We start from the raw sequence: 72,089 nt of genomic DNA, 5'->3' as shown, positions 1-72,089 counted from the left end.
AAAATTTACAATGTTTGACATCTAGTAAAAAATTACCAAGCATGAAAAGAAATGACCCTCCCACCAAAAAAAAAAAAAAAAAAAAAAATCAATCAATTAAAACTGATTCAGAAATAATACAAACACAAGGATTAAAAAAATTTATAACTGTATTCCATATGTTCAAAATATAGAGGAAAGATTGAATGTGTTAAACAGAGATATGGAAGACTGCAAAAAGACCCAGTCCAAATCCCTAAAGATTAAAATTATACTGTCTGAGATGAAAAATACACTTGATGGAATTAATGGCAGGTTAGCTACTGCAGAAGAAAATATTAGTAAACTTGAATACTTAGGAACAATCCAAAATGAAAAACCCAGAGTTAGAGATTGGGGGGGCAGGGGGACAGAGAATCAGTGGTCTGTGAAACAACTTCAAATGGACAAATATAGGGGCGCCTGGGTGGCTCAGTTGTTAAGTGTCTGCTTTTGGCTCAGGTCATGATCCCAGGGTCCTGGGATCGAGCCCTACATCGGGCTCTCTGCTCGGAGGAGAGCCTGCTTCTCCCTCTCCCACTCCCCCTGCTTGTGTTCCCTCTCTCGCTGTCTCTCTCTCTCTGTCAAATAAATAAAAAAATCTTAAAAAAAAAAAAGGACAAATATATATATGTAATTGTCATCTCCAAAAGAGAAGGGGAATGGACAAGACAAAACATCTGAAGAAATAATGGACAAAAATTTTCAAATTTGATGGACTTTAAGCTGACAGATTCAAGAAGCTAAACAAACCCCCAAGTGCAAAAATGAATAAAACCACACAAGACACATTATAATCAAAATTTTAAAAATCAGTGATAAAAAGAAAATATTAAAAGCAGCCGGAGTAAAAAATACATTTTAAGTACAGGAGAACAAAGATAACAATGATAACAGTTTTCTCATCATAAACAATGCAAGCTGGAGGACACTGAAATGCTATTTCTGAAGTTCTGAAAGAAAAAACTGTCAACCTAGAATTCTATACCCAGCAAAGTATCTTTAAAAAAATGGAGGCAAAAATAAAGATTTTTTTCAGGCATACAAAAGATGAAAGAAATCATTACAAGTAGGCCTTGTATATAAGAAATAGTAAATAAGAAAAATAATAATAGATGAAAATCTTGATCTACACACATAAAAAAGAGTACTGGAAAAGGTAACCATATGGGTAAATTAAAAGTAATTTTGTCATTATGTAAGTCTGTTTAAAAGATAATCAGCCATTTAAAGCAAAAATAATAAAAATGTATTTGGGGTTCATATAATATGTAGAAGTAAAATATAAGAAAACAATAGCATGAAAGTCAGGAGGGGACAAATGGTACATTGTAGTAAGGTCTTTAACTATATAGGAAGTAGTATAATATCACTTGAAAGCAGACTGGGGTAACATTTTGTGTTACCCCTATGGGTAACTTTTTGTTATTATAAATTATTACAAAGTTTGTGTTATTATAAATAACACAAAAAGTTAAAAGACAAAAAGCCCCAAAAGAGACAAAATGGAATCATAAAAATTACTCAATTAATCCAAAAGATGAGAGAAGAAGAGAAAAAAGGAGCAGATAAAAGATGGTAAAAATAGAAAATAAATAAGAAGACGGTAGATATAGGGGTGCCTGGGTGGCTTAGTTGTTAAGCGTCTGCCTTCGGCTCAGGTCATGATCCCAGGGTCCTGGGATCGAGCCCCGTATCGGGCTCCCTGCTCTGCGGGAAGCCTGCTTCTCCCTCTCCCACTCCCCCTGCTTGTGTTCCCTCTCTCGCTGTGTCTCTCTCTGTCAAGTAAATAAATTATTAAAAAAAAAAAAGTATAAAAAAAAAGATGGTAGATATGAGTGCAACCATATCTATAATCACATATGTGGTGGTAAGACTCTAAGATGGCCCCCAATTATCCCCGTTTCCTTGTATTTATGCCCTGTGCAATAGCCTCCTCTTGTGTGTAGATGGAACTTGTGATTCGCTTCTAACCAAGGGAATATGGGATGTTACCCTCATGATTGTTATATAAGACTAGAACTTCCATCTTGTAAGCAGATTCTCTCTATTGACTATTCCCTTTGCTAGCTTTGATGAAGTAAACCATCATATGAAGAAGTCCATGTGGCAAGGAACTGAAATTGACAGCATGCAAGGAACTGAATTCTGCCAGCAACAATCACATTTGTTTGGAAATAGACTCTTCTTCAGTTGAGTCTCAGATGAGACCCCAGCCCTGCCCAACACTTCGACTGCAACCTTGTGAGATATCCTGAAGTAGAGGACTCTGCTAGGCTATGGCTGAATTTCTGACTCACAGAAACAGTGAGATAATAAATGTGTTTTGTTTCAAGCTGCTAAGTTTGTGACAATATTATTCTGCAGCAATAAATAATAAAACATTAAATGTAAATGGTTTAAACACCCAATTAAAATGGAGATCGTCAAATTGGATTAAGAAAAAAAAGACCCACTATACGCTACTTTTAAGAAATGTACTTTAAATATAGACACAAGTAGATTAAAAATTAAAAGATGGAGAAAGATATACCATGCTATTTTGATCTAAAAAAAAAAAGCAGGAGTTGCTACATTAATATAAGGCAAAGTAGATTTCAGAGTAAATATTAACAGGAATAGAGGGTCATTTCATAAAGAGGATTCAATTCAGCAAGAGGACATGACAATCTTAAATTTGTATGCACCTAATAACAGAATTATTACATGAATTAAAAACTGACAGAAGTATAAGGAGAAATAGACAAATCCATAATTATACTCAGAGATTTACCTTTTCTCAATAATTGAAAGAACAAATAGACAGAAAACAAATAAGGATATAGAAGAGTTGAACACCACTATCAACCAAATGCCTAATTAACATTTGTACAACACCTCAAAATATTGCAAAATACACATTTTTTTTTCAAGTGCACAGAGAACATTTACCAAAACAGAGCATATTCTGGCCCACCAAACAAATCTTTTGTCTCTTTCTTGGTGGTATTCTTAAATTATAGGTGCTAAAATTTCTATCTCTATCCTTAAACTTAATCACTGAAATTGTCAATGGGATTTCATGGGCAGGATGATGAGCCGGGCAAATCTCTAATATAAAGTGTGCCAGATGCTTGCTTTGGGAAAGGAAGACTTTCAAGAGGCAGATAAGATGGAGGTTGAGGGGATACTAGTTCACCTTCCTCAGAGTTCTAAGAGTCAGCTGAGTTAGAGGCTTTAAACATGGTGTGTTCTGAATAGAACTCCAAGTGGTCTGGACTAATCTATGCTCATAACAGATTAAGTCTTCTGTTACCAAAAAGGTTGAAGCCTAGTTACTTTTGGCTCAAAGACATTATGTATATTCCAAAAGTTTGTTCATATAAGATGGCATTTAGATCATCAGTAATACTGTAAGAGTAATAAACAAAAACCTCCAAGAAACCCAATATCTCACTGGGAGAGATATTTCTATCAGTATCTTTCACAGTGACATTACTGTGTCCAGGGGTGGGAAAATAATTTGGCCTGCAAGAGAATTTAAGATGATGCTATATAATTTTACTTGCTCACCCTATGTGAAATCAATCGATAGTCCAATTCAATACTGCTACAATGTTGAATTGATGACTAGCTATAAAACCAAAGCTATTAATGGGAAGATAATTCACACAAAGTCACACCGATAGTGAACAAATGAGAAACTCCATAAAAAGGGAAAACGATGTGTAGAGGCTGCTTTTGGGCAACCGGCTTGAGCGACGGAGACCTGAGTAAGGTTAAAGGGCCCACAGCGGCCACTGGGCTGAATGCAAACAGGCTCATTAGGCGACCCACCTTGAAATAACCATAGACCCTCGCTGACCAATGGGCTATTTACAACCAGGCACAGGTACCAAAAAAGGAAAATTCCATATGTTCCCATATCTCCCTACCTGCCCCCCCCCCTTAAATACAGCCCCTTACCACTGCCTCCTGGCAGACAGTCTCTCCTCTGCAGTCCTGCCCCCCACTCCCTTGCCATGTATCCAATAAACTTCTATCCCCTTTGTTCTGCCTCTGGCAAATTATTTTACCACCCATGCCGCCGGCCTCCACCCGATCAGGTTGCTCCAAACGATATTTCTCTTTTGGGTGGCTACAGAAAATCCTCAGGTATGTGCAAAGTATAATCGATTTCTGGAAGTTTCTGGAACAGGTTACAACAATCCTAAAAAGCTTCAGGTTATTCAAATTCACTTTAGTGCTCAGTAACTTTGGGCAATTTTGCAAAGAAAAGAGTAAGATCTGGGTAACTATAGCACAGATTATTTTTTTAAGAGAGAAATCTTTTGCAAATTGGCCATTCTGGAGGACAGTATTTATCCAAATGTAAAATGTGTGTACCTTTTAGCCCCCATATACTCACTGCTCAGATATGTCTCCAAAAATGATTTCTCAGATAGGCTCACGAAAAGATATGTATTGTTAGAACCCTTTTCTAGCAAGTAACACAAAATCAATGCACTCCAGCTTAAACAATAAAGGGGGGTTGTTGGCTCACAGGCTTGGAAAATTTGAGCGCAACATGGTTCATAGCTTGGGCTGTTTTTTGGGAGGTGAAGGAAACACCAATAGAAGAGTAGAGAAGTAAGACCAGTGAGTAGAGAGCCAATACAGGGTACAGTATCAAGCTAATTTCCAATGTGGACAACTAGAGTTTAATTCCACTGAGGAGAGGCGCCTGGGTGGCTCAGTCGGTTAAGAGGCTGCCTTCGGCCCAGGTCATGATCCCAGGGTCCTGGGATCAAGCCCCGCATTGGGCTCCCTGCTCAGCAGAGAGCCTGTTTCTCCCTTTCCCTCTGCCTGCTGCTCTGCCTACCTGTGCTCTCTCTCTGTCAAATAAATAAATTAAAAAAAAAATCTTTAATTCCACTGAGGAAACCCTGAGAGCCAGCATAAAACATATGTCTCAGAGGTAATCCACCCTACAGGGGAAAGGTACTTAGTGAGTCACTGGTTGAGAGTCGTCCTTGAGGGACATCCATTCCATTCTGCTGAGTGGATGGCAAAGGGGACTCCAGTAGTAAGAGAAACCCCTCAGGCAGAGAATTCAGTACTGACAGTTAGAAGTCAGGCCAGTGTGCACTGAAGTGGTAAAGACAAGTGGATATGGCTAGGGCACCGATAACATCTGCCTCTGATGGACTTCAGGGTTGGGTGATCCAGCAGCTCAACAACATCATAAAGATTCTCTCCGCTCTGATTTCCAGGGTTAATTTTATCCAACCAATGTTTTCCATAGTGTTCATTAAATGATTATCAGTCCCAATTGGGGCTAAAGATATTGTAGGATATAGAAAGCACTTCAGTGTCCATGTTCGAAGAAACAATGCTTATGTTTAGCCCAAAAGGGCTGAATTAAGGCACAGGCATACCTCTGATTTTGCTACATGATTTAAATCGATCAGAATCAACCCCCAAAGATAAGGATGGGCTGTCTTCCCTAGATAGAAAAGAAAAGCTGGGTACTATTGAGAAGGGAGAAGCTGGAAGTGGATGCTGGGTAGTTCAACCACAAATGTATAGTGATATGTGCGTCAAGATATGTGTGTTAATTGCAACCTTTTTTACAATAGCAAAAATCTAGGAATATCTGAAGTATATGTCAATACGTGATGAATTTAAGCAAATTTTAAATTTGTAAGATATGGGTAACTATAGCACAGATTATTTTTTTAAGAGAGAAATCTTTTGCAAATTGGTACAGCCATTCTGGAGGACAGTATTTATTATGGACAGTATTCTTATTATGGATCCTTTGCAGTGGTGAATCTTTATGCTTCTGATGTAGATGGGCCTCCAAAATATATCATTAAACAAAAAAAGGCATGTGTAATACAGTGTGGAAGGTAAATCACTTATGTAAATTAAAAAGCAGGTAGACAAATACAAAATTTGTTATGTTAAAGCCTAATCAGCCAAAGACTACTAAGGAAGGATAAGCTTAAAATATGACAAGGTTCGATTTATTCTGCCTATGCAGTGAGGGAGGGCCCTCCAGGAGAACTATGGAGTGCTGCTCAGCAACAAGAGGGAAGAGAGAAACATCTTTTATAAGGTTTGGGTTCTCACTGAAGGATTATGAGGAGGGCTTAAGAGAGTGGAGATCAGTTCTGGGTTGGTTGCTTCACCGAGGCAGTGTTGGGAGTTCAGCTAGGGATTGAGTGCTGTCTTGAAGTTAGGGGACTTTAGCAGGATTGGGTCTCTTGATAACAGATGAATGTAGTGAAGTGGGGCTGGGGGCTATCATCAGTAAGAAAGCAGGAGTCACTCACAGGGGGCACCATTATGGCATTTTATAGCTGCTGCACAATCATTGGAGAAAGAATGTTTTCTATTAACTTTGCATCTCATTTCATGTGTCTATCCCCCTAGCTTTAATGATAGAAGGGCTTGCTTTTTTTCCTCCCAAGTCTGAGCTGATTTTTCACTCTTTCAATCCCAGATAGGTTTTTACTCTTTCTTAAGGAACAGTAAGAAACTGTTAACAGTAGTCACCTCTGGAAAAATAAATTGGGTTGGGAAAGTGAGCAGTAAAAGATGCCTGTGCTATTTGTTTGTATCATTCCTTTTTACTTAAATTTTCTAAATGTGTACGGATGTGAATTTTGGTACATTTTAAGTGTTAACATGGATTCTCTGAGCAGTGAGAATATGACCTTTTTTAAAAACAAAAGATTTTATTTATTATTTTGAGAGAGAAAGAGAGGGAGAGAGTGAGCACGAACAGGGAGGAGCAGCAGAGGGAGCAGGAGAAGCAGACTCCCTGCTGAACAGGGAGCCCGATGCAGGGCTCCATCCCAGGACCCTGAGATCATGACCTGAGCTGAAGGCAGACGCTTAACTGACTGAGCCACCCAGGTGCCCCGAGAATATGATCTTTTTTGTTTGTGTTTTTTTCCCCTTCTTTTTATTTGTCTGTGTTTTCTCAAGAATTAGTGTTATTTTAAAATAACAACAAATAGACACTCCCTGGCTCCCAAAAAGTCAACTGTTGCCACAGTCTAAACCTGGAGCTCAGAAATGAACCTGGCCAACCAATCCCCCTACCCCCTTGCCTTCTAATGCTGCTACTTCCTGCTTCTCTTGGGTCATTCGCTCTATGTCTAATCCTTGTTCCACCAGCTCTACCCCTAACAAAGGGTAGCAAATTTGGAGTGAGACCAGTGAGAGAGTGAGCCTATCACGTCACAAAGTGCCTAGATACTGCAATGAGACTAGAGAGCACGGTTCCAACAATAAACCTCAACATTAAGATCTTGCATCTCTTTTTCCCCTAACTCAGCCTTCTCCAAAGACCATACACCAATCAGTACCAGCAAATGATGTGTTATTGTTGCATCCTCCCCCTGCTAAAGACAAACACTTGTAAAATTCCAATAGAAATGTAGACGAGAAAAAAAAAGAAAAGAAATATAGCTGAGGAGCAGGTATGCTCATTTTGTAATACACCATGAGGTGACTAATAGTATAGATAACTTAGGGGAGAAACCAAAAGACATAAAGATACTTGCACTTTGTTGCCCAAAAGTTCAATAAAGTGTCTCACCCAAGTGCCTTCCCTAAGTGCTTCCCCCATTCACAAAGGGATTCTTTCATTTTAGAAGATTGGCTGAGAATGTTATAATTTGGGGGACTTGCCACAAAAGTATAATGCTTGTAGTCATATGTCTAGGATGAAGAACCAATGGCATGACAAAAGAGAATAACTTTCTTGTTGAGCCATTATAACAAAGCCAATGACAAATATGGGGAGCCCTCTGCGGCAGCATACATTGTGTGGTTTTATGACATTCCCACCAGACCGTTATTTTTAAAGGGACTGATTCAGAAAATTTGCTAGTGATATACAAGGAGCATTATCTACTCAAAAACTGCATGAGCTTTTCCAGAGCCAAGTACAACTATTGTTTATAAACAAACAGAAAAATCTACTATAATATTGAGTCCCTGATATCAAATTTCAACTATTTTGCAAACAGTTGAGAAATAATGACTTCAGTTGTTTTCCTGTCTTTGCTGTTAATAAGGACCCAAATTATCAGCACCTCCCACAATCTGTGACCTTTTAGGCTAGTGTAATGATGTTCTAAAGACAGTAAAGAGTATACACACTGTCATTCTGCCAACTCATAGCTACAAACTTGTTAATTGAAAAATCTCTGTATACTAATGCAAAAAAAGTTCAAGCCATTAAAAGTAAACAAAACAAACTTTTATTTTCCAATGTGCCATTTTCAGTAAACACACCAAATATTTTGAAAGATACTCTGAAGAAGTGAAAATCGTTTCCAAGGAAATGGTTCTTTCACAGATTATCTGTTTCTTCTTTAGTTAATGGGGATATTATCCCAAGGAATTTTTTTTTTTAAGACTTTATTTATTTGACAGAGACAGAGATAGTGAGAGCAGGGACACAAGCAGGAGGAGTGGGAGAGGGAGAAGCAGGCCTCCCGCAGAGCAGGGAGCCCGATGTGGGGCTCGATCCCAGGACCCTGGGGTCACAACCTGAGCCAAAGGCAGATGCCCAATGACTGAGCCACCCAGGCACCCCCCAAGGAAATATTTTAATGGGACTCAAAGAAGTACAAGAAATATACAATATATTATTGCATGGTCAATTTTCAATCATACACTATTGAGTTATTAATAGAAAGGCTTGGGGCACCTGGGTGACTCAGTCGTTAAGCATCTGCCTTCGGCTCAGGTTATGATCCCAGGGTCCTGGGATGGAGCCCCGCATCAGGCTTCCTGCTCCGCGGGAAGCCTGCTTCTCCCTCTCCCACTCCCCTTACTTGTGTTCCCTCTCTCACTGTCAAAAAAATAAAAAAATTAAAAACAAACAAACAAACAGAAAGGCTTATTCTCAAGTGTTTTTTTGACATAATTGGTTGAAAACCACTATCAAACAGTAGGAGTTATTGTAGTCAGAAGACCTCAGCTAATCTCAGACCATCATTTTATAACTGTGTAAGTGGGTCTGTCATTCATTGTATTTGAGCCTCCTCTGAAAAACAGAGACAGTATTTATTTATTTATTTATTTATTTATTTATTTATTTATTTATTTATTTTCAGAGAGAGAGAGCATGAGCAGGAGGGGCAGAGGGAGAGGGAGAGAGAATTCCGAGCAGACTCTGCACTGGGTGTGGAGACTGATGCAGGGCTCAATCTCATGACCCTGAGATCATGACCTGAGTCAAAATCAAGAGTTGGATACCCAACTGACTGAGCCACCCAGGCGCCCCCTAGTGACTTGCTTCTAATGAGTAGAATGGTACAAGTGACAGTCTATGACATCTGAACTTAAGATATAAAAGGCACTGTGACTTCCTCCTTGCTCTCTTCCTTTGATCAACCCCTCTGAGAAGCCATGTCATGTAGATACTCAAGCAGCCCCATGAAGAATCCCACATGGCAAGAAACTGGGACCTTCAACCAACAACCAGCAAGGAACTGAGAGGCCTTCTTCCTACAGTCATTGCATGACCTTGGCAATGGATTCTCCCACCCTAGTCAAGCCTTCACATGACTGTAGCGCATGTCTTAACTGTAACTTCATGAGCCAGTCTGAGCCAAACACATCCAGCTAAACCATTTTAAAATTTCTGACCCACAGAAACTGTGGAGTGATAAACTTTTGTTGTTTTAGGCCAGTAAGTTTTGGGGTAATTGTTATACAGAAATAGATAGATAATACTCTGGCCTAACAGGAAAAATACAGCTGCAAAGACAAGTACAATATGATTCTCTTTTAAGTATACATGGGAAATTTTCAAAGAAATTTAAAAAGAAATGAGAGATTTGACTTAGAAGCTTACAATAACATTCTTTTAAAGCTTCCACATTTTCTGGGTTATAATGCAGTGAGAAGAAGCTGTAATTTTCTGCCAGTCACAATAAAAAAAGCTCTGTAGCCATTAGAAGACCCTGTGAGGAGTGAGAAAACATCTCTCTCAGTGGAGAGTAATCTTCCATGTGGGAGAATGTCACAAGCATCCTTAAACTCAGGCTCTATATTCATCATTTCAGACCAAAAAAAAATCTTAGGCAAGCCTACAGTTATTAAAAATCTATATTATAAATATCCTGTCCCCTCCACACACACACAAAAAATCCATGTTTACCAAAATGATTTAAGAGAACCAAAACTGCAGAAGAATGGAGTTAAGACTATAGCATGAGCAGTCTTCAAACTGGGATTATACAAAGACTTTTCAAGACGTACATGGGCGTAAATAGTTTTGAGGAAATCAATTTCAACTCAACTTCTATATTTATGCAATACTTCCTAAAGTGATCTGCCTGAGATACACATGATATGTGGTCTTCTTTCTTACCTCTCCTTTCACAAGCATCCTTTTCCATGTTTCAGACAAAGGCATAGTTCTATGAATTCCCAAATCTTACCATTATGCCTTATCCCAGAGTGTGAAAACTTCAGGGGCACACAAACAAAGGAATAGTTTAAATATTGGTGTTTGCAAACTTCATTTATTTAAATCACCATAAACTCACAGTAGGATTTGTCTCTTTCTTATACATATTTTTATTGAATGAGAAGGACAGTAAGACTCATGTTGGGATGTTCTATATTAAAAAAATATTGTAATGTGGGTAAGGGATTGTGGCATTGATAGCAATTTTCATTTAGCAACCTCGCGTCTCAATTCTGTCAACTGTTGTAAAATAATGCATTGCTCCTGAGGATAAGTTCTGTTGAGACTTGAAATCACTGTTTTATGATTACCATTTATAGACAAAAGATCCAGACTGAAAAAAACATCCAACTTTCTTAAATGATGAAAATTCAGAGTATCAGGGAAAAGGTACTGTCATTAGAGCTGGTTTTGGAACGCTTCTACATATTAGTTTTTCTCTCTTGAAAATACTACATGATTTAGACAAGGTTGTGAATCTAGGAGCACAGTTCATTCTTTATACAAATTATTTATTGAGTAGCTTCTATTTATCAGGTACTGTTTTAGATTCCCAGATGCAATGGGACAAAAAATAAGCAAAAATCTATGCTCTCTTAGAGCTTATAGAAAGGAGAGACAAACAATAAACAAAATAAGTAAATGGCATAGCACATTAGAAAGTCATAAGTGTATAGAGAACAAGAGAAAAGGAAAGAAGGTCAGAGAGTGCCAGGGGACATTGGGGATTTTTTTTTTTTTAAAGTAGGCTCCATGCTCAGCATGGAGCCCAGTTCGGGGCTTGAACTCACAACCTTGAGATCAAGATCTGAGTGAGATCAAGCGTCGGATGCTTAACCGACTGAGCCACCCAGGTGCCCTTGGGAATTTTAAATTAGGTGGTCAGGGATGGCTCCATTTAGAAGATGACATTTGCAAAAGACTTAAAGATGAGGGGAAAAGACTCGTGGATATTTAGGTGGGATGTGTCCTGAGGGGGTGGGGGGCATGTGTAAAGGCTCTGGGGCAAAGTATGCTCAGCCTGCTGAAGGAACAGAAAAGAGGCCAGTGTGGAGAGGAGTAACCGAGAGGGAGAGTAGAAGAATGAGAGGTGATGGGGTAATGTAGTGTCAGGCCTCGTGAAATCTTATAGGCTACTGTGAGGATTTTAACTTTTACTCTGGGTGGGGGTTTTGCGGAGTGACACAATCCGACACACTAGCTGCTGTATAGAAAATAGACTATAGGGAGCAAGGGCAGAAGCAACAAATCCAGCAAAGCAGTCATCACAGTAATCCAGAAAGAGGCCATAGATGCTCGGTCGAAGAGCGTAGCCAAGGACGTGGTAAAAAGTGAGATCCTGCATATATTCTGAAGGTCAATAGGAGTTGTTGATGGACTGGATGTAGGGTGTAAAAGAGAATAGCTCCATATTTATTAGAAAAATTAAATTCCTAGTTAAACAGATTTCTGAAAAGGGAACTTCAAACTCATTTGGTTTCATTTGTAAATTATATCATATTTATGGAAGAAATCACACCACTCTTACCAAAACTTTCAGAAAACAAAGGATGAAAGAATCCTGCCCAATTCATTTTGTGTGGTCAGCATCACCCTCATTCTAAAACCTGATAAAGGCAGTCCAAAAAAGAAGTTTATAGACCAATAACCCTTCATGAACATAGATGCAAAAATGTCCTTAACAAAATATTAGCAAATGGAATCTAACAGTATATCAAAAGGATAATACACGATGACGACCAAGTAGGGTTTATCGCAGGAATACAAGGTTGTTTAACATTTAATGTCAAGGCAATCCACCATATTAACAGAATAAGGGAGAAAAACTATACCAATTTGAATAGATGCAGAAAAAAAAATCCATTCATACAAACTCGTAGCAAACTAGGAATAAAAAGGAATTTATTCAACCTGATAAAAAATAACTTAAAAACCTGCAACTAACTTCATATTTAATGGTGAAAGTCTGAATTTTTTTCCTCAAGACTAAGAAAAGGAAGGCTGTTCACTGTCATCACTTCTACCCCATATTGTACAGGAAGTTTCAGTCAATTCAATATGGCAAAATTTAAAAATTAAAAGAAACAAGAGGTAGAAAGATTGGAAAGGAATATATTGGCTGATGACAAAACTACGTACAAAAGCCCAAGGAATCACAAAATAAATGCTAGAACAAATACATGAATTTAGTGAAGTCACAGGATATAATGTTAATTTAGAAAGCCTGTTAGTGTCACAAACAGTTGGGAAATGATACTTAAAAATTGATTCCAGGGCGCCTGGGTGGCTCAGTTGGTTAAGTGTCTGCCTTCAGCTCAGGTCATGAGCCCAGGGTTCTGGGATCGAGCCCCTCATGGGGCTTCCTGCTCAGTGGGGAGCCTGCTTCTCCCTCTGCCTCTGCCACACACACCCCCAACCCCCCGCCGCTGCTTGTGATCTCGGGCTCTCTTTCTGTCAAATGAATAAATAAAATCTTTAAAAAAAATGGTTGAAATTAGAAAGAGCCCAGGTGTCCATCAATAAGAGAATGGATAAGCAAACTATGATATATTCATATAATGGAATACAACTCAGCAATAGAAGGATTGAGCTACCAATACACATTACAATATGCACGAATCCCAAAGACATTATGCTGAGTGAAAGAAGCCTTACACAAAGGAATACATATTGTATGATTCCATTTATATAAAGTTCTAGAACAGACAAATCTTATCTATAGGGAAAATAATCAGGACAGTGGTTTCCTGGCAGAGAAGTAGGTATAAGGTGGGATTGGTGTTTTCCTAGGAAAAGGCATGAAGGAACTTTTTGGAGTGATGACAGTGTTCTATACCTTGATGGGGGTCTGTATGCATCAAAAACTCAGTGGATGTATGCTTACAATTTGTGCATTTCATTGCATGTAAAATTTACATCAAAAGGAAAACTTTAGACAAATACCGAACTCTAATTGTTAGTATGAACACTGCAGGAGATGGAGGGAGCGCACAGATGTTTTCAATTTACTTTGAAAAGCATCAACAAATAAGATGACTTCATACAGGTGATAAAACAATTTAAGTGGTATGATCTAGGTGACAGTATACAAATCATCACCATAAAATTCTTTCAACTTTGCAGTATGTTTGAAAATTTTCAAAATAAAATCATTTTAAAAATTAAGAGCCTATACATAGCAATGCTAATATTCCTTCAAGATAATTAAGGTTTTTTTCCCAAAAAGTACAGTAGTTGTATATTGATCTGGAGTTTGATATAAAATAATTCAGCAGGTCTGATTTATCAGGAACTCATTAATTCAGTCAAACATTAAACAGTTATTTATTGAGCACCTACTAGGTGCCAGGCACCTGAAAGAAAGTGAAAATGCAGAACAGTCCACTCAACTAAATAATTACCTACTTTTATCCACAGTAACCTACTTATAAAGGAATGCTTTGGGGAAATGAGCTGTGACAAGAAAACCCTTCATTCACAGCTATTCTCTTATGTTACATTTTGCCCATCAGAGAAGCTATTTTCAACATGGAAAATCAATACTGTTAAATAGAAAATAATAGCACAAATGCGGGTGTCAATTTTAAACTGTTCCTTGAACATATTTTCAAACTTGGAAGCAGAAAAATTGAAACTTAAAGAAAGAGAGGGCCTCACAAACATATGATTTTTATTTTTATTTTTTTTTAAAGATTTTATTTATTTGTTTGAGAGAGAGAGACACAGCGAGAGAGGGAACACAAGCAGGGGGAGTGGGAGAGGGAGAAGCAGGCCCCCCGCGGAGCAGGGAGCCCGATGTTGGACTCGATCCCAGGACTCTGGGATCATGACCTGAGCTGAAGGCAGACGCTTAACGACTGAGCCACCCAGGCGCCCAACATATGATTTTTAAAGTGTGGGTATTATGCTGACAGATCAAGAGCTCTAAATGTCATTTCCTCACCAGAAGCTATCACACACAGTGCTTGCACAGGGCTGGAGGACCTAGCAACAGGGGGGAGAAAGGTTTCCAAGGCAAGAGCGCTGTTTGTTTCAGAGCTAAACTTTCAATTGCCGTGCCTGGAGATCTAGACCAGGAAAATGAATAGCCAGCCAGTGCCTCAGCCTAATAACAGGTCTTGTTTCCCTGAATGACACTGGATTTATTAGATACATATTTTAAAATACATGATTTTCCACTGTGGGTCAAGTTACATCTTGAGGCGGAGCTCAAACACTGATGGACGTTTTTGTAGCAAAATAATTCTGGTCTCTGAATCCACTGCTTCTCTCAGATGCAAAAGCAAAGTTTTAAGTCGGGAATCAGAAATAATGCCAGGTACGCACTGCTCTAATTCACATCACAACACCAAACGTGACTCCGAGCAATTTAGATGCTAAGGATCATGGCTGAAGAGACAGAAGTGACAATTTGCCAACCAGAGAATTTGAAGCCCTTGCTTGACACTCACTCTCAAGCAGCACCGGGTGCTCTGAAATGTATTTAGGCTTCATGACTCATTTTCCTCTTCTTTTTCCTTGGGGATGGTCTTACTCCCTGTTTTGCCCAAATTAGCCCTCAAAGCTTCTATTATTCCAAAACCTGACTAAAACATTTCTTTTTCCTTCAAGGGCCTGGAGGAGAAGTGCCTTGAATTTTATCTTTATCATCTTTCCTTTAATTTCTTCTCTCTCCCCTAAGAATCAGGGTAGCTTTGAAGGGGGGAAAATGTGACAAAAAGGGTTATTTTATAGGTAGAAATGGAACTGGGGAGAGATACTTGTCAATGTTTGCTTCAGAGGTGAACATAGGTGGGGCAAGCAATATTTGTGGCTTCTCTAAATTCAAATTTTGAATATTTTCATCTCCTAGGCAATGAAGCCAACCTTCTCTGCTGCTTCTCTGAAACACTACCTGGTGTCTATGGTATGAGCCCAGCAACCAGCTTCTCCCTCTCTCCCTCAATTCACTAAAGTGCCCTCCAACAGACAAAGAGAATGATAACTAAAGTACAATATAGACAGTTCTTAACCCCTGATAAAATACAACACACACAAACACACACACACACACCCCCCACACAGATGCTTTTCCTATGTTTGTCCGGAGGGTTTCTCCACATCACTGGCTCTAACATATGAGCAGAGACCATAAATAAGGAGATGTTGCTCCATGAGACAAAGGAAAAATCAGGCTCAGAACTCAAACTTTCCTTTTATATTAGTCTGATTCTTTTATCTCTATCTGGCCTGCCAGGTCACAGAATCTTGAGACTTGGTGTCTCAAGTCATAGGACAATAAGACATAGGACAAAGTCATAGGACAAATGCCCTTTATCCCTACCAATCCCCACACTACAATTCACATCCTAAAACTGACCAGGCAACAGGTCCTTATCTTATCCACTGCTCTCATTTCTCCAAATGGCTGTCTTAAAATTCTGTTAACAGAAGAAAATATCTCTCCTATTTAGTCTTGCCTCAAAGCATCTGTGGGCTAAAATCACTAGCTTTCCCCTTGCTCTTAATTCAGCCATTGAGCCAATCCAAACCTCTTTATATTACCAATAGTCTTTGTTTACTCCACCGTGTTTTCCCAATTTTTAGGTATAATATTATTTGTATTATTTTTGTAGCAACTCAAAAAGCCATACTAAGGACTTAGTTTGTTTTTTCTTGGCCACTCTTCAATGAAAAACACAATCAAATTCTTTCCTCAAGAGGTAACATTTGTTTTTATAAACAATACTTTCATCTCATAATTGCTGCTATAATAAGGATCTTTTTGCTCTCAAGTGATCAAAACTCAGTTCAAATTTACTTAAGCACAGGAAGAGGGAATTTGGGGGCTTATTTCATCAACAAATCCAAGAGTCATCTGGCAAGAGCCCAGGAGAGTCTCTTTCCATTTCTTGCCCCTTTCTTCTTCTGTGTTGGTTTTATTTTCTAACAGTTCTCCCCAAGTGGTGACAAACATGACCACCCACAGCTCTGAGACCAAATCCTACCTCCTTAACCCTACCATCAGAGAGAGAGAGAGAGATGCATTCCCAATAGCCCATGGAATCCCAAGGAAAGTAATGGAGATCAGCAGGCAAGGGTTTTCCTCACTGGGTCCCAGCAGAACAGCTGCGCTTCAGGTCAGAGAGAGGAGAACACTGCCGCTAGAAAGACAAGAGGTTCAAGGACATCAGCTCTGATTTCCTGTGGGACACACTTTATCCTACCAGCCTGCTTTTAGGAAAGTACAAGAAGATCCTGTCCGTCTGGCAATTGGGTTCCAAATCAGGAGTCCAGGGATGAACTTACACACCAGTGAGACACAAAATGTGCAAACAATACCTTCTGAAAACAATGCCCTCTCCTTTGTTCTCTGACCCAGAAGAGTGCATAGCCACGAAGATCCCAGACAAAATAAAAATGGTCATGTGGCAGACCTCTGGGGACTTGGAGTTCAAGGTTAAGAGACAAGGGACCCGCACAAGATTATCTGGAATGAGATTTGGTGGTGGTGGCAGCTATTCATTTATTTCAAATCCCTTTTAAAATTATTATGAAATAGATTCTAGAAACTTTCATACTTTAAATTCTAAAGTTTTAAATCAAGTTTCTGTGATTTTTATTTAAGCATAGGATGATGGTGGTTTTAAAATAACTATCCCTGAAGTTTTATTAAAATAACACAGCTGTAAGTAAAGAGTATTACTTTCCAGATCTCAATTTGAAATGAAATGCAGACCTTCTAGATTTTAATGCATCATAAGCCACCAATTTCATAAAATGGCATCCACTTTGCAAAGCTCATATCACCCCATGGAAGTAGCCCTCTGGAAAGGGATGAAGTATTTGATTCTCTAATATTCCCATTTAGCCAATTATAGGTAGGTTTTCATATATCGTTTCCTTAAAAATATTACAAAAGCACTTTCTACTATGGTTCTAGTATAGATGGAAAATGTTTTGTTTTTTTTTTTTAAAGATTTATTTATTTATTTATTTGACAGGGGCGGGGGGGAGCTAAGGGAGAGAGTCTTAAGCAGACCCTGCACTGAGCACAGAGCCAGGGCTTGATCTCTTGACCCTAAGAGCAGGACCCTGAGATCAGGACCTGAGCCAAAACCAAGAGTGGGATGCTTAACTGTGCCATCCAGGCACCCCTGGATGGAAAATATTAGGCATTAATTGCATGGAAATTAGAGGAAATTTTTCAGAAAATTTCAGATTAGAAGATGATAAAAAGGTTAAAAAAAGAAAACATTTTCCTTATACTTAATGTGGCCTCAATTGCATGAAAACAGCTAAAATGTTGACAGAATGGATAACCTCTAACTTTAGGAAAAGCTACATATAAAAAGAAGATAATTGTTGTAGGGGTGGAAGGCAGTTTTCACTTCAAATGAGACATACATGTATTGAGATATTCATGCCAGAGTAACCAGATAACCTCAGAGTAACCTTATTATTTCTACACAATAAGAATGGACAAACCTCTAAATTTTACCAGTTTCCATAACTTTTAAGAGCTCCAGGCTTAATAAATCTACAAAAGGTAGGAATTAAGGAAAAGTCAAATGTTGATTTAAATAAAAAATGCCATTATGTAAGATAGAAAAAAATGAAAGTAGGGATAAAATTCTGAATTATTGCCTAAAACCCCTTTCCAAACACTAGTTTGATATCTATATCTGAGAATGTGATTGCCAACCTCCAAAATGATCCCCTAGGAATCCCTGTCTCCTTGTTCATGTTCTTATATAGTCCCCACCCACTCTGAATAGGGCTGACCTACATAATCAACAAGATATGAAAATAATAGAGAATGACATCGAAAGTCGGGTCATAAAGACATTGTAGCTTCTGTCTTGCTCTCTCTTAGATCACTCACTCTGATGGAAGCCAGCTGCCATGCATCATGACACTCAAGCAGCAATTGGAGAGGCCCATGTGGCAAGGAACTGAGGCCTTCTGCCAACAGCCATATGCGTGTGCCATCTTGGAAGTGAATCCTCCAGTCACAGTTACGCTCTTGGATGAAATCTTGAGAGGTCCTGAGCCAGAACTGCACAGCTAAGATGCTCTCAAATTCTCAACCCACAGAAACTATGAGATAATAAATGTTGTTTTAAGCCATTAAGTTTTGGAGTAACTTATGATGCAAAACAGAAAACTAATACAGAGGATTTTAGTATACTTTAAGTCTATAAATATCTTAGAACTCACTTATTAAAATCAATTGATGAATCATTAACTTAATGGATAATGTTCTTTCTGTCCAAGGATTTTTGATGATTGTCATGTAAAGCTCTGGCTTGTGAAACTCCTTTTAATAATGACCACAAACTCACAAAATTTAAGATTATTTGATAATCCTTCACAGAACATTCAAATTATTTTATTACCACAACTAACACGTCAGTGGGTGGTTTTCCATACAGCTGGGCTAAGCATTCCTAGTTCTAGAAGATAAAATTGAAGAGGTTTATTTTCTGTTTATGGAAGAAACACCATTTTCTGAATTGTCTGGAAAAGACTTGAGGTACTTGGTAATGATGGCATTGTCCTTAAAGATCTAGTATTTGGAACTGCCAAAGAGGTTTTCATTTTCTCTAATTATCATGAGTTTGATCAGAAGAGACTTGGTAAAACAGTTAAATCCAAGCATAGACTTTCAAACCCCTAATATAAGCATGGCTCTATAGCAAATAAAAAAAGATAAATATAAAACACAGTCTCAATGAATAGGTAGATGGAGCACAGGGGATTTTTAGGGAAGTGAAACTATTCTTCTGTATGATACTATGATGATGGATACTTTTGTTAAAACCTATAGAATATACAACACCAAGTGACCCCTAAGGTAAACTACGGACTTTGAATGATAATTATGTGTCAATGTTGGTTCACTGATTGTAACAGATGTGCTACTCTGGTGGGCCGTGTTGGTGGTGGGGTAGACTATAGGAAGGGAGGGAGGGGGTATGTGGGAACTCTCCATACTTTAGACTCACTTTTGCTATGAATCTACAACTGCTCTAAAAAATGAAGTCTTAATAAGAGGAAAAAAACCAGTTTCTGCCATCCAGAAGCTTTAATTATTTGCTCAACAAATAGTCACTTAGTTTTTCTTTTTCTATCCTTTTGCATTCCACCTTTCTGTGTCTTTATGCTTTACATGTGTCTCTTATAAACAGAACATGGTTAGATTTGGGGTTTATTTACTCTAAGAAGCTCTGTCTTTTTTTTTTTAAGATTTTATTTATTTATTTTGAGAGAGAGAGAATGAGAGAGAACACATGAGAGGGGATCGGGTCAGAGGGAGAAGCAGGCTCCCCGCCGAGCAGGGAGCCCGATGCGGGACTCGATCCCGGGACTCCAGGATCATGACCTGAGCCGAAGGCAGTCGCTTAACCAACTGAGCCACCCAGGCGCCCAGAAGCTCTGTCTTTAATGAGGGATGTTGAACCATTTATGTGTGTTGTTACTACAAATATATGTAATTTCTTTTTATTGAGTGTTCTATCTATCTAGAGTCTTCTTTGCTTCTTTTTTTCCTCTGTTTTCCATTTACTTGGGAGATGTGCATATTATTTCTATTATTTTAGTAAAAAGATTTAATATACTTACTTGACCTTAAAATTTTGACTATAATCTCATGTTTAGACTCCTCCTGACGACAATTCAAGGTACTTAGACCCCTTTTACTCCATATGGACACATCCCCATTGTTCCATGCTAGGTCATAAAATATTTAATTCCACTTTATTTTGAACCTTCCCTTCCCCCCATAGTCATTATTGCTCTTATGATTGTGGGTGTTTTTTTTTTTAAACAGTCCTCAGTTATTTAAAATCACCAACATGTTTGGGGTGCCTGGGTGGCTTAGTCGGTTAAGCATCTGGCTCCTGATTTCAGCTCAAGTCATGATCTTGGGGTCCTGGGATGGAGCCCGGGGTTGGGCTCTGTGCTCAGGGAGAGGGTGGGAGGGGCTGCTTGGGGATTCTCTCCCTCTTCCGCTGTTCCTCCTCCCGCTCTCTCTCTCTCTCTAAAATAAATAAATCTTTAAAAAAATTTTAAAAATAAAATAAAATCACCAACATGTTTGCCAATTTATTTGCTCAACATGACTTCTTAGATATTGATCCTTCTTTCTAGGTTCTATTTCCTTCTTCCAGAAGTACATCCTTTAATATTAAGGGTTTGTGAATGGTCAACTCTCTCAGACTTCATTAGGAAAAATCTTTATTTCACCTTTAGTTTCAGTAAATAGTAGTATTTTTTTTAAAGATTTATTTATTTATTTATTTATTTATTTATTAATTATTTGAGAGAGAGTGAGAGAGACAGAGCATGCAAGTGCAGGGAGGGGCAGAGGGAGAAGGAGAGAGAATCCCTAGTGGACTCCTTGCTGATCATGGAGCCCAACGCAGGGCTCGATCCCATGACCCTAAGATCATGACCTGAGCTGAAATCAAGATCAGGCACTTAACCAGCTGAACCACCCAGGCACCCCAACAGTAGTATGATTTTTTAAAAATGTTCCTGCTAGCCATTTGATTGTTCTTCCTTAGTCTACATTATCTGACACTTAATTCTCCCTCATTCTTTTATTTATCTCTTTTCTAAACTCACATTAGCATATGTTGAGCATTCTTTTTCTATCCTTCATGTCCCTTTAACCTCTATTTCACAATTTCTCTTCTTTTTATCTATGTAAGCTGAATTCTGGGTAAATATTTAAATCTATATTCCAATTCCCTAAGTATTTCTTTAGTTGTCTTTTCAGTGGTTCAATCTGGCTCAGCTACAAATAGCATTTATATAGTCAAATTATTGAGCTAACTAAAATTATAATGAAACTATGCTGGGGAAAGAGGTTATAAGAAATATTCATGTGTGGGGCGCCTGGATGGCTCAGTTGTTAAGTGTCTGCCTTCGGCTCAGGTCATGATCCCAGGGTCCTGGGATCGAGCCCCGCATCGGGCTCCCTGCTCCGCGGGGAACCTGCTTCTCCCTCTCCCACTCCCCCTGCTTGTATTCCCTCTCTCGCTCTGTCTCTGTCAAATAAATAAATAAAAATCTTAAAAAAAAAAAAAAAAGAAATGTTTGTGTGTAGTGGGGGTGAAGAGATCTGAAAGAGCTAAGTCCTGATCTAGGGGTAGTGGAAAATAATCAGATAATTCCTACAAATTAAAAAAAAAAGTTGAAATATAAGCATGTTATGTAAAGCTATAGAGATAAACACCAAAAAAGCAAAAATTAAGAAGTTGAAAATGTTGCCTCTAAAGCAGGAAAAGGGGTAAAGTGAGGGGTGGGGAGAAGGAACTGATATTTAGTCATAATAAATCTTGGAAAGTATTTGACTCTTTACACACAAAAAATAACCAATAAAAAAGAAAAATTAAGCTTAAAAGAAGGTGGCTGAGAAACGAAATTATTGAGAAGAGTCATGCAGATTTAAAAATCAAATAAGAGAAATGAGTAGACAGGGCACAGAGGATTTTTAGGGCAAACTATTCTGTACAATACTATAATGATGGATACATGTCATTACACCTTTGTCCAAACCCACAGAATGTATAACTCTAAGAGTGAACCATAATGTGAACTATGGACTCTGGGTGAGAATGATGTGTCAGTGTAGGTTGTCAACTATAATATACCACTCTGGTAAGGGATGTTGACAATGGGGGAGGCTGTGCATATTAGAGGTAGGAGAGACTGGGGAGTATATAAGAAATCTCTGTACCTTCTACTCAATTTCAGTATGAACTTAAAACTGCTCTAAAAACAAAAATCTATTTTGGGGCGTCTGGGTGGCTCAGTTTGTTAAGTGTCTGATTCTTGGTTTCGGCTCAGGTCATGATCTCAGGGTCATGGGATCAAGCCCCGTGGTGGGCTCCATGCTCAGTGCAGTCTGTTTGAAATTCTTTCCCCTCCTTCTCCCTCTTCTCCTCCCCCTGCTCATGCACGCTCTCTCTCTCTTTCTCAAATCAATCAATAAGTAAAATAAAATAAAAAATAAAGTCTAGGGGTGCCAGGGTGGCTCAGTCGTTAAGGGTCTGCCTTCGGCTTGGGTCATGGTCCTGGGGTCCTGGGATCGAGCCCCGCATTGGGCCCCCTGCTCAGCGGGAGGCCTGTTTCTCCCTCTCCCACTCCCCCTGCTTGTGTTCTCTCTCTCGCTGTGTCTCTCTCTGTCAAATAAATAAATAAAATCTTTAAAAAAAATAGTCTATTTTTTTTATATTAGCATGTTACACCAATTGTGATTTGAAAGTACAATAGCAAGGTAAAATGACATTCTCTAGGTACTTGCAGTAAATTCTAAATTTTTGCTAACTACAAATCTTTTACCATTAATTTGCCATGTTGAAGTTTGTAAAAAGAACCCCCTAACCTACATTTGTTTCTATATCCCATGCTATAATTTATAAAGTTCACAAAATACACAAATGCCAGGGGGAAAACTCACGTTGATAAAATGGTTTGATATTTTTAACTGATGCAATTTTGAAAATGGTTTTGTTAAACACTTTTCATTCTTTAGAAAAATAACATTTTTCAAACTACAGCAGTACATAACAAATTTTACCAGTAACTCAACAAATTTGGAAATACTTGTCCACCATTAAATAGTTCTTTCTACCCGCCTGGTTAAGAAGACAACTTTCTGCCCAAAGTGTCAGAAATGGCTTATGGAAAAACAAGAAGGTGGTAAACTCTGAGAAAGCACCTGTTACGGTTTTTCTATTGACTTGATAGAGGTTTGTTTGCTAATGGAAAACTGGTTCAGTTATAAGATGAATACATTCTGGAGATCTAAGGCACAGCAATGATGACTATAATTAACAGTACCGTACTGTATACTTGAAATTTGCTAAGAGAGTAGATCTTAAATGTTTTCACACACAAAAATGGTAACTATATGAAGTGATAGATGTGTTAACTAACCTCATTTCACAACACATACATATCAAATCATCACATTGCATACTTTAAACTTCCACAATGTTATTTGTCAATTATATCTCAGTAAAGCTGGAAAAAATAAAATGCAAATTTTACCAAAAGAAAGAAAATTCTATTTCCAGGGGCGGTGAGGAGGGAGGGAAGAAGCAAAAGGATTCAAACCAGCCCTGTCCAAAAGGAATAAAACGTGAGCTATATGTGTAATTTTAATTTTTCTAATAGCCACATTAAAAAGTCAGAAAAAGCAGGTGAAATTCATTTTAATAATATATTTAATTTAATCTAATATGTCCTAAATATTGTCATTTCAACGGATAATCAATATAAAAATATTAATGAGAGATTTTACATTTCTTTTGTACTGATTCTTCAAAAATCTGGTATATATTTTACACTAAGAACACATCTCAATTTGCACTGGCCACATTTCAAGTGCGCATAGCCACGTGTGGCTAGTATCTATCATATCTGATAGCTCAGGTCCAAACCATCACCTTTTACGTCCAAGCAAGACTGAAGATTGCAGGAAGAGAATTTACTATGAAAAATGGCAGAAAAGCAGGAAAGACTGATCAGACATGCCCAAGTTAGCCTTTCAGACAAGAGGGCTTCCCTTTCTCTCTCTCTGTCCAAAAGGCCTCTTGATCAGGATTGAGCTAGAGCATCAGCAAACTTTTCTGTAAAGGACCAGATAGTAAATATTTTAGGCACTGCTGGCCATACAGTCTCTGTTGCAACCACCCAACTCTGCTGATGCAGCATGAAAGCAGCCATAGGCACATTCAAGAAGTGGGTATGGTTATATTCTAATAACACTTTATTTAGGGGCACTAAAATTTGAATTTCATGTAATTTTCACATGTCATAAAATTTTTTTTTCAAACAGTTCAAAATGGAAAAACCATTCTTAGCTCATGAGCCCTATCAAACCAGGTGGTAGGCCAGATCTGGCCCACTGGCTATAGTTTTCCAACCCCTGACCTACAGGATGGGGATGAAGGAAGGGAGTGCTAAGAGGTTGTTTTACTTACAGATATTTGTTGAAAACTAAAAACTAGAACTTTGGAAGCTAGATAAAAAGAATGTAAAAAGAACATAGAACTTAGTGGCCAGCCATCCCTGTTTTGACCCTAATTCTGACATGGATAAGTTCTTGTACCTTGGTCATATCATTGATCTTCTCTGGTCCTCAGCTTCTTCCTGCCAGCTAAATAATTACCATGGCAACCTTAAGCAGTCCAACAATAGCTCATGTACTCACACTGTGTTAAATCAAAATTGGTAATATTTTGAACCGAGTCTGCACAAATTTACCATTTAAAATACAAAAGGAATGGCTCTGTTGAGAAATGTATAGGATTGCAGAGACTAATAAATAGGTTTAACACTGCTATACTAATTTGGAAACAATTCGTACTATAACTAAGTCAATAATCATTATTGTTTATGCATTGTAATAAAAAGAAATTCTGTGTGACAACCCTGGAGCCTAATTCTAATTGTTATTCATATTTTAAAGAACTAATAGATGAGTGTTTTGAAATATTCAAATTTTCAGACTCTCAACTATAATTAGTCCAAATATGTGTAGTTGTGCAGTAGTTCACACTATTTCTTATTTTGCCTTTTTTTTACAGATCCTCCATTAAATCTCAAGAAGGCAAGCTCAGCCAAACCCTTAACCTAATGTAAAATAACTGCTCAGCCATAAAAACTGAGTTTTCCTTACTGCATTAGATTTCAGAATTAAAGTGCAAATAGAAAGGTAATTTGTTGATCCTATTTCCCTATTAAACATTAAGATGATGATTTTTTTTCATAATGATCTATGCCAAGAATTTCAATAACAACAAAAAAGCAACAGAATTAGCTACAAGTTGCAAGTTAAAGGAGACAGTATGGATTGGCCTCCCACAAACTGTTCTCACCTCTATCCCATCTCCCTTGACTTTCTCTATCATAAAGACTAAAAAGCTAAAGTTGATTTAACTTCGAATGTTGTTCAAGTTGGCCATATGATGTGGTTCTGGCCGTGAGATGTGGCAGAAATCCCTGAGCAGAGTTACTTTACCTGAATAAAAATAGGAGAAGCCCTTTGTCCTTCCTTCTTCTCCCTGCCTGGAACATAGAAGTAATGCCTGGACGCATTGCAGCCATCTTGCAACCCTGGTGACAAAAGCCACTTGCTAAGTGTGGCAGAATAGGAAGCTAGAAAGAGCCTGGATCCTTAGACAGTATCCTTGAGCCCTGGATAACAACCTGGACTGTCTCCCTTGGTATTTCTTGTTTTGTGAGAATATAAATTCTTACTTACACAGCCACTATTTGCTAGGTTTTCTAGGTTTGGGGGGCAGTTTTTGGCAGCTAATTGTATTTGTAACTGATAAACAAGTAAAACAAGGCAGCATTTACACACTGTTAGACGTTAGTGACTCTCGAACTAGAGCATAGATCAGAATCATCTGGAAGACTTATTAAAATTCAGATTTGGGGTGCCTGGGTGGCTCAGTCAGTTAAGTGTCCAACTCTTGGTTTCAGCTCAGGTCTTGATCTCAGGGTTCTGAGTTTGAGCCCCGCATTGGAGCGTACTTAAAAAAATAACCAAATAAATTAAATTAAAGTAAAATTCAGATTTCTGGGCTCCAGCCCCAGGGTTTCTAATTCAGTAGGTCTTGAATGGCACAAGAAATTGCATTTCTAACAAGTGTCCACGTGATGCAGCTGCTGCATCGGGAGCGACACTTTAAGAACCACTGGATTACACAACAGCATTTTGTAACATAACACAACGTAACTTAATGTCGGATCCTACTTTCTGAGTTCTTGTTTCCCCATTGCTTTGCTTTTTAAAAAATAAATTTCTGCCTGATCTCCAGACCAAATACTCCTTAGTAATCTGCACTCCAAGTGTAAAATAAGTCACAAAAAGATCAGCAGATATTACAGTTCTGCTCCTGCCTGAAGCTAGAAGATAGGGAAAGAGCCGTCTAGCACTTGCCAGGCTACACTATTTGCCATGTCATTTCCTGGCTTGCTGACAACTATTCTACTTTCTGTCCTTCCGTAAATTGTAAATGACAGTTTGGAAGCTGTTGGCTGAAAATTCTGAAAAAGAAATCTTTACAAGGAGAGGCAAGGATCAAAATCACGGTCAATTTAGAGTGGTTGCTTATAAGCTGGCCCTGAGAAGCAGCCTCAAGTTAGATCGCTTTGAAAGAAATGGAATTTCCTGTCCTTTCCTCTTCCTCACCTCCACTCCTACCACTTAGAGTCTCAAAGCATGTGATCCACTCAACAATCCAAATTTCACCAGAAAGAGTTCAAAAGTCTCATGCTTGGAAGCCTCCTGCTGCCTGCTAGAATAACACCCAGTTGAATTTTATACTTAGGGTAGAAAGAAAAACTCCTTCCATGTCAATGCATTGCCCTATGCCCACAGCCTGCCCCCCTCCCCATATGACATGTTTCAAAAGTCCACTGCAAAGAGTCATCCTTTGAGAAAAGCAGTTCAGCCATTTTCCAGGTCTAATATTTGGTCAGCTTTAGCTCTCCTCCCTGGAACTGGTCAAAGTAATTTGACCTCACAGCTACATTTTTTTTTTTTTTAAGCCATGCTTTGTTAACCAACTAGGGGAGAGGGAGCCATCTAATTCATGCATTGCTCATCCACTCCCCATTGTGTTCAGGGTATCAGTGAGTGGGACAAAATAACTAGCCTATGTTAAGTAACTAAGCCTGGCCAGGCTTCATAGAAACACAGAATTCAGGGACCAGAGCAAAGCTCATTAATCTTCCTAGGAATGACATCTAAGACCCTGACCTTCTTTACTACTCAGTAGACTGCCCAGTCTACTGAGCTAACAATTCATAGATTCCCGGAACAGACTTTCATGACTGCCTATATTCCTTCAAACATTTGCAGGCCCTAGCACCAGGTATTGCTGGTTTTAAACCCTTCCCAGTACCTACTTTAGCCTTTCAACAAGGTTTGATTCCTTGCCATTTCCCATGAGAAGCCTGAGAATAAGGAACAGCGTATAGAGCCATCTCTTACTGCGCACCTTCTTGTTCTAACATAGCTTTTCAACTGCAGCCAAAGCTCCTAAGTTTCCCTCTGCACCAACCCCCGCCACCACATCTAGCGCCATCCCTCAGTGTGGTTCAGTGAAGACAGAACATCTCACCTTTCCAATGAGCTACTTAGGGTACAAAACAGCAGTTCCAGAAAACTTGGGGATATATGGAGAATATATTTCAGATGCGTCTGCTCTTCAGAGCTTGCAAAGTATGCCTAACAGCTGAGTAAACTGGAAAGCTAAAGATGGAGTTTTAAAACAAATTCATGGTAAGGTTCCAATGCCTTTAATGAGGTGATAGAATACACATATTCAGTGTGTCAAGAACATAAAGAAATGATAAATGCACAATGGAACAACACACCAAAGGTAGGTGACTAAACATGAATCATTCCAACTAATCCATAAATAAAAAACATATGCCAATATATTAGTCCCTGCAGGACAACTGGGTATGTCATGTGTTAAAAAAAATTCTAGGTAAAAGTCTGAGGCTTAATGAAAGTTGGATCTTTAGTACCACTAATAAGAAAGACTCTCTTTGGGGCACCTGGGTGGCTCAGTTGTTAAGCGTCTTCCTTCAGCTCAGGTCATGATCTCAGGGTCCTGGGATCGAGTCCCGCATCGGGCTCCCTGCTCAGCGGGGCGTCTGCTTCTCCCTCTGACCCTCCCCCCTCTCATGTACACTCTTTCTCTCTCATTCTCGCTCTCTCAAATAAATAAATAAATCTTTTAAAAAAATAAAAGAAAAAATAAAAGAAATTGACTCTCTTTGTAGGAGTGTTTACTAAGTGCTACAAATCTCCCACTTGCTTTGCATGGATTAATTCGTTCAATCTTCACAACAACCTGTGTGTCAATATTATCACCATTTTACAAATGAGGTAAGTGAAACACAACAATTTAATAAATCATCCAAGGCCTTCTAACTAGTAAGGGCAAGATCTGAGATTCAAACCCAAGCAGTCTTTCTGGAGAAACTGAACTTCATTATTGTTTTTGGCCTCCTATATAAATGTACTATATCTGAGATTCTGCAGAGCTACTAAAACTTTCTGAGGGGCCCCTCAAAACTTGAAGGTGCACCCTAGGCCCAGTATGTTGTGAAGCTCACTCTAGTGCCATCGTGCTCCCCAGCATCTGGCCTGGAAACACTTCCCAGCCTTTAGGTATCACCTTTCACAAAACTCCTAATATAGCTATTTGGCCTCTACCTGAATCAGACTCTGGGAGAGACCGGAAGAGGTCTAAGAAGAATCAGACTGCCCTGCTAACCTTGGGCAACTATCAATAGAAATAAAAATATCACAGACACTGTGAATTAACAGACTTGGGTTCTAGTCCTGACTATGTACTTGTCTGGCTATGTAAAACAAACAAAGCCACCAATATTTATTGAGCATTGTTCTGGCTATCTACTTCTTAGTAACAAAGTACCCCAAAATTAGTGTCTTAAGAGAGCAACAATCATTTTGTTATATCTCATGATTTTGTGAGGCAGGAGTTTGGTCAGGACTCCACTGAGTGATTCTTCTGATCCCCATGTTATCAATTGGGATTCCTCAGTGGTATTCAGCTGGTGGATGGGCAGATCTGGAGAGTCCAAGATGGCTTTTTTCACATGTCTGCAGTGATGGCTGCGAGGCTAGCCTCAGTTAAGACTTTTGAGTAGAGTGCCTGTAGCTGGCTCCTCTAGCATGGTGGAGTCAAAATTCTTAGCAGGTGGCTGGTTTCCCTCAAGGTGAGCATTCTCAGAGGCTTGGTAAGCTGCAAGGTGTATTATGTCCTAGCCTCGGAGCTCCCGAATATCACTTTTGCCATAAGCTATTGATTAAGCAAGTCACTAAGTCTAGTCCCAAACCAAGGGGAGGAGAAATAGATTTCACCTCTCAATGGGAGGAGTCACAAAGAAAGAAGCCATGTTTGATCAACTGCAAGCACCTACCTTGTGCCATGCACTGTTCTAGTTGGTGGGAATTCTATAGAGACAAAGACGTACAAGGCCCCTGTTCTCCTGGGTTAGATGTGCACTTTTCAATATAAAATGGAACATTTTTCTTATGAGACTGTCTTTTCTTTGACTGTTCATTTAAGATAGGGCCCTTCTTGATCCCCCCAGGAGGATAAACTGGTGCTATAAAGAGCCAGATAGTAAGTATTTCTGGCTTTGCAAACCATACCATCTGTTGCAACTACTCAACTCTACTGTTTATAGCCCTAAAGTAGCTATAGACCATTCATAAATAAATGGGCATGACTGTGTTCCAATAAAATTTTATTTACAAAAACAGGCATTGGTCCTGATTTGGCTTGTAGACCATAGGTTGCCAACCCCTGGCCTAGCAGATAATAGATGCTCAAATAAATACTGGTTGAACGGGTATATTTTTTAAAGATTTATTTATTTATTTTAGAGGGAGAGGGCTAGAGCATGAGCAGGGGGGAGGGGCAGAGGGAGAGGAGGAGAGGGAATCTCAAACAGACTCCCTGATGACTGCAGAGCCCAACAAGGGGCTCAATCCCACGACCCTAAGATCATGACCTGAGCCAAAATCAAGAGTCAGACACCCAGCAGACTGAGGCACCCAGGCACCCCAAATGGATGAATTTTTAAAGCCTGGAATTTGAAGAAGAAACTATAAATGAATACTTGTATGAGCTTTCATTCCCTCAAATGTTCATCTGTTCCTTTCCACACAGATTTAGAGAAGCTCAAACTGACATTCAGGTCAGCCCCACAGGATCTCATGGACATCAAGAATTGAGGTACAAAGAGATCAGGCCATGAGACCCATAATCTAAGCCTGGATTAGGAAAAGCAGTTAAAAAAGTTCCAAGTAGGGCGCCTGGGTGGCTCAGTTGGTTAAGCGACTGCCTTCGGCTCAGGTCATGATCCTGGAGTCCCTGGATCGAGTCCCACATCCGGCTCCCTGCTTGGCAGGGAGTCTGCTTCTCCCTCTGACCCTCCCCCCTCTCATGTGCTCTCTCTCTCATTCTCTCTCTCTCAAATAAATAAATAAAATCTTTAAAAAAAAAAAAAAGTTCCAAGTATACACATCAGAATTTGTGAGAGATCAGGAATTCAGGTTAAGAACTCAGGAACAGGGACGCCTGGGTGGCTCAGTCGGTTAAGCATCTGCCTTCGGCTCAGGTCATGATCTCCAGGTCCTAGGATAGAGCGCTGCATTGGGCTCCCTTCTCAGTGGGGAGTCTGCTTCTCCTTCTTCCTCTGCCCCTCACTGCTACTCATGTGCTTGCATTCTCTCTCTCTCCCTCTCAAATAAATAAATAAAATCTTAAAAAAAAAAAAAAGAACTCAGGAACAGAGGGACAGTGTATCAATTCTAGCAACTGATTTTATATACCATGTTTCATCAACTCTAAGATACCATTTATGTGGGGAAATGCTGCCAATTAAATAATGAAACACCTTAGCTGTAAAATGCATCCCAATTTCGGAGGTATTACAATCTGGGGGAAGAAAAGAATGGCAGAGAACTGATAAAATATCATGAATTTCCTTATTCATTTGTCCAGAAAACAAACCAAAGCAAAGTATCATTTACAGAGTGCCTATAAGTCCCAAGCACTTTCCATAAATATTTCTGTGCAATCCTCACAACCATTTAAAGTGGCTCATTATCCTCTCTGTTCTCTGCACGCCTGCCTCCCTAAACCACTTTTGATTTGTTGGACAGGCCATTCTCTTCCCACCCAGGTGCCTGTGAATATTATTGCCTCTCTCTGGACCCCAAGCCCTTTCTCACAGTTCAGGCATCTACCCTTTTGTTTCTGTCTCAAGAAAACATTTTCTAAGCAAGATGCTCATGTTAGTTGTAGTTGAGCAAATCTTAGATGTTATTAACTCTAAGACATACAACCATTATACCACTAAGAAAGAAAACCCCACTGACAATTAAATCATGACCCACTAGCAGGCATAATACACATCCCAATTTCACAGATGTTAAAATGTGGGAGGAAAATGTATGCTTTGGAACTGATGAAATCTGTAGTTTGATACAAGTCAGTGAATTTTAGAAAGACTTGACACACGTGCTGAAAGGTAATGTCACTTTCCGTACTATCTGTCTTTCTGAACAATGGATGAGATGAAGAAAATTTTACTCACAAGAGTTCCTAGCGAAGCTGCAAACAGCAGGAAGGCTCAGGAAGCTTGCCCCTTGTTGGAGAACTTGGAAGGTGAAGGGAGAAACATGAGGGGAGAGTAAGTGGGGGTGAGGAGGGAGAGAAAGTCAGCTAAGAGCTGCTAAGATAATGGAAAGTTCAGGAGGCAGTTGAAAGTCTTCCTCTATGAGAGCCCCAAAGCTGGATTAAATCTCCATGCTAACCAGCCCATATATGGATTAAAAACAACAAAAAAACAAAACAAACAAACAAACAAACAAAACAACAGGCAGAGGAACCTTGAACTCTGGTAACTTCAGGGCAGAATCAAGATGACCAACATGAATTCAGCCATGGAGATGGAGGGGACCCTGTGGAAGTACAGCCTGGAACTGAGAACACAGTGGGAAGAGCCCCACATTTGCTCAAGCTGTGCAACTGTGGGGTCCCAGCCACATTAATCTCCCAGAGCTGGAGATGGATTTGAGGTGATCCAGGACACATAGGTTCATCTTCTTCCTGCCTGGATGGCAGAGGAGCTGCAGTATTAGAATTGTTCTGAAGGTCAAGAATCTACAAGTCAGAGAAGCTAAAGGAATTTGACCCTTGGAATCAATTTAGGGATCCATGGCTGTTGACCACTAATATTTGCTAGAAATATTGATGCTGTGTGCTATAGACTGAATGTGTGTCCTCCAAATTCACATGTTGAAACCCTAATCTCCAATGTGATAGTATTTGGAGGCGGGGCCTTTGAGAGGAAATTAGGTTTAGATGATGTCATGAGGGTGGAGCCTCCATGATGAGACTGATGCCTTGATAAGGAGATGAAGAGACCAGAGTGCATGCTCTCTCTCTCTCTCTCTCCACCATGTGAGCACACAGCAGGAAGGCAGTCACCTATAAACCAGGAAGAGGGCCCTTACCAAGAACCAGACCATACTGGCATGCTGATCTTGGACTTCCACATCCAGAAATGTGAGAAATACATGTTTTTGTCTAAGCCACTGAGTCTATGGTATTCTGTTGTAGCTGTCCAAACTATGACACTGTAATTTGCAATCCCAACGAATGGGTCTTCATGAGACCCAGGCAGTTCTGAAAACGACTGGCCAAGCTATCCAGGCTGAGGTGGCGGAATGAATGTACTTTCTAGCCAGTCTCAAATTAGTCTCACAGTGATTTCAAGTAGAAACAGAAGCACAGAATGTCTCCCTAGCGGGGTCCAGGAAATTAACCCCAGCCAGGAGGGAGCCACAAAATACTCCAAAAGGCAGAAGATGTGGGCTCTGGCTCTGGTCTGTTTATATTCCTCCTAAGTGTAGGTAGCAAGGGCTCAGCGGCATGGGCTGATGGCCCCACAGAGACAAAATCCTCCAGCACTAGAGGGCTCTAGACTGACACAGGGGTTTAGACACAGGATGGCTAGCTAACGGCGGGCAGGTAAAGTACTTGCATAAAGGAAGCCAACTGGGGACTCTGGAAGCTCCATCTCAAGGGAATCCAGAATCATAGCTTGCTGAGTATTGCCTCATGAAGAAGTAACCATGCACTCTCAGATTTTCTGATAAAAGAGATAAATGGAATTCTGATGTCCACGGTAATTTTCTCGATCTTTAAAAATTGGCAACTAATTTAATTTTTTTCATAAGACTCTGAGACTAGTCTGAAGAACTGATTTATCCATCAGGCTTCCTGTTCACCATCTCCAGGCAGGGCCTTTCAGGGAAGTCTAGCCCTCGCTTCACCCTCTTCTTCTTAGAGGAACCTTCTATAATCACTTCAGAGTAAAGGCCCCAGAAGAGAAGTGCCACTAAATGTACACTATGGCACTAGAGACAAGAGGTAGAGGGGCTAATAGAGGACGCTCTAGCACGCTGCTCACTAGCTCGTAGCAAGTGCAATTGATCGCCCCACCTCAAGGGGTGTCTTCCACTGATTCTCAGGAAAGTCAGAAAAGGGCAGGATGGGGATCCAGACAGAGGGCAAACAGAGGCCCTGGCCGCAGGAGGAATCGATTTAAGGATTTTAAGGCCATAAAGCACTCAGTCTACTTAGAAACTAGTGGAACACCCAAGTGGCTGGACCAGGGTAAATGGCTCAGAGTGGTGTGAGATGAGGCTGGAGGAGTGGGCTAAAGCCAGATCACAGGATCTGGGGGCGCACGCTACGTGCATGGGCTTCGTCCTAGAGCTGTGGGGAGTTACTGGGTAGACAGAAGCAAGGGCATGGCCTGACCTGATCTGTTTCACAAAGATCACTTTAGAGCAGGATTTCTCCACATGGGTATTATTGTCATCTGGGGTCAGATCATTCTCTGTTGTGGGTGCTGTTCTGTGCACCATAGGACGTCTAGCAGCATTCCTGGCCTGTACCCACTAGACGCCAGTAGCAGCCTCCTCCCCTACTGTGACAAACAAAAATGTCTTCAAACATGTCTAAGTGTCCCCTGAGGGCAGAAGTGCTGTAATTGAGAACCACTGCTTTAGACGATGGGTCCAAAGGACATCAAATGTTGTAGGGAGACCGGTTAGAAGGCGCTTACAGAAATCCAGGGAAGAAAGAATTGTGACTGAAACTAGTGTGTGGTTTTGAGAGAGAGAGAACAATAATCATAGTTGCTAGCTTGCCTTACAACAGACTATCTGGTAGGTACTCTTAGCACCCCATTACGGACGAGAAAACTGAGGAACAGAGAGTTTAAGAGACTTGTCCCCAGTGGGAGAGGCAGGACTCAAGCACAGGCAGATGGGATATATTTTGGAGCCAGAATCAACAGGACTTAGTGATGGCGTAAGGTGGGAGAAGGCAAAGGGGAATGGAAAGGTTACTCCAGTTTGGGGTATAAGTAATGGTGGGTGGAGGTTACATTTACTGAGCAAATAATGCTGTAAGAGGAACGGATTGTCGGGACACCTGGGTGGCTCAGTCGGTTAAGCGTCTGCCTTCGGCTCAGGTCATGGTCCCAGGGTCCTGGGATCGAGCCCCACATCAGGCTCCCTGCTTGGCAGGAAGCCTGCTTCTCCCTCTCCCGCTCCCCCTGCTTGTGTCCCCTCTCTCACTGTGTCTCTCTCTCTGTCAAATAAATAAATAAAATCTTTAAAAAAAAAAAGAGAGAGAAACAGTTTGTCGGGGAGAAGAGAGGAAGTAAAAAATTCCACTTTTGGACAATGTTACATCTGAAGCTCCCGTAAGACATCCAAGTAAAGGGATCAAATAAGCAGATGGGAGTGGCTTAGAATTATTCTGGATAAAAATTCTGGATTCATTCCCATTTAGAGTTTTAGTTCCAGTTGCGGCTAAGATCATCTACACAGAGTGGAGATGAGAAGGAAAGTTCTGTAACCCTCCTATTGCTTTTTCTGCTCCCTTTTGTTTTCTCCTCCTCTCCTGAATAATCATCTGGCTGACCGACAACTCTTTAAGGAGATCATAAAGGCCAGGTTTGGCCCTTCAGTCATTCATCCTATTCCACTATTCAAGACACCACCATTACTTGGCATTTTCTTTCCAGAAGACCTGTAACTCAGAGAGGTCTATAGTCTGTTTTGCATATTCCAGGCCATAAGTAGCTCTCAAACCCTCAGACTGGTTAAGTATAGGTGGTGTAATTAGTGACTAAGAGTTCCATCTCTGAAGTCAGAATGCAAGGGTTTGAATACCAGCTCCATAATATATCAGCACATGAAAGTGGGCAAGTTACTTGAGCTCTCCAAACCTCAGTTTCCTCATCTGTCAAATGGGCTTGATAATAGCTCCTAAAGCTCGTTGGCTTGTTTTGAGAAATAAAGGATGCACATAGCAGGGTGCCTTACCCATAGGAACTACTAAATAAACATTAGCTGTTCTTATTAATTCAGATGAACCATAACTAAATGGGCCACATTGCTTATAAAAGTAAGTGAAGTCAATTCAAAGCACTGACAGATGGAAAAGATAATGGTAGTTCCTCAGCCTAATTAGGTAGAGAAATGCTAGAAGGAGGCAAGTTTCTGTAGTGTGAGAAGATTGTGGTTACCCATGTGGTCAGATGCTGTCAAGAGCCCTGAAAGAGCTCTTTGCCTCATCCTCATACTTCATATTTCCTGACGCATAAAGTCCCATTTGCACAGGACAAAGCCTTCCATTCCTGTGTTCAAGGATTTGGGGAGGAGTAAGATGGTTAATGTGATCCTCACCAAGTATAACAAAAGCAAACAAGGCAAACCTCAGAAGACAAATCTCAGCTTTTGGACAATAAATGGAATGTCTCTTTGTTGCTGAGATGATAACAAAGATACAGGCCTGGGCATTAAGGCTGGGCCACAGAGGTTCTCATTTCCACTGTGTGTCACAACCACCAAGTGAGATTCTGAATGATACCTATCATTCAGATAGGGCCCCACTCTCAGAGATTCTGAGGCAATAGCTGGGATTACAACCACTTTGGAGTACTGTTTGACAGTTTCTTATAGAGTAAACGTACATCTACCCTATGATCCAGAAAATTCACTCCTAGGTATACACTTAACTGAAATGAGTGCTCATGTCCACCAAAAGACATGCACAAGAATGTTCAAGGCAGCTTCATTTATAGTAACACAGAAATTGGAAACAACGTAAATGTACATGTGTAGTAGAATGGACAATGTAGTAGACACATGCCATGGAATACTACACAGCAATGGATACAACAACATGGATGAATCGCACTAGTAACATTGAGTGAAACAAGCCAGGTACAAGAGTACTCACTCTATGATTCCATTTATATGAAGTTCAAAAATAGTCAGGATTCATCTATGGTGAGAGAGGACAGAAGAGGGGTAACCCTTGGGGGAAGGTGATGAATAGGAGGTGTTCTTCTGAGGTGCTGGGAATGATCTATATGTTGACCTGGGTAATGGTAACAGAAGTGGATACATATGTAAAAATTCACTATGTTGTCTACTTAAGATTTTTGCTTTGTGTGTGTATATTTATTTGTTTGTTTATTTTAAATCTCAATTACAAATAACCTTTAAAATCTCAAAATTATAAGTGATTCTTAATATATGGCCAGAACTGAGAACTGCTACCACCAGGCTACCATGACGGCCACAGTATTGTTCTCCTACCCACTCCCAGCTTTGTCCTCAATTTCACCATGTCATTCCTCGCTCTTATAAAACCGCCCATGAAGCTTCTGAGAGGCCAACAGAGAAAGCACTAAGTGCATCATTTAAAATTCCTAGCAAGGCTATTATCTTCACTAATTCAGCTTTCCTGCATTCTGCCATTGTTAATGAGGGTTGAAAATTCTCTTGTCAGTCTTTAAACTCTGCAGGTGAGGCCCATATGTCTAGGAAGAAATCTATGGCATAGGGGCGCCTGGGTGGCTCAGTCGTTAAGCATCTGCCTTCGGCTCAGGTCATGGTCCCAGGGTCCTGGGATCAAGCCCCGCATCGGGCTCCCTGCTCAGCGTGAAGCCTGCTTCTCCCTCTCCCACTCCCCCTGCTTGTGTTCCCTCTCTCACTGTGTCTCTCTCTGTCCATTCGCAATAAATAAATAAAATCTTAAAAGAAAAAAAGAAAGAAATCTATGGCATAAACAGCTCTTAACATTCCCCTGGTTTAGAACTTGTGAAATCTCTCTTCTATTCCTGTGTTCAAGGATTTGGGGAGGAGTAAGATGGTTAATGTGATCCTCACCAAGTATAACAAAAGCAAACAAGGCAAACCTCAGAAGACAAATCTCAGCTTTTGGACAATAAATGGAATGTCTCTTTGTTGCTGAGATGATAACAAAGACACAGGCCTGGGCATTAAGGCTCTGTCCATTCGCAATAAATAAATAAAATCTTAAAAAAAAAAAAAAGAAAGAAAGAAAGAAAGAAATCTATGGCATAAACAGCTCTTAACATTCCCCTGGTTTAGAACTTTCCCTGTCTTCACTGCAAGTCCAAGCAAGGAATTATGAAATATTAGAACTATGTAGGAGCCTGAGAAATAATCCACTCTGAGGCCTAGACAGGTGAAGTGATTTGTCTTATGTCACCCAGTAATCTCCTGACATTTGCAGTACCTTGACACCCTGACACTTTGCCCATTAGTGTGCACTTCTGAATATGGAAACTGTCCCCAGAGCCACCTGGTGAATGATGGAAGTGATAGCAGAGGTCTTGGGAGGTTTGGTTTTTGTCTACTGAACATTTTCCCACACAGGCATTAACTAAAAACACACCTTTTATCTTTAGCATTACACTCTGTTGACACGGCACCAATAATCCTAGGGCCCTTGTGTGTGCCTGGTCACTCATCTGAGGGTGCCTGATTACCCCAAACTATCTCAATCTGAAAAGTGAAGAGTGAAAGAAGGGTAGACATGTTACAATGCAAAAGACACTAATCAGATATAGGGCTGTAATCCAAATTTGCCTCCCAGTTGATCTTAAATCATTAATCAGTTTGTTAATCTATAAAATGGGAAAATGAGGTAGGGTTCAAATATTTCAAATGAGACAAGGCTTATGAAACTACCTAAAGCCTCTACCCAAACACCCAAGGCTTTCTCCCTTTTTTTCATGCTACTAAATGTGCCTGTGAAGTCAAAGGAGGAGGACAGAGTTGGAAATGTGCTGATGGATAGTTTCTCTGCTAAAATATTTTCCAGCAAAAGACATCTTGTTAATAAGCTACTGTGCATACTATAACATATATTTCGCAATTTATCTACCTCCTGCAGGATGTCAAAATAATTGGCCTATAATATTTATTTTTTATTTTTTTATTTTTAAAGATTTTATTTATTTATTTGACAGAGAGAGAGAGAGAGAGAGAGACAGTGAGAGAGAGAACATAAGCAGGGGGAGTGGGAGAGGGAGAAGCAGGCTTCCCACTGAGCAGGGAGCCCGATGCGGGGCTCGATCCCAGGACCCTGCGATCATGACCTGAGCCGAAGGCAGACGCTTAACAACTGAGCCACCCAGGCACCCCAAATCACTGTGGTTTTAAAGTCATTTGAAATACTTCTTGTCTCTGTACTTTTGCCACTGACTTATTATACTTTTGGACTTGTTTTATTTTGCCTTTTTACTTTTAGGAAATTCTTTTTAAATTTAATTTTGTTTAGAGTTATGTAAAATATTGACGTGATTCCAAAGTCAAATCTATAAAACATAATATATCAGAAAATCCAATTTCTATCCCTATCTCCTCTACCTGGTTTCCTCCTTCTTCCAATGTGTAGCTATTTTTAAAGTTTTTGGCTTATTTTTCCATTGTTCTTTTTTTTCCTTTTCTTTTAAAATAATTTTAGATTCACAGAAAGTTGCAAAGATAATATGGAGAGTTCTATAGCTTTCATGCAGTTTCCCCAAATGTTACATCTTACTTAACCATGGAAATTTCTCAAAACTAAGAAATTAACATTGGTATAATATTATTGACTAAACTACAAACTTCTTTCAGATTTCATTATATTGTTGTTGTCCCACTGATGTCCTTTTCCTGGGCCAGGACCCCATCCAGGATCCTGAACTAGATTTAGTTGTCATGACTCCTTAGTCTTTTCCAATCTGAGATGGTTTATCAATCTTTCTTTGCCTTTCATGATTTTGACACTTTTGAAAAGGACTGGTCAGGGGGCGCCTGGGTGGCTCAGTCGTTAAGCGTCTGCCTTCGGCTCAGGTCATGATCGCAGGGTCCTGGGATCGAGCCCCGCATCGGGCTCCCTGCTCCGTGGGAAGCCTGCTTCTCCCTCTCCCACTCCCCCTGCTTGTGTTCCCTCTCTCGCTGTGTCTCTCTCTGTCAAATAAATAAATAAAACCTTTAAAAAAAAAAAAGAAAAGGACTGGTCAGTTAGATTACGTAAAGTTCCTTGATTTGAGTTTAAATGATGGTCTTCATGGCTAAATTCAGGTTACGCATTTTGGGCAAGAAAACCATCAGGAGGCACATGATGTCAATTAACCCCATTACCAATGAGTTTAATTTGGTTAAGGTGGTGTCTGCCTAGGTTTCTCCACTGTAAAGTTATTATTTTTCCCTTTGTAATTACTGAATATTTGGGGGGAGATACATTAAAACTACGCAAATATCTTATTTCTTGTTAAACTTGCCTTTTTTTTTTGAAGCTGGGTGACGAATACTTGCAGATGATTGTATTTGTGTGTGTTCCAAAATTTCCATAACAAAGTTTTTTTAAATACCTTTATTGAAGTATAATTCACATACTATATCTGCTTAAACTTTTCTCCACTAATTTTAATATCCATTATTAATTTTTGCTTAAAACAATTATTACTGTAGCTTTTGCCAAATGGTGAGTTTCTATTTCCATCATTCTTTCCATATTTATTATTAAAATTTCATCAAAAAATAACTTTTTCATCTCCTTCATTTATCATTTTACTCAATTAATTACTCATGTCAGTATGGATTCATGGATATTTCTCTTATTCTATAGGTTATAATCCATTACTATCATTATTTGTTTTGTTGCTCATATCTTCTCAGATTTGGCCACTGAGAACTCCAAGTTGACTCACATGGCCTTTCAACCCATCCCCATGATTTTTTAGCACTTTTACTTTCTTTTTTTTTTTAAAGATTTTATTTATTTATTTGAAAGAGAGAGAATGAGAGAGAGAGAGAGAGAGAGCGCACATGAGAGGGGGGAAGGTCAGAGGGAGAAGCAGACTCCCTGCCGAGCAGGGAGCCCGATGCGGGGCTCGATCCCAGGACCCTGGGATCATGACCCGAGCCGAAGGCAGCCACTTAACCGACTGAGCCACCCAGGCGCCCTACTATACACCTATTGAATGACCAAAATTGAAAAACAAAAACTGATAGTACCAAGCACTGGCAAGAATGGAGCTACTAGAACTCTCATACCCTGCTGGAGGAGATACAAAATGGCATGGAAGACGGTGTGGCAGTTTCTTATAAAGTTAAACACACACTTAACACACAAATCAGCAATCCCACTTCTAGGAATTTACCCAAGAGCAATACAAACTTATGTTCACACAAAAACCTTACATAAATGTTTATACTGGTCTTATTCATAATCACCAAAAACTGGAAACAACCCAAAATTCCCCATTGGAGAATATAGAAACAAACCGATACCCTCATATAATGAAATCTACTTACCAATAAAATGGAACAAACTACTGATAAAACATATAACAACATGGATGAATATCAACTGCATCATGCCAAATGAAAGAAGCCAGACGCCAAAGGCTACATCCTATATGATTCCATTTATATGCCATTCTGGAAAAGACAAAACTATAGGGACGGAAAACAGATAAATGTTTACCAGGGACTGGGGTTAGGGTACAGAATAATTACAAAAGGGCACCAGGAAATTTTTTAGGTCAATGGAAATGTTCCATATCTTGCTTGTCACGGTAGTTACGTAACTCTTAAATGTAACAGGTCATGGTGGTTACAAGCATTTGTCAAATTACATAGACCTATATACCAGAAAGAATGAATTTCCCATATATAACTTATTCCTCAGTTAAGAAAAAAAAAAAGGCAGACAAGAAATTCAAATCACATTTCTGAAACTCCAGATTAACTACGTCTTGTCAAAGGCTGCCCACAAACATAACAGGGTGCCATTAAAATTTTCTATACCTTTTTGTGTTTCAGTGATCATAAGCCTGGAAATAGCCATGAAACATCATGTGGCTAAAATGCCGTGTACATTTGGAACAGGGTTTGACAAGAAAAGATGAGAAAAGCAGCTATTCTTCTATGCTGATAAAAGGTGTAAGAAGTAAACCATGTTAAGAGGCTTAAAGACCTGAGCTCTGGCAATCTTAATTTAAGAGATGCAGGTGGGCCAATTACTCCCGTTGAATAAAAGGCAGAAAATTTTCCCCAGCTTTGTTCAAGCCAGTGAGTCATTCTGAGTGAATCTATTCAGAATGATTCCTCAAAGTAACAGGCATGGCTCATTACTGTGGCAGAGAAGAGGTGTCGGTCCCACTCTGAAGACCTTTCTCCCCTCTGTCCCTCTCTAAACCTGAAGTCAGGCATGTTTTCATCCTAATGTCTTTTCCCCCTCTCCCAATTAAACCCACATTTCCTTCTCCATCCCTTACAGCCATTCTGTACTAATTAGGCCAGCAGTTTGCAAACTGTGGCCCACGGACCAAATCCAGCCTGCCGCATGTTTTTGTACAACCTGTGAGTGAAGAATGGTTTTTCCGCATTTTTTAATGGTTGAAAAAAATCAAAAGGAGGATATTTCATGAAACAGGAAAATTATATAAAATGCGAATTTCAATGTCCATAAACAAAGTTTTACTGGAACACAGCCATGCCCATTTGTTTCTGTATTATCTATGACTACTTTAGCTCTCCAAAGGCGGACTTGAAAAGTGGCAAAAAACAGACAAACAAACAAACAAAAAACATGTCACCCACAAAGCCTAAAATATTTACTCTCTGGCCCTTTACAGAAAAAGTTTGCCGACCCCTAATTTAGGCATTTTCATTCTCTTGCCTGTATGCTGATGTCTACACTACAAGTTTGTAAAAAGGCAAGGCTCAGCAGCATCCTTTACACACTTGATCATGTCTCTATGACATTATAACAAATTGTACTCTTGCATAATACTTTTTGCTGCTGCTAAGCAGAATAAAGACATGTAACATTGTAGTAGGAAAAGAAATAATTTGAGGAAAACAGTGGATTTCTTCTTTCTAAAACTATCTACTTAAGTATTCCACTGTTAAGAGTATTCCAGTCTTGGGGTGCCCGGGTGGCTCAGTCGGTTAAGCTTCTGCCTTTGGCTCAGGTCATGATCTCAGGGTCCTGGGATCGAGTCCCATGTTGGGTTCCCTGCTCAGTGGGGAGTCTACTTCTCCCTCTCCCTCTGCTCCTCCCTCTCTCTCTCTGTCAAATAAATAAATAAAATCTTAAAAAACAGAAAAGGACCATGAAGAGACAAAAACAATTGGTGCTAGATGCCAACATAACATTATGAATAATGTCAATGCCTATGTACATGAGTGCCAATTTGATTGATGTTGAAAAATGAATGTTGTAACATTTTTATATTTAGAAAATTCACCTATTAAAGGACCTATCAAAGGGTTTTCTTTGATTACTGATTATTGCTGAGACCTATTGCTGGAGAACCAATACAATGAACTTTGGTTTGCCTCAGAGACAGATCCAAGACTATGAAAGAAATAGGAACTACTCAAGCTTATGCTTTCTTTTGAAGACTAAGAGTCCTGGATAGAAGGGCTGAGAATGGCAGGTGCAGGGCAGGGAAAGCTGGGAGGCCAAATTCAGCCAGTTAAATGGTGATTAATTTCACTGTCACCTTTGACCAATCCATTTCCAAACCAAATATCTATTATGAATTCATTTATCCATTCAATAACCATTCCCTGGATGTATACTGTGTACTAGGCCATGTGCTAGGCACTGGGGATTTAATAGCACTGAATTAGGGGCCAGAGGCCTTAAATCTAGTCCTCAATCTAATGTTAACCAGGTGTGTAAAATGGGCAAATGCTGCTTTATGAGCTAGGTTGGTTTTTTTTTTAAGATTTTATTTATTTATTTGACACAGAGGGACACAGTGAAAGAGGGAACACAAGCAGAGGGAGTGGGAGAGGAAGAAGCAGGCTTCCCACGGAGCAGGGAGCCCGATGCGGGGCTTGATCCCAGGACCTTGGGATCATGACCTGAGCCGAAGGCAGATGTTCAACGACTGAGCCACCCAGGCGCCCCCATGAGCTAGGTTTTAAGTTCACAAATGTTCTCTCTCTATTCTAATGCAATTCTGTGAGTATGCCTCTTGAGTGTTCTTGGCCCAAATCAGGAGAATCTGTTTCTTCTAAGGCAGTGACTGAAAGGTTCAGAATTCTGGGGCACCTGGGTGGCTCAGTCAGTTAAGCATCTGACTCTTGGTTTTGGCTCAGGTCATGCTCCCTTGGATAAGTCTTGGCCTCAGACAAAGAGATCTGCTTTGCTCTTTAATACCTAAGATGATTAAGAATAATGATCTCTGGGGCACCTGGGTGGCTCAGTCGTTAAGCGTCTGCCTTGGGCTCAGGTCATGATTCCAGGGTCCTGGGATCGAGCCCTGCATCGGGCTCCCTGCTCAGCGGGAGGCCTGCTTCTCCCTCTCCCACTCCCCCTGCTTGTGTTCCCTCTCTCGCTATGTCTCTCTCTGTCAAATAAATAAATAAAATCTTAAAAAAAAAAAAAAAGAATAATGACCTCTGAAAAAGAAAAAGAAAAAACCTCCGATATCCAAAACTAATCTGATATCACGATTAGACCTCAATATTTTTACACACTCATCTAATACAGCCAGGCCGTTTTTTTCTCCTGTTGGATATAAACAAACTGACAGAACATCAGCCTCAAACAAGGTTTCTCTGAGATCATGATAAAATGAAACAAAACAAGGCCACTTCATAATTTTGATTAAGCACAACAAAAACAAGGTCACTGTGCCATCCACAAAACACCCAATCATAAAAGTACCCTTGCTTGCTGACAGCATCCAACCTAAACTTCTGCTTCCTTAGACTCCCCACTAACTCAGCAACTGAAGCCCCAATCCTCTAATATATTCTTTCTAACACTCTCTTACTGAGGGTACCCCATGGTTCCCTGCAATAAGTAATAAACCCAACTTATTTAACTAAGTGTGCTTCCAGTGGTCTTTGGCTAAGGGGCACTGACACCTCCAAATACATCTATTCCTCTCTCATCTGGAGCACCAAGAGCCAGGCTGCTAGAAATATTACAAAGGTACAAGCGTACAAAAATTCTCACTACACACAGTAAGCTACAAAGACTTGGCAGAATGACCCTGCACTCCAGTTGTCCCTTTTGTATCTTTTATTTAATTATCTCTTGGAAACGGAATCTCCCAAGCCTGATCCATAAAAAGAAGAAACTGGACTAGAAGGGAATTTCCCAAACCGTGCTCTTTGGGAAATCACTGTCCTTCAAATGCTGATAGATGTTTCCAGAAAGGATTCTGTGGAAAAACAAGTTTGAGACACTCTGCATTCTAGAGTAAATCCCCTGGTATAGCTCCAGTCCTAGCTCTATAAGCTACTTTGAGAGACTATTAAACCTCTCTTTACTTAAATCTCAGCTCCTTATCTGCAGAATAATTCTTAGAATATGCCCTGTCCATTCCCCAGTGTTGGAGAGCAAATGCAAAATGTGACAAGTATTTCAAAAACAGGAGAGCCCTCTGTTCAGGCAAGACACGGAGGCAGCATTGAATCTGCTGAAGAGATCCTTCAGGGCAAAAGCCTAGTCCAGAAATCAGGCCAAGAGGATGCATATGTGTACTAGAACTAGCATATTGAGGAAGGAGAGGCTGAGTCTTCCAGGGCTATGGCTGGGTGACAAACCACCTGAAAACTTGCAAAAAACAGCCATTAATTATATACATGGATTTTGTAGGTCAGAAGTTTGAATAGGGGGTCATGAGGACAGCTTGTCTCTGCTCTAAAACGTCTGGGACTTCAGCTGGGGAAGTTTCAAATCTGGGAGTGACTCCATGACAGGGAGCTCCATTTATTTATCTTGAAGTCTTCCTCATTTCTATGTCTGGTAGTTGAGGCTGGCTATTAGCTGAAACACTTACACATAGCCTCTTCATGGTCTCTCCATGTGGACAAATCTGAGCTTATTCACAGCATGGTGGCTGGGCTCTAAGAGAGCAAGAGGAAAGCGGATGGCACATTTATGGTCTATCCGAGAAGTCACATAATGTCACTTCTGCCATACTTTAATGGTTAAGGAAGTCACAAAGGTTCATCCAGTTCAAGAGGAAGGGACATAGACCCTACCACCTAATAAGGGGAGTGTCAAGAGCACACTCTAAGAAGAGCATGTGGGATGGGAGACATTGTTGTGGCCATCTCTGGAAAATACAGCCACCTTCTCTGGGGCAGATGCAAAGCCAATGAAGGAATATGGATTCTTAGAGCCCAGCTGGAGGAAGAAGAAGAAGAAATCAAGAATGTTCTCAGATTTTAAGTCTAGATGGAAAAAAGAATAACCACAAATAGGAAAGTTTGAGTCAGAGCTAGTTTAGGGGGAAAGATTATTTCAAAAGATGTTCCCAGTAGCTCTGCCCTTTGAATTTGGAGATCTGAGCATGTTTACTGGCAGAGATAATGGAGCCAAGAGGAAGAGTAAAGATAGAAAATGGAAGAGGGAAAATTCATAGGGCAAGATTCTGGAGGAGACAGATATGACCAAAATACTTGGTGGAGGTTTAATTTCACAAGGAGAAACTCTATTTTTCTGCAACAGGAAGAAATAAAAAGAGAAGATGGGAGAAATAGAGCAGAATTCAGAGACAGACAAGACATTGTGAAGTGGAGAGGAGGGAAAACATGGTAGAATGGCCTATCTTCTAGGGGAAGTAAGAGGTAAGAAAATCTATTGAAACTAAGATGAGATGTCTTAAGGTCCATAAGGAGTAGCAATGACCAGGCAAGACACCGAATAGGACCTCTATAAGATATGACTCAAGTATTTCTTACTTTTGAAAGAAGTTGAAGGACTGGAAAAACTACAATTACTGTTGATGCCGGATGATGGATATGTGGCAATGTATTATACTGTTCTCGCTAATTATATGTATATTTGAAATTTTCATAGTAAAATATTTATTTATTTACTTACTTATTTTTAAGTAGGCCTCATGCCCAGAGTGGAGCCCAGCGCGGAGCTTGAACTTAAAACCCTGAGATCATGACCTGAACCGAAATCAAGAGTCAGACGCTTAACCAACTGAGCCACCCAGGTGCCCAGTATACTTATCTGTTTTTTTTAAAAGAAACTAATAAAATTTCATTCTTACTTGTGGGTTGTCAATAAAAATATTTCCTCTAGGTCGATGGCTCTCAACAGAGAAAGGATTTTCTCTTTGTCTTATACATATTAGTGTCCCATACAAAAGTACAATCAATTCAAATGTACCCATAAAATCCTTTGCCTAATGCTTTTCAAAATGCCAGTCACATACCTTAGTCAAGTTCTGAAATAATTTTGCTTATTTCACCTAAGAGCACATTATTACTTTTGTTGAAGTAAAAAAATTTTCTTTTTATTACCATCATTATTATTTCTTTTTATTATTTAAATTTTTAAAAAAGATTTTATTTATTTGAGCGAGCGAGCTAGAGAGAGAGAGAGAAAGAGAGAGAGAGCACGAGCAGGGGGCAGGGGAGGGAGGGGGAAAAGCAGACTCCCCACTGAGCAGGGAGCCCAATATGGGGTTCAATCCCAGGACCCCAGGACCCCAGGACCATGACCTGAGTCGAAGCAGATGCTTGAGTGAGCCACCCAGGTGCCCCTCTTTTTATTGTTATTATTACTTAAGACAAGTTGGTTGCGCATTGACTTCTATTCTATCCTCTCTACAGCCATACCCAAGTGAAGAATATCACAGGGCTTCTACTCTTGCTAGATTTCTTCCTGGCATTGGAGAAACATTGAGCTGGCAAAATAAATAGCTCAAATCTCAGAAACATATTAGAGTGATAAGGAATCCTGTATGCTTGAGATCTCTAATCATCAGCTCATTTATATTCTTGGGGATTGAAGGAAACATATTAAGAAAGGATATTCCTGCCCTGTACAAAACTGTCACAGTCAGCTGGCAAGAAAGATTGAAGACTGAAGAAATATCCATGAAACAGCCACTTGGTTTCCTGAAGCATGTCAGCAACACCCAAAATTCATCAAGTTCATGGTTCCACATCTTGGACTGTGAAAAGTGACTAGGCAATGTGCATGATTTTGACCTTTAGTCAGTATCTCTTTTCTGCATTATATTAGGAATAATGAGTTGTCATAAACAGCATGTGGCTCAAGCCAAATTCTGAGAAAACTGCTGATGGGTTTTAGAAATTCGACTGCAAGCAACTCAAAACCTTCAGATGATTTTTTGACATACTGCAAGTATCTTAAAAGTAGAGTAGCCTAGCTTTCTAACTTTAGCTCTCACCAAACTACCCATATGATGACCAGGCTCCTGCTCAGGTAAGAAGTGCTAGAATGAAGAACATAAGTAATACAGTGGATGAAAAAAGATCTGAACAGGATAGAAGGAGAGGGAGAGAAAGCCAGAGAGATTGATGAAAGGGAAGACTCAAAAGCATGTACTCGAAGTATGAGGGGTGGAAGATGTCATGCACCCCTTGCTAAGGGATCAAGGTATTTCTTTCATATCAGCACAGCAACGCAAAGACAGAAAACAGGAAATGTTTCAGTCGGATACGTTTGACTAGGCAAAATAATGCCTAACTTCACTCTCAATGGTCTTTGACAGTAATTGGAAGAATACAAAAGAAAAATTACTGATATCAAATGACAGCACCTTCTGACACCATTCCTCCCTTGATTGACATTAATCATGAGTTACTGTCCATAAAGACATTTTTATTTAATGAAGAAAGAAGGCATATGCCACCTTATGTTAGCATTTTATTAACCAGTAGTTCTGGGATTCATTTGCATGTACTACGGACTCTGTCTGGAGCACTGAGCCTGATTTTGACGCCTTTTGTAAAGAGGTTTAATACATGACAAATTAGGGAAAAGAGAAAGATTGAGAATGAGGCTGGGGTGAGACTCATGATGATTTCTTCTTCAAGTCCCCTTGCTTCCTTAGTGGCTCTCAATTATCAGCCCAACGTCCATATATACTCTTAGTGGCAAGGGAAGAGTCAGCCCATCCTTTCCTTTTGGGTTTTAGTGAGTTCCCCAAAGAGCTAGTCGAAGAGTTGGTTTTGGACGGACCATATGGAGATGCCACTCATGGTTCTGCCCTTGTCAAATTGTCCCAGGAGAAAGCCTTGTCCACGTCGAGGCACACCAGTACCACATAGCCCTGTGCCCTCTGGGCCTGTGTGACACAGACCCCACGGCCCCAGTATTGGAGGCAGGGCCTATGGTGGTCCAGCTCCAAGGCCTGACAGAGACTAACTCTTATGTTCAAAGAGCAAGGAGTAGGTGCAGACATTATTAACTCAGCAAAATTGATTCCAGGCCTTAAACATGAAGCAAGTGTTGAAAGGCAAATAAAACTTTTGTGTCCAGGCCTCCCTTGCATGGTAGGCTGAATAATGCCCCTCCCTAAAGATGTCCATGACTTCATACAGAGAACCTGTGAATGTTACCTTACATAACAAAAGAGATTTTGTGGATGTTATGAAATTAAGAATCTTTTAAAAAATATTTTATTTATTTATTTGTCAGAGAGAGAGAGAGAGGGAGAGAGAGCACAAGCAGGGGGAGCTGCAGGCAGAGGGAGAAGCAGGCTCCCCACCGAGCAGGGAACCCGATGATGCGGGAATCGATCCCAAGACCCTGGGACCATGACCTGAGCCGAAGGCAGACGCTTAACTGACTGAGCCACCCTGGTGCCCCTGAAATTAAGAATCTTGAGATGGGAAGACTATCCTGGATTATCTGGATGTGCCCTTTCTATTCACAAGGATGCTTGTAAAAGGGACACAAGAGGAGTGAATCAGAGTGAGAGAGAAAGAGATGTGAAAGCAGAGGCAGAGGAACAGAGAGAAATTGGAAGATGCTACACTGCTGGCTTTGAAGATAAGGAAAGGAGCCATGATCCAAAGAATGCAGGTGGCCTCTAGAAGCTGGAAAACGCAAGGAAACAGATTCACCCCCAGAGCATCCAGAAGGAACACAGTCCTGCAAACCCATTTCGGACTTCTGACCTCCAGAACTGTAAGATAATAAATTCGTGTTGTTGTAAGTTACTAAATTTGTGGTAATTTGTTACAGAAGCCATAGGAAACTAATATGTCAACAGCCTATGCAGACAAGATGAGATCGATTTACTCCTGGTCCCCAAATTATAACTTAAGTCCTATCTCACTTGTCACTAGAAGTCTAGGCTTTGTTTGACTTCTCTCCACAAATAAAAGGGAAGGCTTACTCCTTCTTGGAGTTTGCCCTGGTTGTTTCCCTCTGACTTAGTCCCCTCCTGGTTCAAAGCCACTCCTTCCCTCCACCCTTAGGGCCACCGAGGACCCTGCTGCTGGTCACTGTCCTCTCCCAGGATTCCCTTACCCTGCATTCCTGCATCACTCCCTTGTACTGCTCTGCCCAAAGCATGGTCCTGATCACCTTCCTTAATTTCCAAAGTGAAATGCAAGGTGGCAGCTTGGGGCAACCAGAAACTATTAATAAATAATAATAAAACTACAAGTTGAGGGAGGTACAAAACAGAGGTAACTGTCTTAGGCTGGGTTCCCTAGAAGCAGAACATAAGATAAGAATTCTTGGGCATGTGATTTCTTGGGAGAGAGAGAAGAGGAGTGAAGGAAGCAGGATGGGGCAGAGGAAGGAGTGAAGTAATCATGAGGTCTCACTGGGAATTTAGCTTCAACCTGATCCCACAGGGAACCCTGGAGTACAATTGTCCCAGAGGACAGTAGTACTTTGAAGGCAAAGGAGCCGGCCTTGTGTACCTCTGTGTCAGTCAGTCACTGGCCATTGCCACTCAGGGGATAGGGTAACATAACTTCCCAGATGAGGGGACTCCCGTTCTGTTGAGGACAATTCTCCAGAGAAAGAGGCACCTATGAACCGTTAGCACACCACACTCACAGCAGCTACGGAATGGGGCACAGGCCCTTAAAGAGACAGGGATCTGAGTGGGTACCAACAGCATCCATTACAATGACTAAAACAGAGCTCACAACTGGTCCCGGAAGAGCACCTCTGCCCATCTCACTGGCCTCACCAGTTCTTGACTGAGTTAACCTTATTCATCCTTTTTCCACTTTCTTTCCACTCCACCAACAAAAATGTCTTTGAGCTGGCTCCTCTCCCTGGAGTCAGAGGTCCCAGAGACATTTCTTTCTCGCTTAAAGACATCACCCAAACCTATTTCAATTCCAGGAGTTTCCAAGATGATTGACAGCCCTATTCCCTAATCTTGATCCTAGGACTCCAAGAAGACACTGGAATACAAAAGCTCCACATTAGTACATTTGGCCAAGTCCAACTTACATAAAATTGAGTAATATGCATGGATGGCACTAACAGTCCAATCTAAGTTGAGCCAACGTGAGTAAAAGGGTTCATTTCCCTTTTACAGCCTTTCACTCCTCCTTGGGGAGGTGAAGGTTAGTCCTCCACTTAATTCCTGCCATACACAAACATCTCCATGAGAATAAGAATTAACATGCAGGCACTGAAATCTATAAGCCCCTTCTTAGGGAAGAACAAATCACCAAGAAGTGTTATTCATACTGTAGGTGGCAACCCATTAATAGTCCTGAGAAAAAAAACTAATGAAAAGGGGTAGATCAGAAAAGATCAAAATTCATTTCAAATAACAAATGTACATATTGTTTCATGGAGCAAGTCTTTGTTTCAGTTATACCTTCATATATATATGTATATTCAAACATTTGGATGTTTAGAGTCATGACATATTTCTTATTATGGGCAGGAATCAAAAAAAAGTTGGGGGTGACTGGGTGGCACGGTCCGTTGAGCATCCAACTCCTGGTTTCAGCTCAGCTCATGATTTTGGGATCATGGGATGGAGCCCTGAGTCAGGCTCTGTGCTCAGCAGGGAGTCTGCTTGAGATTCTCCCCCCGCCCCCCGCCGGCCCCTCCAACTCATGTGCGCTCTCTCTCTCTCTAAAATAAATAAATAAGTCTTTAAAAAAAAAGTTGGGGGAAAAAACCCTCACCAATTTAAACACTCATTCTAATACAGGCTTCTTGATGTCACTGGAGGTTTAGAAATCTCCATTTCTTGTTGTGGGTTTTATTTCATGTCTATGAAAGAGAAAGATCCATTTGGGTATTTATTTTCCCCAAAATGACACAGCTCTCAACTCCATTCCACATCCTAAAGGTGAACTGAGCTCTACTTCTCTACAAAGGCTGCTTAAAGCTTTGAAATTATAACATTATGGGTTAAAGTGGGTAGAATTATGTCCCCTAAAAAGACATGCTCAAGTTCTAACTCTCAGTACCCGTGACTGTGACTTTATTTGGAAATACAGTCTTTGCAGATGTAATCAAGTTAAAATGGGGTCATAATGGATTAGGGTGGACCTCAACTCAGTGACTGGTATCCTTACATAACAAGAGGGAAATGTGGACACAGAGACACATAGGGAGAACACCAGGGGACTACAGAGGCAGATATTGGAGTAATGTGTCTACAAGGCAGAGAAAGCCCAGGATTGCTGGCAACAACCAGAAGCTAGGAAGTGGCAGAGAAAGATTCTTCCCTAGAGCCCTGAGAGAAAGCTGGCCCTGCTGACATCTTGATGTTGGACTTCTGGCCTCCAGGACTGTGAGAGAGCAAGTTTCCATTGTCTTAAGCCACTCCGTTTCTGGTAATTTTTTATGGCAGTCCTAGGTAATTAATACATGGCTTTTCCTACTTCTACCCTCAGCACTGAATTTTCAAAGATCTTAGGAAATATTTACATGTATCTGCTTAAATATTCATAAAGCATCTCTGAAAAGAAACTGACAACATTGGCTGCCTTTGAGAAATGAAATGGATACCTGCAGGATAAGGCAGAAAGACTTTTTTTTTTTTAAAGATTTTTTTATTTATTCATTCCAGACACAGAGATACAGAGAGAGAGACAGAACATGAGTAGGAGGAGAAGCAGAGGGAGGGGGAGAAGCAGGTCCCCCGCCGAGCAGGGAGCCCGATGCGGGGCTCGATCCCAGGACCCTGGGATCATGACCTGAGCTGAAGGCAGACACTTAACCATCTGAGCCACCCAGGTGCCCCAAGGCAGAAAGACTTTTTACTATAATACCCTTTTGGATTTTAAAGATTTTCTTTCTTTCTTTCTTTCTTTCTTTCTTTCTTTCTTTCTTTCTTTCTTTATTGGGAAAGAAAGAGAGAGCGGGGGCAGGGGCAGAGGGAGATAAAGAGAGAGAATCTCAAGCAGAGTCCGTACTGAGCTTGGGCTCCATGCAGGGCTTGATCTCATGACCCTGAGATTGTGACCTGAGCCAAAATCAAGAGTCAGAAGCTTAACCACCTGAGCTACCCAGGTGCCCCACCCTTCTGAATTTTAAAGATTTTTTTTTTTTGGAGAGAGAGAGAGTGAGAGAGAGGACAAAAGCAGGGTGAGGAGCAGAGGGAGAAGCAGACTCCCCACTGAGTAGGGAGCCTGATGCCGGGCTCGATCCCGGGACTCCAGGATCATGACCTGAGCCAAAGGGAGCCACTCAGCTGACTGAGCCACCCAGGCGTTCCCCCTCCGCACCCTTCTGACTTTTAAACCATGTGATACATAGGGCGCCTGGGTGGCTCAGTCGGTTAAGCGTCTGCCTTTGTCTCAGGTCATGAGCCCAAGGTCCTGGGATTGAGCCCCAGGTCGGGCTCCCTGCTCAGTGGGGAGTCTGCTTCTCCCTCTCCTTCTGCCCCTCCCACTGGTCCTTCTCTCTCTCTCTCTCTTGCTCGCTTTCTCTCTCAAATAAATAAAATCTTTTAAAAAAAGAACAAAATAAAAATTTAGAAAATGTATGACTCAAACTTGACCTACCTAGCAAACTTCCTCTCTTCTCCCCACAGAGCACTGCTGATGGAAACCCACTCCATGTTTTTAAACAAAAGGCTAAAGTCTTGGGGTGCCTGGGTGGCTCAGTTAGTTGGACGTCTGCCTTCAGCTTGGGTCATGATCCTAGGGTCCTGGGATCAAGCCCCGTGTCCAGCTCTCTGCTCAGCAGGGGGCCTGCTTCTCTCTCTCCCTCTGTTGCTCCCCCTACTTATGCTCTCTCTCTGTCAGATAGATAAATAAAATCTTTTAAAAAAGAAAAAAAACAAAAGGGTAAAGTCTTAAGAAGATGGATCTCCCTCTTTCACAGAGAACCCATGGTTCATGCCATTTCCCTTTTGTACCACAAACACAGGAAGGTTAACTGTCCAGTCTTTTTTTTTTTTTAAGGTTTATTTATTTGAGAGAGAGAGAAAGAGAGAGAGAGAGAGCAAGCATGAGCACGGGGAGGGGCAAAGGGAGAGGGAGAGAGAGAATCCTCAAGCAGACTCCATCCATGCTGAGTGCAGAGCCCAACATGGGGCTCGATCTCATGACCCTGACATCATGACCTGAGCCAAAACCAAGAGTCAGATGCTTAACCCACTGAGCCACCCAGGGGCCCCCAACTGTCCAGTCTTATCCAGAAATATCTTTAGTCATCTGCCTCTCTCTTCCAAGCTATTTGCTTGAGGATAGAAAGGTACAATGCTGGCAGCTGAAATAATGTTGCTCTCCATGATATTCCTTAATTACTGACTTAAATGAAGAGCCATTCTTACACTTCCTCATTTAAAGACATATGAGCAGATAATTCACATGGATGAATTAAGAAGAACAACTCATCAGACAGTTTGAGACTGAATCCAACAAGGTATGCGTAGTGAATTATATAACTTGAAGTGTTGGACAAAATGGGCCTGAGGGTCTTTCAACATCAAAGCCTCCAGTGGAGAGGGATGCAGTGTAACTCAGGCCCTTCAGCAAAACACTCCTGTAAGACAACTCTACACAATATTGGTGATCGATGCATATTTTATGAATCGAATCAAATTAAAAGGCTAAAATGAAGAATGAGAAGAGTCTTTAGAATTCTCAAGCATGTTTCCTCTGTAATGCTCTAAAAATGAGCATCAGGCTCTCTGGGTTGGAATACTGACTTAACTTTGCCACAATTTTTCTATGCTTCAATTTCCTCACCTGAAAAATAATCATAATATCTGTCTCTTAGGGGTTGTTGAGGAGATCAATCAAGGTTCAGTATATGTAGTAGCTGCAGTTGGGGCTCTGCCTGGCTCCATGTGGGGCTCGATCTTCTTTCAGCTGGATTCCCAGCTGAAAAGAATGTTGGCTACCCCAGCTGCCCTCCTCTGCAGAACTGCCCTGGGTTGAGTAGCCATCTCCTGCTTGAAGTTACCCCCCACCCCATGGCCCACAGCCAATGACCAACTGATATGGAGTGCAAAAGAGACCCTCTCCTCTCAAGGCAGGAATAACTCAAAGGTATGCCTTGCATTTCAGAGCCTCTCTTTAAGGAAAGGAGATCACTTCCTTGTTCAGCTTCCCTCACTCCTTTCCCTTCTTGCTTTCCTCCCTTCTCACAGGTTATTCCTGAAGAACACTCCTGCAATACATCCCATACACTTGACTTTCTGCCTCAGGCTCTACTTCTAAGGAACCCAAGCTAAGAGAGGAGGCAAAGAGCTTCAAAGTTAAGTGTATAAAGAGTCAATCATTTTCACTGTTATTACTTAATCATTCAAATTTAGGGCAAGCACAAAATCAAAGGACCTCTGACATGTTCTAATCCAACCCGAAGGCTTACATAGCAAAGTGGCAATATAAAACCCAAAAAGAAAGAAAATTACTTGAGTGAGCTTACTCCCAATGTAATGCTGAGGACATAAATCAGGAGCCAGAAAGAGCTAGACTAGCCCTACTTAGATTTTTTTTTTTGACACTAGAGACCCTGGGGGCACCTGGGTGGCTCATTCGGTTGGGCGTCTGCCTTTGGCTCGGGTCATGATCCCAGGATCCTGAGATCAAGCCCCACGTTGGGCTCCCTGCTCAGTGCGGAGCCTGCTTCTCCCTCTGCCTGACGCTCCCCTGCTTGTGCTTTCTCTCTCTCTGTTAAATAAATAAAATCTTAAAAAAAAAAATAATAAGACTAGAGACCCTGTGATATAACACCTGAACTTAATATTATGTGCTGCTTTGACATCTGGTAAAATCAGGAAGTGGCTGACATACAAGTTTGTTTCCCCACTCTGCTATGGAGGATAATGTCCTCTAGCCAAACAATTCTTATACAGGGATTGAGCACAGCTCCTGAGTATCCCTGAGTGGTGGGTTGCCATTCCCTGCCAGCCGTTAGAACTATCCAGATGAGCCAGTCACATACTCCCACAGGAACCAGGAGTCACCTCACCTTCTTGATACCATAAAGCCTGCCTCTCACAGTCCCTGGTTGTTCACTCTGCTCCTGAATGCAATCCCCATGTAACCCTACATGGCATGTGGTATTCTCCTCTGCCAGACTGTGAGTATATGTGACCAATAAACTGTTGTCCATCTCATCTACCCAGTGGCGGGTGTTGTGTGTTCAGCCATCCCCAGAACCCTAGGTTGGAAATTCCTCCATTACCAGTGGGGTGAAAAGGAGGCAATTAAAACAGACCCTCATTATCAGGGCTTGTAAGAATTCTTACAGTTTTTTAAACTTTGCCATTGTTTTGTTGGACAAATGGAGAATTTTTATTTTCATATATGAAATCGAAAAAAGGTGTGTGTGTGTGTGTGTGTGTGTGTGTGTAAAAGAAAGAAAGAAGGAAAGATGGGGTACCTGGGTGGCTCAGTCAGTTAAGCGCCTGCCTTAGGCTCATGATCCTGGGTCCTGGAATCGAGTCCCACATCGGCTCCCCTGCTCAGCAGGGAGTCTGCTTTTCCCTCTGTCCCTCACCCTGCTTGTATTCTCTCTCTCTCTGTATGTCTCTCAAATAAACAAATAAAATCTTAAAAAAGGAAGGAAGGAAGGAAGGAAGGAAGGAAGGAAGGAAGGAAGGAAGGAAGGAAGGAAGGAAGAGAAAGAAAGAAAGAAAGAAAGAAAGAAAGAAAGAAAGAAAGAAAGAAAGAAAGAAAGAAAGAAAGAAAGAAAGAAAGAAAGAAAGAAAGAAAGAAAGAAAGAAAGAAAGAAAGAAAGAGAAAGAAAGAAAGAAAGAAAGAAAGAAAGAAAGAAAGAAAGAAAGAAAGAAAGAAAGAAAGAAAGAAAGAAAGAAAGAAGAAAGAAAGATTAGGGTAGGAGAAGCTGGAAGACTATCTCTGTAGCAAACACAGGAAAGAGGCTCTCTATGTGTGTGAGAAGAGGGGGTGGATGAGGAAGGGCTCAGCTCGGGCCAGAGAGAGAAAAGAAAAAACGAACAAGTTGATGCTGAGACGAAGGTGTGGCCCAGGTCAAAGCATCACTGCTTCTTGTTACACCAAAGTGCTTCCTATTGGAACAAAAACTAAAATTCAGTGGGAGAAGACCAGTGCTCAAAGGTGAAGGAAGTAAAGGCACTTGGGCAGAAAAGAAAAATCAATGAGGAACTGGTGAAATATCCATTATTTGTCAAGAAATCCTGACACTGATTCTTATTCATGCAGAATTTGAGGGATGAGATATGGCTTCTCTCACCACTTTTAGCTAAGGTCATCAAAAATGTTGGCTGCCTCTTAAGTGTGCAATATCTCAACCTTGGTATCAGCACAGTTATGAGATCACTGGGGACAAGCTGAAGAAGGTGCCCAATTTTAGAGGCTTACAGGAGAAGGCTTTCTGATAATTCCCAAAGCAAATCCCTCCTGGACTTCTAATTCAGTACAACTCACGAATTATACACTGAGCGCCTATATTATACAATACCTAATGTACAGTGTTTCTCCATGTGTGCACCTATGATAGATGAGAGAATCTGCCCTGTTAACAAGTCCACGGGTGATTGTTATGTGTGAGAAGTAATCATTGAAAAGATACAAAGGAGAAAAAGACACAGGTGAAGCCCTGACATTAAAATACAAGAGCATTCTTAAAAAAAAAAAAAAATGGTTAGAGGGAGGGGGTAGTTGTTAAAGAAATAAGTAAAACACAAGAACACATAGACTGAGTCACAGTACTAATGGACCAAGAGGAAGGGCAGAAGCAGTCAAAAAGGGGATGAAGGTGATTGTTCAGCCTCCTGAAAAGTAGGGAGGTTAACCTGGGCTTTGAGGATGAGGAGGATTTAAATAGACACAGAAAGCATTCCACACATCCACACAGTGATGGAAATGTGCATGCAATTCAGCAAATATTCATTAATTACTTAAAAAAAAAAACAAGCATCACATCAAGTACAATGGTTGCCATTTTAATTTGGCCGACTCCTTATATGAGGGAGACATTTTTGGTTACAACTGACAAAAAAAAAATCCAATTTAAACTCACTCAAATCATAAAAACTACAACTAAGTGGCCCCACAGTATTTCTTTGTTCAGGTGAAACTCGACCCACTCAGCTCATGCAGTGCCACCAAGGACCTGGTTTCTTCTAGTTTCTTCTCAGCCTTCCATGGTGTTGGCACCATCCTCAGGGCTTTCACACTGATCCCTTGGCTTGCCCCTCATTGTAGCAAAAGGGCAGCTCAAGGGGCGCCTGGGTGGCTCAGTAATTAAGCGTCTGCCTTTGGCTCAGGTCATGATCCCAGGATCCTGGGATCGAGCCCCACATCGGGCTCCCCACTCCGCGGGAAGCCTGCTTCTCCCTCTCCCACTCCCCCAGCTTGTGTTCCCTCTCTCGCTGTGTCTCTCTCTGTCAGATAAATAAATAAAATCTTTAAAAAAAAAAAAAGGGCAGCTCAAGTCCAAACCTCACATCTTCACACCAACTCACTAGGATGACAGATGTTCTCTTTCTCTAGCCTCTATCTTTCAGCCCCATCCTGAATCATGTTGTCACTTGCTCTCTGCAACCCACTACCATTGGTCTATTTCAAGCTCATCAAATATGCCATCTTACTTCTATCAGAGCACATGGATTTCCATGGTGTATTCTTCCTCCTCTTTGCCTGGTTCATGCACACTCAAACTTCAGCTCCCAGCTTAAATCTTAGGACCTAAAATAAGACCTCCTTGCCATCCCCACCTACCAGACAAGGTCAGCCCCTGGTATATGCTCTCAATACACAGTGGAGTACTCCTTGGTGGCAATATATTATTATAACCATTTGATTAGTGTTTGTCTCTCCCATGAGAACAGAAACCATGTCTGGTTTTGTTCACCACTGAATCCTCAAAATCAAACGTCTGGATAGTAGGAACTCAATAAATATTAGTTGGTTGGATGGATGGATGAACTTGGCTTCGAAACTTGGCCATGTAACTAATTAGCTATGTAACCTTCAGCCTTTTTGAGATTCAGTTCTCTCAACTGTGAAATGAAAAGGTTGGACTAGTTGACCTTTAAGATCTTTTCTGAATTTAAAACACTGAATTAATAAAGTGTTACTGGCAAATATAACTGCAGGTATCATGAAACCAAACTAAATACTGATGCTTTTGGTTACTCCGCTATCCTTTTGCAAATGTTTTTGTTTTTGTTTTAATCTAATTCTGACTTTGTGTGGTCTCGTGCGGTAGTTAGCGGTCTGGAGAAGGTGGTACCCTACAACTGTTACCAAGCAGCTGGAATTGCCAGATAGCTAATACAAGTCAGAAAAAGATATGCTGACAAATGAAATGTTACTGAGAGCATTTTACACATGTTCCTTTCCCCACCCCACCCAATCCCACCCCAAAACTGGCAATATTCAAAGTAAAGGGTTGATTTGATTTAATGCACTGTTAAAAATAAAATTTCCATCTTTGAGTGATGTTTAATATGGAACATTATGATACTGAAATAGTTTTATTTTGAATTTATAAAATACCCTTATTGTATTCAAATTCATAGAAATATGATTAGATCCTAAATATATTTTCATTCAGGGTCCAATTCATAACCATCTATTTGTGCATTTAAAAAGAAAATACAATTCATCTTTTCACTTGACATGCCTATGAAGCACAAGATAAAATTTCCTACCTCCTCCCCCATTCAACATCTGGATCTGAACTATAATCTGTCTATAAATAAGAAATGAGAATTTTGATCAGGCAGCTTTGCAATCTGTTCAAAGCAGTCTGGGAATACTTGATTGCATAACAAATCTCCAAGTAAATTAAGTGGCGTTAAGGCAGTTTAACTATCATAAAATATTTTATTATATTCTATATTCCCTTAAAAATGTATACTTTGTAATGAAATGATGCAGCCAGAGTACTGATAAAGAGAAAGTACTATATGGAACTGTCCCTGTAAAAAGAAACTCCCCTTTCTGAGGAAACCGAGGCCCCATTGTTCCTTACATTTCCTCTTCTAAGTGGCTGGGGCAGGAACTGGCTAATTGTTCCCCAAACCCGTTTCCATTTCCTCCTTGGCTCCCAAGTAGACTACATTTCCCAGCCTCCTGACCAATGGAATATAGACAGGAAGTCCTACACCCCATTTCTAGGCCCAGCCTATAAAATCCTCCCATGTAATCCTCTACCCTCTTTCCTCCCATGTGTTGAAGATGGCAGAGCTAGGTCTGCCTTGTTTCCTGAACACTGTGAGGGGCAGAGCCTCTCTTTCTCCACTTTCTCATATTTTCTCTTTTTAAGATTTTTTATTTGAGAGAGAGAGCAGGGGGAGGGGCAGAGGAAGAGAAATTCCTGAAGCAGACTCCCTGCTGAGCATGGAGCCCAATGTGGGGCTTGATCCCAGGACCCTGAGATCATGAGCTGAGCTGAAATTAAGAGTTGGACACCTCACCGATGAGCCACCCAGGTGCCCCCACTTTCTCATATTTTCAACCAAATTAGAGCTAGCAAAGAGGGACTGCATTATCATATCTCATTCTTAGTATCTCAAGCTTCAGAGCATAGCACACTACCAAACCTACAGACTTTTTTTTTTTTTTAAAGATTTTATTTATTTATTTGTCAAAGAGCGAGAGAGAGCGAGCACACAAGCAGGGGGAGAGGCAGAGGGAGAGGGAGAAGCAGACTCCCTGCTGAGCAGGGAGCCTGATATGGGACTTAATCCCAGGCCCCGGGGATCATAACCTGAGCCAGAGACAGATGCTTCACCAACTGAGCCACCCAGGCGACCCCAGAGTGTTGTTTTTTTTTTTTTAAGGTGACATGAGTTTATCCATCTTATCTGTATATCATTTTGTTTTAATAGATTTTAGCCACTATGAAAACATAAAAGGTCAGGACCAGAGCAAACTAATCTCAGTGATGGGTCTTGTTACCAATTTTGTTTTTATCAGTCACCATCATTGGTGACACAGTGCTCCCTCCTTGAACAGAAGCTCCTTAACCAAGTTCGGATCTACATTCAGCTGCTAGTTATGGAGACTAGAGATAAAAATGGTTTAACTAAGACAGACATCTATTTCCCTCTCCACGTAAAAGAAGTCTGTAGCTAAGCAGTGCAACTCCATGCTGTCATCCTGGACCCAGTCACCTACTATATTTCTATTCCTTCATTATTAGAGTATGACTACCATCGTCAAGGTCACCTCATGTTCCACAATGGGCACTGGGGATCCAGTCATCAGAATGTTCCAATCAGGATGAAAGGGAAGGAGTGAAAAGTATAAAGTATATATACTAGCTATGTGCCCCTTTCGTAAACAACAAAAAACAAAAAACCCCACCTTTCTCTGGGAAGTCCTACTGCATGCAGACAATTTCAGCATACAACTCATTGGCAACATCTTGCTACACAGAAGACTGAGAAATGAGTTCTTTTAGCTATGCAGGAAAATGCCCCAACTGTTTTAATAGAAGAAGGGGATAAATACTTCCCTTAGAAGTGGGTATTCTTTGTTACAGCCATTTCTTAGGTTTGGTTCTGAAAAGAAAGTTTTAATTAAAAAAGACTGATGAGATTTTTCCTGTGCTACCACATGAATGCGTTCTATTTATGAGAGCTATTGATCGAATTCAATTGCCTTCCATAAATTTGCACATATTGTTTATTGATTGCCTTGTCTATATAACCTATTCATTTTCTACTTTCTTTCCTCTCTGGGCAAAAGTAAATTATTTTTTTTTTTTTTCATTGTATTAGAGGCCTTCTAGGCTATCTGCCCAGCCCACCAGCTCCCCTCTGTGAGAACTGCTCTCTCAGACAAGAGCGGTCCCTGAGTCATATTTATGACTACCTAACCTGCCCGTTGGCCCTTGAATATTGGGTCATGGATAGAAATTTACCTAAGCTGAGCAGACCTGTTTCTTTCTTATGACAGTTTGGATCTGGGATCAAATTCACAAGTCAGTCTCCACTGGCCATTTGAACAAAGGATATGTAACTTCAGAAATGATAGGGGCAGACATCTTCTGCCATGTTTATGCCAAGAGAGCCAGTTTGCAGACAGAGGAGAGGGAAGCAGGGATGGTGCAGCCCTTGTTTTGCAGATCAGTGCTGTCTGCAGATATCTCCCCAAATATTACATCCAAATAGAGGAACTGGAAGGACCATAAATAGCTGGTATACCTAGTGTCAAGGGCTTACCTTTACTATTATGACCTAACCAATACAATCCCGAACCTTTCCATCTGTGCTCTTTCCATGTGGTACATGAAAGCATGAAATTTGCTGATTTTTTTTAATGTGTTCCCCCATTCCTATCCCTAGTGCATATTTCTTTGAGTAGGTATCATTACTGCCCACCAGTAGATTCATCCTGCCTGCCATACGTTATCACAGGTTATCAAGGGATAAAGATAGTGAAAAGGGGTTGGGCTATTGGTTTGGCTTGTTAGATTCGATCTGAGAAAGTGAGTTCAACTGAGGTTCTACCCTGTGCTAGGTCTTGCGACTGCACAGATGATTAAGATGTGGACCCTGTCCAGGAATTTATAATTTGCTATCATAAGTGACTCTCAACCAACTCCAGTATTATATATGCACATAAGTCATCTCTAGCAAGAGGGAGTTCAGATCTCTCAGGTGGAAGATGACTCAAGGGGGAAGATGAGAAGGGGGAGATGATTCCATTGATTTCTTAGAAGAAGGAAATCCTTTCAAAGGTTTTTTTTTTTTTTCCTCTCTGACCTGATTTTTACCAACTCCCCTGTTTTTCTGCACTCTGTATAGATAGCTCCATGGAAGAGGGCATGAAAAAGAATGCCAAAGCAAAGTAAGCAAAAGAAAAATATCTATACATAACTATTTTTAGGTAGTTTTTGAATCAAAAAGCTCAGAATTATGCCAGGTTATGAAAGCCTATAAAACTTTTAATGTAGACACAAAAAAAAGAGCAATACTTTTTCTTCGTCTTCACTTTACACTCTGATCTGCTTTGCTCTTAAAAAAAAAAAAAAAAAAAAGAATTCCCTGCCTTCTGGAACTTTTTACCAGCAGGAGGTGAGAAATCATATAAATTGCTGGAAACGAATGGTAACAGTCAGTCAGTTCTTTTATAATGGACCATTAGATTGGTGTATTTGCATGTATCATTAAGATTTATTGCAATGGAATAAACTCTAATGGAATGACAATGCTAGAGATATAGTCTGTCTAATACAATTAGAATGTAGGCTTCTGGGGCAAAATTACTACACATTTTCCTTGGAAGGGAAAAAAATGTGTATCTTCTGCCATGAAAATACCAGTGAGAATAAAGAAGCTATTCCAAATGCTTTTGTCCAATTCTGCCATTTTTCTATTGTAACAAAATTCTTATGAATTTCACATTAGCTGGTGAATCTTCTGGAGTGATTTTTCTTTTTTTAATGCAGAACACAGGATAATCAAGATTAGGAGTATTATCTTTTATTCGTTGATGGGAAAGGCAAATGCTTTATGGGTACAATTATCAGTGAAGGCCAATGTTATGTCTCCACAAAGAACTGTAGAAGTGTTCACCTTGGCAATGCTTCCTTGTGGCGGATGAGAGATGGAACTAGGTACGAACTCTCAAAGGGGACAAAACAAGAAGTGAGGCCTTGTTCAGAGATGCACCTGGGTCCATCCCAACCTTGAGGTTGATTTTCAAGAGCTTCTGGTGCCAGATTTAATTTTCACACCTCCTTTATCAGTACTTGGAACTGCTGGTCATACACCCCCTATCCCCAGTGGAAGGCCTCCCCAGTGAATACTGCTCCCTTCTACTCCTTGAAATGACAGAACTTTCCCATCACTTCTTGCATTGTTGTCACAGCTCCCTTGGCACCTGACTCACTCCAGGGAAACCATAAAACCATATGGAAATCAAATCCAATGTAATTCTACAGATCTGGAAGAGTTTGGGGACTACCTCCCCAAGCCTATAGTCTTACACTGATTTTTTTAAGTGAATCTAAGCATTTTGGAGACTGTATTTTTTAACCACAACATTAATTTAACATATTAAATAGTATGCTTATATTCTATAGAAAGGTAGGAATCGTAAAAAGGGGAAAGAGCTGGGTGCAAAAACCAGTGGCTTTAACATGTATTTTTTAAAAATGAATAACTTAAATCTGCCTCCTGGCATCAGAAAAACATTGTAGAATATTTTCCAGAGGTGAATTTTGGTTATTTGAAATTTAGTGATATGATGGGTTTTAGCTATTTTCAAATGGATCATTATAAATGGAGTATGGCTAACTCAGGGTATGCCAGAACCCTGAAGGAAAGAAAATATTAAAGAAAAATATGTGGTTTATTACACATTCAGAGGCTTTGAAAATTTCTAAGTTATACTTGAAATGTCTATGGTGTACTTTATTACAAATGAAGAAGAAATAGAGTGTGAAATTATGTGAATTACTGAGTGGTCAATCAATTTAAGTATATAAAGTGGAATATTCACTGAACTGGTTATATAGTATTACTTGCTGTAGAGAGAGCCATCATGGAATGCATATACTTTGAAAACAATCCTGAAGGGTGTAAAACCATGTCGACCACTGTTTTCTGCAGATATTCTCCCAAATGTTACATCCAAGTAAATGACCTGGAAGAACCACAGATAGCTGGTGGCTCTAGTGTCATGTGCTTTCCAAACTACTCTTTTATTATTATGACCCAACCAATACAATCGCAAACCTTTCTCTCTCTGGTCCCTTCCATATGGCACATTGAAATCAGCATGCAATTTAGTAATTTTCTTTTGGCTACCTCATCCCCAGCCCCACCCTTATCTCCAGTGCATGTTTAATTACTCACTTATGCATTTATATATCGATCTGTAAGTAACCTGAGGACAGAGACTGTATGTAGTTCATCTCGGTATGCTCAGTGCCTGAGACATGGTGGGTATCCAGCAAATGTTTGATGATAGCCTAATTATGAATCTTAGTCATTTATTAGTGTTGGGATCTGGGGCAGTAAATGGAAATCTCTGAGGCTCAAGTCTCCTCATCTATAAAGTGGGGATTAACAATAATACTTGCTTACATCATGGAGTTATTTTTAGAAATAACGTTGTCAGAATATTTGGTTTTTATTACGTTGTCATCATTGTTATTACTATTATTATTCTCATCATGGATTTTCAACTATTACCCAAGAACAGTGATTGACTCAGTCCTCTCAAATGTATATGGCTGAATTTAAACTTGAAAGATGAAATCTGACTCATGAGAAGAGGATAATAATGGGTGATATGTTTTCACTGGAATATTTGTGTTAGCATCAAGAGCCCTGTTTGTTAAAATTCAGACATGGATACACAGTGAGTATGGTGCAGGAATAATTGCAGCATACCCATGGTTACAAAAAATCTTGTCAACATTCATTGTTCTATTTATACCTTGGGAGACATGTCACCACATTTCTATAAATAGAGTAGAAATTAATTCATTTCCACACTGATCATCTGCAAGCTTGCAATCCTCTGAGGAATAAGGGAACTGGACATGAGTGTAATGGAGGAATATGTAATTTAATGGGTGTAATGGGCCATATGTCTGAGAAAGAGTCAACACAGCAAAGAAGAAAGAAAGTTTATAAAGGCAAATGAGGCTTCCTAAGGTCTTTAGCAAGCGACTGCTTGGGGAAGAGTGATCCTGAGAAGCTGAGCAACCTTATGCCCCAGTTTCTCCTGACCGCTCATTCAGTTGAGATACAAAACAAAATGATGATTGGGAGGTTTCAGATTAAACATGGCAGGAAAAATGATTTTCTAGAAAGGCTATGAGGTCAGAAAGAATGAGAGAGTAGATGACAGCAAATGAGCGATGGCCATAAAATTTTGAAAGCTGGGAAACAGATGGCTAGGTGGTAACCAACTTAGCATAAAGCTAAAACTTAAGTGTCCAGAAGGATTCAGGGTCAGGTAGCAGTGGCAAGAAAAAGCCAATTTGAGCTGCAGAATCCCAAGGACACTCAGAAATTGGGAGGACCAGGTGCTTCCGAAGGTTTCGTGGCAGAAGGCCAGAAAATAGCCATAGCTGAGGGCAGGGGTGCTGTGCTAAAACCAGAGGGATTACTTCAGTTATTACATTCCAAACAGTGATAGGCTCCCAACCCCTTCTCCTACTTGGCTCTGAGCATACCAGCAGCTGCTCACTTCCTTCCCAGGTAAGATCATGATCCCTGAGAAAGAACTCACAGATACTAGCATATGGGGGTCTCCAATGGAACATCCAAGCCCCCTCTTAATCAACGTATGGTAACGTCCATCAACTGTCAAGCCTGACCAATGTACAGTTTCCACTAAACTAAGCTTTTCAGTGTTTCACTCCTAGACTACCAAGAATTTTCATTTATTTTTTTTAAAGATTTTATTTATTCATTTGAGACAGACAGATACAGAGAGAGAGCATGAGCAGGGGAAGAGGCAGAGGGAGAGCGAGAAGTAGACTCCCCACCAGCTGGGAGCCTGACGCAGGGCTCCATCCCAGGACCCAGAGATCATGACCTGAGCCGAAGGCAGCTGCTTAACCATCTAAGCCACCCAGGCGCCCCAAGAATTTTCATTAAAAGGAAGTTTCTAACATGAAAGACAAAGAACTAAAATGGGAAAAAAAAAAAAAAAGGAACCCAGAGAAAACAAAAACAATGCAGAGTAGAGGAAAACTACACCTCACTATAAATAATACTCCAAAACGATAAAAGAGATTACATCATCCAAGGAGCAAGAACAGCATGCTATACAAAAAAAAAAAAAAAAAAAAGAAGCAATCTAAGAAGCAATAAAGAGGTCTGTGAAATTAAGATTTAACAGAAAATAAATCAATGGAGAAGCTATAAGATAAAGTGGAAGAGGGGCACCTGGGTGGCTCAGTTGGTTAAGCGACTGCCTTTGGCTCAGGTCATGATCCCGGAGTCCTGGGATCAAGTCCCACATCGGGCTCCCAGCTCGGCGGGGAGCTTGCTTCTCCCTCTGACCCTCTCCCCTCTCATGCTGTTTCTCTCTCTCTCTCTCTCAAATAAAATCTTTTAAAAAAATAAAGTGGAAGAAATTTTATAGAGTTAAATAGATAGAAAAAGAAAGAAATGGAAAATACAAGAAAAAAATAAGAAAATCAGAGGATCAATCTATAAGGTCCAAGATTGAATGACAAGAGTTCTGGAAAGAAAGATAAAAATGGAGAAGAGAAAACAATAAAAAAAAAAAAAATTAAAATTTCCCAGAACAGAATAAGGGGCCAGCCTAGTGCCTTACCCTTGCTAAGGTATTACTATAAAATTTCAGAACACTGGGTATATGGGGAAGAGTTTAAAATCTTCCAGGGAAAAAATACAGCTCACAAATAAAAGCCAAAGAAGCAGATTGGCTAGAAGACAGTGGAACGATGCTATCACAATTCTAAAAAAAATAGTTTCAACATAGAATTCTATACACAAGCCATCTCATCAATCTGTTTTGATGGCGGTTTAAAAATATTTTCAGACATGTAATGTCTCAAAAACATGTAAGATCTCAAAAACTGGAATGTTGTGATATTGTGATTTATATTTATATTTATTCTTATTTCTTATTAGAAATATGTATTTGGTCTTTGTCTCAGTCCTGGCACAGAGCTCCTCAAACCCTTGGAATTTCCTGTGATGAGAAAGATAAAGGTGTCATTTGTTATGTTAATGAGGTGACTTTTGGAAAGACCTAAGGATGTGGGCTGGTTGCCAGTGGAGCCAATCATGTGATCAGAGGAGTGGAACTTTCAGTCCCACCCCCCTAATCTCTGGGGAGGGAAGTGGGGCCAGAGATTGGTGTTCAATCACCAATGACCAATGATTTCATCAATCATACCTATGTAATGAAGCCTCCATAAAAAGCCAAAAGTACAGTTCTGAGAGCTTCTGATTGGTGAACGTGTGAAGATGCGGGAAGAGGGATGCACTCAGAGAGTATAGAAGCTCTGTGCCCCTCTCCCCATACCTTGTCCCATGCATCTCTTCCAGCTGGCTGTTCCTGAGTTATAGCCTCCTATAATAAACCGGTAATCTTGTAAGTTAAATGTTCCTCTGAGTTCTGTGGGCCACTCTAGCAAATTAATCAAACCCAAAGAGGGGGGATGGTTGTAACCTCCAATCTATAGTCAGTAGGTCAGAAGCACAGGTGACAGCCTGGACTTGAGATTGGTATCTGAAGTGGGGAGTGGGGGCAGCCTTGTAGGACTGAGCCCTTAACCCATGGAATCTGATGCTATCTCCAGGTAGATAGGGTCAAAATTGAGTTGAATTGTAGGACACGCAGCTGGTATTGGAGAGTCGCTTGGTGGGGTAGAACCTCCACCCTCATGTTGGAATTGGTATCAGAATCGGTAGATGTGCCCCACCAAACTGAAGGAGTAAACTAAGAAGATAAAGGACCAAGAAAAGGAATCAGGGGTGCCTGGGTGGCTCAGTCGTTAAGCAGCTGCTTTCAGCTCAGGTCATGATCCCAGGGTCCTGGGAATCGAGCCCTGCATCGGGCTCCCTGCTCAATGGGAAGCCTGCGTCTCCCTCTCCCACTCCCCCTACTTGTGTTCCCTCTCTGGCTGTGTCTCTCTATGTCAAATAAATAAACAAAATCTTAAAAAAAAAAAAAAGAAAGAAAGAAAGAAAGAAAAGGAATCAGAGAGAGAATTCTCTTTCACCAGGATGAAGGTGAAGAAAATCCCACACAGCTAAGAAGTGAACCCAGAGAACCACTGATTCAGATTGGAGAAAAGAGGATGAAGGGCTCCAATAATGATAACTCCAAACACAAAATGAAGCTGTAGATTATCACATGTGTTTGATGTTCTCAGAGGGGATTGATACTTCTGGCTGAGTGTTTGGGGTTGAATTAGGGAAAGATATGTAGAAAATTAGGCCAAGAATTATGCAATCATTAGCTCCAGAGAAAACAAGTTTTCCATGAAAAGAAATGTAATAATTATATACTACATAATTCATTTCTGCATAATAATTACAAAATCATATACAATGAATTCTGAACCAACTTTTTAAAATTTGGTATAACAGAACTGGAGGGTAGGATGGCATAAACATATGTGTTTTGGGACTCAGTGTGAGATGAGAAGGGGAGGTGAGGGTAAGAGTTAAATCCTCAGCCTCTGTAGTAAATTAATAAATAGTATCAAATTAGAACTCTCAGTGTTGATTTAAAACAAAGAGATAAATCCCAGAAAAAAATAGTTAATAGAATCCAAAATGGTTGACTCTTAGAAGTGGGTGATGGGTGGAGAAAGGTGGGGAAAGAGATGATTCATTTTCACTGAAAACCTTGTAGACCCATACGAATTTGTAGAGTTGTATGCTAAAAATTATTATTTTTTTTAAAAGCATTGCTGTACATCTTCCATTTCCCTCTCAGATCTACTCTTTGCCTGCTCCTCACTGTTGAACGTCCTGGAAAGTTGACTCATGTGGACCCCACTAAGTCTTAGCTGAACTGGCTAAACAGCAGGGAGTGGAGTAAGAGAGAAGAGTGAGACCAGGGCATCACCGTCACAGCTCCCTCTGTGTGTTGGCTCCACAGGCTGTCTACATCCCTCCCATCAAGGTCATAACTCCAGTTGGGTGGTCCCAAAGTTCTCTCTCCTCTTGCACTCCAGACCTAAGAGTGGTAACAGCTCCACGGATCTATACTCAAGCACCATACTCTCCCTTGGGATTTCTCTCCACTCTACCCAAAGTTTTTAAAAACAGATTCTTCATTAAAATTCTATTCAAACTACCTAACTTGAATGGGTCATGTATTTCCTGAGGAGAGGGACTAATCCAGAGCTTTAGCTACATCTGCATCTAGATTGATTAGAAAGTAATGATAAGGACATCTTCTTAACAACACATGCACATCTCTCTTCATTACAAATCTCTGGAATCATGGTTTTTTCTTAAGACTTACTGTTTTAGGGGCATCTGGGCTGCTCAGTCATTGAAGCATCTGACTCCTGATCTCAGCTCAGGTCTTGACCTCGGGGTTGTGAGCTCAAACCCCGAACTGGGCTCCATGCTAGGCATGGAGCCTACCTAAAAAAAAAAAAAAAAAAAAAAAAGACTTAACTGTTTTGGAGTAGCCATGAATTCACAGCTGATTTGAGAAGATACAGAGATTTCCCGTATCTCCTTGACCCCACACATGCATAGCCTCCTCCACTATCAACATCCTCACCAGAGTGGGACATTTGTTACAACTGATGAACCCACACTGACACATGATAATCACCCCAAATCTACAGTTTACATTGTGGTTCATTCTTGGTGTTGTACATTCTATGGGTTTGGACAAATGTATGATGACATGTATCCATCATTACAGCATCATGCAGAGTATTTTCACTGCCCTAAAAACCCTCTGTGCTTTGCTTATTCATCACCCCCCACACACACACACACACACACACAACCCCTGGCAACCACTGATCTTTTCATTATCTCCATAGATTTGCCTTTTCCAGAATGTCATATAGTTGGAATCATACGGTATATAGTTCATGTTGTTTTGAGATCTTTTTTTCTAGTTTTATATTCATTATAGAAAAGTTGGAAAATAAAGAAATTAATCACTGTAATTCCACAAGCCTGAGTCAACAGATACTAATATTTTGGTGTGAAGACCTATAGCAGAGTCATAATTAGGCACCACTTCAAATGGATATTCTCTAGGTGCTGTTCCATGTTTACATAGAGGAGAAGTATTATAAAGGAATGGCAGAATACAGGGATGTTCAGTAGTCCCAGCCTCTCTTTGTGCTCCCAATAATGACTCCAACCCCCAAATTCTACACTTCGAGTTCACCATCTTCACCTCCAAGCGACTTGGCAAAATATTCCCTCCAACCATGCACAGTGCTGTGTGTGAGAGAAGTTCCATCAATACAGTTTTCTCCAGGGAAAACTGTCACATTTCCAATGATGCTTTAGTGCTCCAATGACCTTAGCCCCACCCTGCTTTGTAGCCATTTGTACCCCGGGATAACGTCCATGCCTTTCTTTCCACACTGGCTCCAAACTAAGCATGGTAAGAGGCGATCACTCCAACCTTGGCAGCAGCAGTAAAGCCGAACTAGAACATGATTTGCAATTTTCCAGTCATCCCATAAAAACGTCAGCTCGTCTCGTCTTACAGTCACCTCCACCAAAGTTTCTTCGCGAAGTGTTCACGAAGAGATATTAATTTTGATCCATAGCTGGTGTAAGGGGGAAAAATCAAGTAAGTGCTATAAATAAATACCCTAACTTGGATAAATGTAATGGCCTATAGATTAATGAACCTCACCGACAGAACATACAGTCAGAACATACGGTCAGGGAACATACGGTCAGGGAAAAGGAAAACTCTCACTGCTGTTTAACTTTGTACTGTTACTGCTAAAAGCACAGGAGCAATGGTGACATCTTGTGTCAGGTTAAAAAGTAACAGGATCTTAATTCTCTGTGGCGTCTACTGGGAGTACTTCACATGAGCCCTAGCTAACATTCATCGTTTTCTGCTCCTTTCAGCCGCTAATCAAATCATAAAACACGAGCATTCGTTGCTCAGATGCAGAGATGATATGTTCAGGAATGATGGGGCAAACTCCAGTTGGCATTTGATTCATCTAACTGCCACCTCAAGATCAGGGCAACCAGGAGTCCCAGAACAGTTCTTCAACTCAGCCTTTCCTCCTTGACAGGATAGCCTGGGTAAAACACCTGGGGTCTGGGCCCAGCCACCATCAGTTTGAAGCAGCCTGGTGGCAGCTGTGGAGCTTTGTAAGAATTGCACCTGTGATCCAACTGCTTCAGGCATCTTCCTGATCTCATTTCTATGGCAGGCCTCTGAATGCCACGGGGCATGCCTACAACCTCTGGAACCCTCTGGAACCATTGTGGAACCATTGCTGGTAGCAGACACCTGAGGAGCCGAATCTTTTGTTTCATGTACTCTTCATGAGAGCAGTGGTTCTTAACCCTGGACACACAAAATCACTGGGGGAGCTTATAAAAATATCAGTAACTGGGCCCATCCCAGGTCAATGAAATCAGAATTTCTGGGGCCTGAAGACAGACATTTTTAAAAAGTTCCCCCCAGGTGATACTAGCATGCGACTTTCACTTGGCTCTCTTGCCCTGGAAACTCGGCTGCCATGCTGTAAGGAAGCCCAAGTCATATGTAAAGGCCATATGCATCCTTGTGTTTGAAGATGTAGGCCAATCTTTTTTTTTTTTTTTTTTTTTAAGATTTTATTTATTTATTTGACAGAGAGAGACACAGCGAGAGAGGAAACACAAGCAGGGGGAGTGGGAGAGGGAGAAGCAGACACCCCGCAGAGCAGGGAGCCCGATGTGGGGCTCGATCCCAGGACCCTGGGATCATGACCTGAGCCGAAGGCAGACGCTTAACGACTGAGCCACCCAGGCGCCCCAGATGTAGGCCAATCTTAGTGCAAATCTCTGATTACATTTTCTTAAAAAACAA

Source organism: Mirounga angustirostris, unplaced genomic scaffold (assembly GCF_029215605.1).
Source record: "Mirounga angustirostris isolate CCGP_5_RB_7025 unplaced genomic scaffold, mMirAng1.0.hap1 SCAF_11, whole genome shotgun sequence".
Taxonomy (NCBI): Eukaryota; Metazoa; Chordata; class Mammalia; order Carnivora; family Phocidae; genus Mirounga; species Mirounga angustirostris.
Note: the sequence above shows the minus strand (reverse complement) of the source record.